At 46.7% G+C, this 72,089-nt stretch overlaps 1 protein-coding gene across 1 annotated transcript; it reads right to left on the reverse strand.

Moving 5' to 3' along the window:
* Positions 1-2,452: 2,452 nt before the first annotated feature.
* On the reverse strand, positions 2,453-55,311 carry LOC142573151 (uncharacterized). The gene is made up of 3 exons (XM_075682702.1): positions 55,148-55,311; positions 33,039-33,343; positions 2,453-2,927 (listed from the first exon to the last, which is right to left on the reverse strand). Exons 2-3 carry the CDS (start codon positions 33,341-33,343, stop codon positions 2,834-2,836), a joined length of 399 nt encoding a protein of 132 aa, XP_075538817.1. The 5' UTR covers positions 55,148-55,311; the 3' UTR covers positions 2,453-2,833.
* Positions 55,312-72,089: the final 16,778 nt, after the last annotated feature.

Genomic DNA, 72,089 nt, shown 5'->3' on the forward strand with positions numbered 1-72,089 from the left:
ATAGCAAGACTGTTATCAGCTTCGTCAGCTTGCAATTGATATGCCACATGCAGTAAGGCAGGTCAGGGCTGGACGTTGTGTCAAGAGCCATGCTCCTGAATGCTAAATAGGCTGAATGAATGTCAAATTTGACGGTGAATACCTCAGAACAGAAGCGTGCAAGGAGAATCAAACAAAGCGAAGTTGTCTTCAAATAAGATTGCCTTAAAGTTTCAGACATGAACATATCTAACATATGAACATATATAAACAATAGCAATAGCAAGAAAATTAATGTAGGTGTTCTTGTTAATAATGAGTTTGGTGACTGATTTGTGTCGAAAATTGTGTCCACCAAGGGAGGGAGTGGAAACAAGAGGTGAAAGGCAGAGAGGTTACGTAGATGAAGTGGTCCGGTTGGCTACTCTGCACAGGGGGATTGGGTAAGGGCAGAAAAGATACGAAAGCAAGAGAGGTTGAAAAAAAAGAAACGCATCAGTTCGCACATTCTATAGTTTTTCAATGAGTCCCGTTTCTTTTAAAAAGGCACACTAACGCTTTTAAAGCAGTTCGTGCTGACGTCGGCTGGAACCAGGATCCAAGAATTCAGGCTTTCGTGAGGGGACGGTTGTCAACCTTCTGGAGCGTGGTGCTGAGGACTTTTCTCTGAGAATTGAAACGACGATAATCACACAGAAGGTGCGCTATCGGCCCTTTGCACCTGCAAACTTCACATTCTGGACTTGTGGCCATTCCGATGAGGTATAGAGTACACATTAGTAAAAGCTACTCCAAGTGATAGACGACAATTATGAGAGTTACCTTCCGACGTGGTAAGCCATGTGGAAGGCGGAGCTTCAGATCAGGATCCAGGGAACAAAGACGCTGGTTTTTAGTCTGCCGAATTACATTGGGCCAACGTAACCTCGCGAGCAAGGTTATCTGCATTACGCCGACCACCTCTGGAGCGCGACCTTGGAATCGCAGAAGATGGACACTTTCTGGGGCGTTTCTGATTGATCAATCGAATTGCTGCATGCAGAGCTGCAAAGTCGATAGCTGTCGTTGATGTCAAGTGCGGCTGAATTTCATCACTGTAGATAGTGCTGGGACAAATACTGCAGCTGCTGAACCAGTGTGCATGACCCACCCATCGGTGTAAACACGTAGGCGGTCACTGTGGACTTCATGTAGTAGCAATAATGCTGTCTGCTTCAGTGCTGCTGGCGGCATTTGTGCCTCCTTCTTGATGTTTAGAATGGAAAGGCACATATATACGCGAGGTGAATGCGATGCTCCGTGAGTAGACAGGAAACGGCTAAAGTCTCGTATCTGGCTTAGTTGTTGGCGGCAAGCAAGATGGTGATTATCCTATCGACATGTCGAATGTGCACTCTTAGAGCGTCGACTGTAATGTACAGTCGCCCAAATCTTTAACTGGTGTGCGGGAGCGGCGACTTTTCCGGGCGTTTTCCGGGCGTCAGCGCCGTATGACGCGGCGAGGCTGGAAACAGCCTAGTAGACGATGGGCCCAGCTGAGCGCGCTTTGTCCGCATGCCCTTAGCCTCAGACTGTTTCCAGCCTCGTCCCGTCAAACGGCGCTGACGCACGGAAAAGTCGCCGCTCCCGCACGCCAGTTAAAGATTTGGGCGACTGTACGTTGCTATAGGGTGGTCACGCGCTATGGCAATTGTGGCTGCTGTGGATGCATACTTAGGGAGGCCGAGGCAAGTCTGTAGAACTTGGGCTTGTATACTCTGGAGTGTGCGAATTGGTTCGTTTTACGGGTGCTACCAAGCACAGGCAGGCTGTATCTTAGGAAGCCCATAAATAATGCATGGTATAGGGGTAGCATCGATTGCACAAATGCTCCCCAAGACTTTCCTCCGACAAATTTGAATACATGTGCTATTGCAGTGAACCTTTCCTTCATATCTGAAATATGTGGCGTCCAATACAAATCACGGTCGACGATAACTCCAAGGAAGCGGTGCTTTGTTTCGTAACGAAATGCTTGTCTAGTTATGCGTATAACATATTGAGTCATTGTTTTTCGTGTAAATACAACTAATCGCCACTTTTCTTAGGATGGTTCTAGTCTGCCAGAGCGCATGAACCACCTGTGCGAGCAGGCTCTTCGAATCTAGCGTAGCTTTTTTATTTTTATTAAAGTTGCGGTTAGTTTAACTTTGAAGACACGTGTGTTTATAACCATTAATCACGCTAAACATGCGAACACAAAGTATCGCTTCAGGTTTACATCAAGTGAAATATAACTATTTGACTATTCAGTCGACGTTCGTTATTCTTTAGACTGTATAGTATTTAATAGAATGGTTAACAGGCGCAATGTGTTAATGGTTTTACAGTGAAGCGTAATGATGTTCTGGTGAACTCTTTATTAAAAAAATTTATAAATGCTCGGGTCGGGTGGCTAAAATATATTTATTGAGCTTGCACAGCTGTGCGTGCATGTCGCGGTACAGGTGGAAACTAGGAACTAATGGCACAGCCAAATTGATCGCGTGTCTGAAATTCATTGATCTCAAATAGATCGTAAGGATTATGTCGAGTTGTTCAGCAGTGTATCGAAAGGCAACTGTCAACTTTCCTGAGGATGCGGTCGGATCCAGTCTGAGCCATCACAAGGCTACTCCTGCAGATAGCTGGTTGAAATTCTGCTGTTAAGAGAACTGCCTTAAAGATGATTCTTACATAATGTAACCTGCTCGTTCGGGTCGGAACGTGCTGTCACATGCAATATTCACACATAGGCCTACACTCCGGAGTCTCTGATGTTCTGGTCTGATGCTTAGCCAGCTGATGCTCTCCGCTGAGGTCATAGTTCATGGCTTCACCACCAACCGCCGTATCCCCCGTAGCCGCTGTGGTATCCGAAGCCGTGGTAGCCGAGGTCATGGTGATATCCCGTGTGCAGATGGTGAACGCTGCATGTTTCAACAACGTTCCATATTGACACCTCCACTTATAGTTTGTATAAGGGCATGGCTTTCGCCACCTGCGGTTGCTATTCATGCAATGAGAAAGACATGGCTAAAGCTGATTGCTTGCTTGTTTGTTTGTTTAGAAAAGTATAACTTCCTCCGCCAAGATTGTAAACACGAGGGCTTAACACTATGTCATAGAGGTCCCTTCTTTCCAGATTTTGTGATGGCTACAACAGACAGCCTCCTTTGAGATTGATGTTAACTGAGGATGTAGCTTCTGGAAGTGGAAGTATAGGCGGAGGTAGAGCACGACGCTTATCATCCACGGAAATATTCCAATAGTGCCAAAGTTAAATATATACAGGGTCCTCAAAGTTAAACTTAAGGTGATATTTATTTATTTATTTATTTATTGCTACTGCCTATCACCGACAGGAATTCAGCAGGATGGGCACGTAGATGAACAAAATGTGTTACAATACTAAAAGGAAAATACCAGTAATAACGCTATTAACGGAAAAAGAAATGGAAACATGTAATAAAGACTCAAATCAGAAAATACACTTAGTAAAATCAGGGCCTCGCTTTTCTAGCGACGCCTTCCGGTCGATTCTATGCCACTCTTATCGCCACCGTTAACGGCCGGCTGTTCTCGTTGATAACACGACGGGCAGAGCATCGCTCTGATGACTGACGAAGCATGAAAAGTGTGAAAAGGAATAGCATAAGAAAATACATCGTTGCAAAATCGCAACCCAGCTCTCACAATACAACACGCACAGGACAATGCATTATAAGTAGTTCGTAAATTGCAATCATTATTCTGGATGGTCGAGAGAATAATAAATAAGGCTATACTCGCCACGCAAAAGTTGCTTGCACAAGCGGTTGATGCGCTTTGGTGGAGGCAATTTTCGAGAACGAGTCCACAACTACATAATTAACTAAAACTTCTGATTTTTTTTTTAAATATCGTGATGTAGTACCTGTGTACTTAGGAACTTGAAGACAACCGTATATTGGAATACAACTCAATTTTATTTGTCACTCCTAAAGCGAATGTGTTCCAAGATATCCATTTTCAGATTTGACGCTCAATGTGTTAATTTCGCATTCAGGGGCGGAAGTCCCGACCCAAAGATTAACCGCTCTTGTGGCGCAGCTCAGAGTAGAGCTGATGATATAGCTACGTTTCTGCTCTCGGATGGCAAAAAACACTGGCTTCCTCTGTTCCCCCGCAATCGGCTGCTTCAGAGGGGTATTTGGATCGGACTGCTGGTACGATCTGTTGGGAACTCGGCGCTGACGCCCGTGGTTGTACCTGGGTCGCAAGCCCCAAGGGTAGCGTTGGCCTGGCGGCCTGGGGTACAACTGCAAGCATCCGAAGGTCCCGGCAAAGCATGAGTCGACAGGTAACAACGAAACAACTTGTTTATTTTAACATCGCAAAGAGTTGGCGGTCAGGTTTGACCGAAGTAGAGAGACGGGAGAGCACTTCACTCAACAGAAGAAATCGGAGCCCTCCTCTGGCGTCCGGGGGCAGCTGTTTTTATACTCTCGCAGTTGAGGGCAAGAAGGAACCCCTCAAAAGACGAGCACGTGAATGTACAATGGGCTAATGGTGACGCACACTGTCGTAGCGATGCCGTAGCACCATGTCGTGGCGCTGCGCACGATCTCGTAGCACCTGGTCGTGGCGCTGCGCAGCACACTGTCGTGGCGCTGCGCAGCATACTGTCGTGGCGCTGCGCAGCACACTGTCGTGGCGCTGCCGGTCGGACACAATGACTGTAACGAGAAGATGGTCCCTGCTTTGGCATCGCCTGTTTCGGGCACAATGACTGGAACGAGATCCCTGCTTTGGCATCGCCTGTTTCGGGCCCAATAACTGGAAGGAGATCCCTAGGCGGTCGCATCGCCGCAGACGCGCCTGGAAACACCTGGCGATGAGTGTTGCGGTGACGACGATCGGGCCAAAATGTCCGCCGCCCCGCCGCCGTCGCGCCGGCAAAACCACGTGTCGCAGGCGAAACGCAACAGACCGCCCCGCCGGGGAAAGGAGATCCCGATGGACAGGGGACTGCATCCGCTGTCCGGAGGGATGTCGCTCGATGATGCTCATAACCGAAGTCGGGCGTCCCTTGACGTTTCTTGAGCGCAGCGCACAGAGAAGGCCTCGTTCTCTCGTTCAGGTTCGCACGGGACACTGCAAAGTGACTTCGGGAGAGTTCACATTTTTGTTCTCGTTCCCGGCAAGCGTTAGAACTACGCTGAAAACTCTACCGCTCAGTCAGCAAGCACGGCACAACCCTCACTAAGCCCTGCCAGGCTCTTTCCCCTTTTTATACCACTGCCTAGTTCCTTACAGTAGTCTAGCATCACTCAGAACGCGTCCACAAATTGAAAAATTGCACTAGAAAGCATATCATCACTTTGAAACACTAAACAAAAGCAATATGTTAAAAAAAATCCTGCCTCAGGAAGAAAAACATCAGTAACAAACAATTTTGAGGCTGATTCCTACGTTAGGGGCTTCGACTTAAGCCATCGGCGTTACCGTTGAGACTCCCCTTTTTGTAACGCACCTCAAAGGAATATTGTTGTAAAGCGAGGCTCCAGCGCAGGAGGCGGCCATTTTTGGGAGAGATGGTCTGCAGCCATTGGAGAGGGCAGTGATCTGTCTCAATGATAAACCTCGAGCCGGCTAGATAGCATGACAATTTCTGAACGGCCCACACGAGACATGCACACTCTTTCTCGGTGGCGCTATACGCCTGCTCACGACTGGTCAGCTTACGACTAGCATACAGGACGGGGTGTTCTACTTCTCCATTTTCCCGTTGGCACAGTACAACGCCCATGCCTCGCTCACTAGCATCGCACTGAACAATGAACCCTTTTGTATAGTCTGGCGATCGTAGCACAGGCTGGCTTGTTAGGGCACTCTTTAGGGCGCTAAAAGCTCTTTCCTTTGTCTCGTCCCAGACGACTGTTTGAGGCTCTGTCTTTCTTAGAGCATCCGTCAGGGGAGCCGCGATATCAGAGTACCTAGGGATGTACCTCTGATAGTAGCCGGCGACACCTAAGAACGACCGAATATCGGTCTTTGTGCGCGGTTGCGGAAAGTCTCGCACAGCGGCCACTTTTATTTCAGAGGGGCGGCGACGACCCTGACCAATCACGTGACCGAGGTAGACAACCTCGGCCTGTGCTAACTGGCACTTAGGAGCCTTTACTGTCAAGCCTGCTTCGCGCAGGCGGGTTAGCACTGCCCGCAAGTGTGTCATATGCTCAGACCAGGATGCGGAGAATATCGCTACGTCGTCTAGATACGGTAAAGCGAATTCTTGCTGTCCCCGCAACACTTTATCCATGAGACTTGAAAAACAGTATGGCGCGTTCTTCAAACCAAAACTCAACACTTTAGGACGGAATGTTCCCATTGGTGAAATGAACGCCGCATACCTACTAGCCTCTTCTGTAAGTGGAACCTGCCAATAACCCCTGACAAGATCTAGGGTGGAAATAAACTGAGCGCTACTAACTTTCTCAAGGCGCTCCTCGATGTTAGGGATCGGATAAATTTGATCCTTAGTGATGGAATTAAGCCTGCGGTAGTCGACGCAAGGACGAGGTTCCTTGCCCGGTACCTCAACTAAAATCAAAGGGGAGGTATAATCACTCTCACCTGCCTCAATAACACCGAGCTGTAGCATTTTCTTTACCTCAGCCTCCATAATATCGCTCTGGCGGGGTGACACCCGATACGCCTTGGATCGTACTGGCTCTGTGGAGGTAAGTTCTATATCATGAGTAAGTACAGAAGTCCTACCAGGCCTCTCAGAGAACAGACCTTGAAACTCTTGTAATAGCTGGTGTAGTTCGGTTTTCTGCTCAGGCGACAGCGGTGCTTTACTGATAAGGTCACTAATGACTTGACCGGTGTCTTCCCTGTTCGTCACTGAGCCTAGTCCCGGAAGCTCGACCGGAAGCTCTTCAGGAACGTTTACCATCATGCACACCACTGCTTCCCTTTGTCTATAAGGTTTGAGCAGATTACAGTGGTAAACTTGCTGTGCTTTCCGCTTTCCTGGCAGACTTACCACGTAGTTAACGTCCGACAGTTTCTGAACAATTCGCGCTGGGCCCTCCCACTGCACGTCTAGTTTGTTGTTTAGCGATGTGCGCAATATCATGACCTCATCGCCAACCTCAAAACGACGGGCCCTGGCTGTCCGATCATAATAAACCTTGGCCCTCTGCTGGGCCTTTGTCATTGCTTCACCTGACAACTCCTGTGCCCTTCTTAAGCGTTCGAGGAGCTTAAGCACGTACTCCACCACGACTGGGTCGTCGCCCCTACCTTCCCATGATTCTCGAAGCATGCGAAGCGGAGATCGAAGCGAGCGACCGTACACCAGTTCAGCTGGCGAAAACCCCGTAGCCGCATGCGGCGCGGTCCTTAAAGCAAACATCACCCCAGGCAGACACAGCTCCCAGTCAGTTCGATGTTCAAAACACAACGCTCTCAACACGCGCTTCATGACGGAGTGGAGCTTCTCAACGGAATTCGACTGTGGGTGGTACACTGAGCTGTGTAGCAGCTTTACCCCACACCTTTCGAGAAAAGTTGTCGTCAAAGCGCTAGTAAACACTGTGCCCTGATCTGATTGAATTTCTGCAGGAAAACCAACTCGCGCAAATATGGACAGTAGTGCATTAACTATCTCAACTGAGCTGAGTTCTTTAAGCGGCACTGCTTCAGGGAACTTTGTCGCTGGGCAGATCACAGTCAAAATGTGTCTGTACCCCGTGGCTGTTACCGGCAGAGGTCCCACTGTATCAATAACGAGCCGTCTAAAAGGCTCCGTAATGATAGGTACCAATTTCAACGGCGCCCTCGATTTGTCCCCTGGTTTGCCCACCCGCTGACAAGTGTCACATGTCCTCACGAAATGGTCTGCGTCCCGAAAACACCCTGGCCAATAGTACTCTTGCAAGAGACGGTCCTTAGTTTTCTTAACTCCTAGGTGTCCGGACCACGAACCCCCATGTGACAAGCGCAACAGATCCTGACGATAGCATTGAGGCACGACCAGCTGATCGAACTCCACTCCTCGGCGGTCTAGATACTTCCAGTACAGGACTCCACCTCTTTCCACAAAACGCGCAGTTTTCCTGGCGATACCTTCTTTGACATTGCAGCGCACGTTTTCCAGGCTGCCATCCTTTTTTTGCTCGGCTATCAAAGCCGTCCGGCTGACTTTTAGCAACCTATCAAGTCCGTCTGACGTAGGCGCGATGAGCAAATCAGTAGATAGCTCTTCTAACTTTCCCGCGTCGGGATTTTCCTCTCCAGTATCTGGCGCCTTCAACGCTACAGACTCAATTCTATTCTGTTCGGGCGTGCTCTGAATATCAGCTTGCTGCGCCTCTGACCCTTTTTCGTTGTTTGATAACGTCGGCCCCGCAACTACCGCCTTTGCAGCGAGCTCCCGAACCTTCGATCTGGTTAAGGCCTGAACACTAGCTTCACCAAACAAAAGCCCCTTCTCGCGCAGGAGGTGATCGGACCTGTTTGAAAATAGGTACGGGTACTGGGGTGGCAGCACAGATGACACTGCCGCCTCCGTCTCAAGCGCTCCGAAAGGTCCTTCAATAAGCACTTTTGCTACCGGCAGACACACGCTATGAGCTTCCACGGCTTGCTTGATCCACGCGCACTCGCCCGTGAACATATGGGGTTCTACGTAAGACGGGTGAACTACATCCATCGTAGCTGCGGAATCGCGAAGCACTCGGCACTCTTTCCCGTTTACGAGGAGGTCTCGCATGTAAGGCTCAAGAAGCTTCATGTTCTCGTCAGTGCTGCCTATTGAAAAAAACACAACTTTTGGTGTTGTTTCCGGACACTGCGCCGAAAAGTGACCCGGCTTCTGGCACGTATAACAAACGCCCGCTCGCCTCATCTCGAACCGCTTTCTGCGTTCGGCTTCGGCTGCCGTCTCTTTACGTTTGGTCGGACTGCTTTCGCTCGCATCCGCACTACGCGTGTCCCCCTTTGCTCTTATGGGTGTGAACTTCGGCCTCTCAAACTTCGAGCCAAATTCACCCTTTTGACCGTCCTTAGCTCCGCGAGCTCGACGCGTCACAAACTCCTCGGCTAGCTCAGCGGCTCTAGCCACCGTACTCACGTCTGGCCTATCCAAGACCCAGTATCGCACGTTCTCCGGTAACCGACTATAAAACTGTTCTAGCCCGAAACACTGCAGAACTTTATCGTGGTCACCAAACGCTTTCTCTTCTTTGAGCCACTCCTGCATGTTCGACATAAGCCTATACGCAAACTCTGTATATGACTCACTTTTGCCTTTCTCATTTTCCCGAAACTTCCGACGGAACGCCTCCGCAGACAGCCGGTACTTTTTTAGAAGACTCGATTTCACTGTGTCGAAATCCTCTGCCTCCTCTCTATCCAAGCGAGCGACTACGTCGGCCGCCTCGCCGGGTAACAAAGTGAGCAAGCGCTGTGGCCACGTTTCCCGAGAGAACCCCTGCTTCTCGCACGTTCGCTCAAAGTTAACCAGGAACAAACCAATGTCCTCTCCAAGCTTAAACGGCCGCATCAGGTCAGTCATTTTGAACAATACGCGTTCTCCTGCACCGTGTGCCTGACTTCCATTACGAGCGCGTTCCATCTCTACCTCGAGACGCTTCATTTCCAAAGCGTGTTCGCGCTCTTCTTTTTCTTTCTGCTCTTTAAGTTCGCGCTCCTGTCTTTTTGACCTCTCCTCAATAGTCTCAAGGCATTCCGACAGCTCGTCATCCTCAGCCTCTAACTCAAGAATAGCCGTTATCAGTTCCGGTTTTCTTAGTTTGTCTGAGACATCCAGACCCAACTCTCTTGCAAGCTCCAACAATTTCGGTTTGCGCAACGACTTCAAATCCATGGCTGCTCTGAATGCTGCTTTCTCTACTGCTTACTATTGTCTTGCCGCAAACTAACCCGGCAGCAACGACAACCACAATTACCAGCTCTGTTTCTGACACTAACAAAAAGCCTGGCAAAGCTCAGAAGAAGAAAGTCCCGCACTCACCAAACCTCGCAGGCAGGAATTCCGCGCAGTCGTTCCGCTGCAGGCAACCAGTCGTCACACAGGGCTCGTTGCACTGCTCCCGGATCGTCGTTGAGCTGCTCAGCATACAGTCAACTGCATCTCTTCGCTGCTGGCCTCCGTTGTCGCGATCTCGCCGCTGGCAGACCGTTGTTTGAAGTCGTAGGCGATCTCACCGCTGGCAACCAGATATTTGGATCGGACTGCTGGTACGATCTGTTGGGAACTCGGCGCTGACGCCCGTGGTTGTACCTGGGTCGCAAGCCCCAAGGGTAGCGTTGGCCTGGCGGCCTGGGGTACAACTGCAAGCATCCGAAGGTCCCGGCAAAGCATGAGTCGACAGGTAACAACGAAACAACTTGTTTATTTTAACATCGCAAAGAGTTGGCGGTCAGGTTTGACCGAAGTAGAGAGACGGGAGAGCACTTCACTCAACAGAAGAAATCGGAGCCCTCCTCTGGCGTCCGGGGGCAGCTGTTTTTATACTCTCGCAGTTGAGGGCAAGAAGGAACCCCTCAAAAGACGAGCACGTGAATGTACAATGGGCTAATGGTGACGCACACTGTCGTAGCGATGCCGTAGCACCATGTCGTGGCGCTGCGCACGATCTCGTAGCACCTGGTCGTGGCGCTGCGCAGCACACTGTCGTGGCGCTGCGCAGCATACTGTCGTGGCGCTGCGCAGCACACTGTCGTGGCGCTGCCGGTCGGACACAATGACTGTAACGAGAAGATGGTCCCTGCTTTGGCATCGCCTGTTTCGGGCACAATGACTGGAACGAGATCCCTGCTTTGGCATCGCCTGTTTCGGGCCCAATAACTGGAAGGAGATCCCTAGGCGGTCGCATCGCCGCAGACGCGCCTGGAAACACCTGGCGATGAGTGTTGCGGTGACGACGATCGGGCCAAAATGTCCGCCGCCCCGCCGCCGTCGCGCCGGCAAAACCACGTGTCGCAGGCGAAACGCAACAGGGGGCAGGGAGGAGGGGGGTCATTTTTGTATCGACACTACTGCCTCTGAATGCGAGATTGGCGCACTTAGCGTTTAATTTTATTATTAGCATCCCGGAACACAAACCCGCTAAATGTGCGGAAAAACTAATTCCTCTTTATTCTTTATGCCTTATTTCCCTTTCGCTAGGGTGGAGGAGGTCGAGGTAAAAGCGGCGTGCAAGCAGCTTGTGGAGCCCTCGATCCCTACACAAACAGCAACTATAAGAGGCATACGCATATGGTTACATAATTCTGGAGCACTTTCACAGAGCAACACATAAATATAGAATATGGAATATGAATTACAATACAGAGAAAACAGAAATATATAGTACACAATTTACGATTATCTTATAGCTTCAAAATCAAACAATACAAAAGTAGTTCTGGATCATTTGCACAGAGCAACCGAGCAATATGGATTTCAATACACCGGAAACAAATGTTTATAATGCGAACTTCAAGATGGTATTGTAGCTTCAAAATCAAACAATTCAAAAACGCGTCAAATAATGTGGTCAGATTAATGCAGTGTTAAAATGTGTTAGCGAGTAGTGGAACACACTGACTGGGGGTGACGGTTCACGAGCAATTTAAGTTCTGATTGAGTTAGGTTGTGAATTTCTATGCCTCTATCGTGGAAACTGTTCAGAAGTTTTGGCAGGCGACGCTCAAGCATTTGACCGCCATGATTAGTTCAAGACCGAGGAACTTTCCACATTTCTGTGTGACGTATAAGTCGCGCAGGTTGACACTGTTCTAAATTAGCTATTTCAGCAGAACGTCTTGCAATGTCTGCAAGGATGAGATAAAATTTCTTTAATGGCATTTGGGTATATATTTGTTGGATTGAAGGAAGGTGATACTTTGCAAAGACAGCTTCCGTGTGCTCTGTATACGGAAAGTTTTCAATAATACGCAAGATTTTTTCGTAGTAGTAACAGTTTGTTAATGTTCGATTCAGTTGTAGAACCTCATACAAAATGACAATACTATATATGGGAGGCGAATAATTCATTATATATTAAGAGCTTTGCTGACGTAGGAAAAATATATCTATTTCGTCTTAATAGGCGTACAGTGCGGCTAACTTTGTGAGCGACGAAGTTTTTAACTTGGTTATGCCACAATATACGGCAAAAAATATACACCAAGAATCTTAATAGTACTACTAACTACTAGCCCCATATTCCTGGAGAAAATCCATGCCCAGTATAACCAGCCGAGAACACTTGCTGCCCAAGTGTTCTCGGCTGGTTATACTGGGCATGGATTTTCCCCAGGAACATGGGGCAGTCATTAACCTGCGTGACTTGCTCGTGACTTTTTCTAACTACGTTTCTTCGGACTCGAGTGGGGAGGATGAACATCACCGCGCGGTTTTATGCGTGGTCGATGACTGCGTGACGTTACCGCCTCGAAGTAGCATCTTTGTCCTCGTTGAATGCCCCCAAGACCAACAGGCATCGCCGAAGGTAACCTCACCATTTTACTGGGTTGAGAAGTCGGCGTCACACGAAGTCTCGTAGAGCTCCAAAATAGGTAAACCACGATCCTAGTTACCAACTTCAGGGGCGAATACAGGCAGTTTGCAAGGCATACCACCATGGCCTACTTTGAAACGGTGGCCAAGTCCAACACCCGTGCTTCAGTAACGACAATCTCGATTCCGGAACCCAGCGATGTGGACCTGACCAGTCACATCAACGTCAGCCCACAGCTAGAGCAAACCGAAAAGGAGAGGCTCCTCACTCTGCTATCGTAATTTAGCGACTGTTTCGCCACCACGTCGAAGGTCAAACAGGCTTCTTTAAGGGCGGACATGGGGATCAAACCTAACTTTTTTACTTACCAGCCTATTTTGATGAAATTTTGCACAGATGTTAAGAATATCACATAAACAAAACTGTGAAAATATGGCTGCAATATCTGAAGTACTTTTTTGTTTACAAAATATTTCTGCTTTCATTTTTGCAAAATGCCTGCACACCTGTATATTGATGCTACGAGTTCAAGCAAACATTTATAGCACTCCTATATGTATCCTCCACACAGTGACATTCCTTTAATTTTTTTAGCCTAACAGAATTTTTTTATATTCTCATTCTTTGGCAGCTACTTCAGTTGCATGAAAATCTCGACTGTGAAAACAAAAGATAACAAATTATTGAAGCTACTATTTTGAAAACAAAACAAATCACTGTGTGCAGCGGTGCACAATGAGTGTAAAAAAACAAACGGTGTAAAAATATTCATAACGGTGGCTGAGATATTGGCTTTGCAAGTTGACCTTGGTGGTACAAAAAAGTTTTGAGAAAAGGGTGTTCGAAGTTTTGGGCCATGTTTATTCGACTAGAAACCACCGGCCTTGTAGGTGCAGGTGTCAGGTTGATCTCTTGGCTTCTTGGATCTTTTATGCTTGCTTTCATGTGTTTTTGTGCCCTCTTCTTGCACAAGGCATCTTTCTCAGCCGCTCGACTCGCTTGAGTCCGTCGCCATCGAGCATGCTCCTCCAGCCGTAAACCTTATCTTCCGTTCGGTTGCTGGCACACAACCAAGTGACGCCTGGACAGTGGTGGCGGTCATATTCAACACCTCAGAAAAGATGAATTGTGACTCAATATGCGACTGCATGGTGCGACCGTTGCTGATGCACGGTTCGTCTTCACGGCGGGCAGACGCACGCGCTTGGACCGCACTTTCGTCGTTTTTCTCGGTGACGGCGGTGGCACAATCGGGGTACGTCGCGGAGCATTTACGGGACGTTGCAGGCCCGGAGGTGCAGCGGTGGCGTAGAGGTAGAACACCCGCCTCGCGTTCAAGAGGTCCGTGGTTCGAATCCCGGTGCCGGCAATTTTCCACCGGATTTTAAAAAAAAATCCGCGTGTTGATAAAATTGCATAAACAGCACTGGAGTGTGGCCTAATCCCGGTGACCAGAACCGGTAACGCACTCCCTCACCAGAGCAGGATTGGCCACCCTGGTGTAGTACTTGGCCACAACCTCCTATATGAACACAACAATCAAACCCCGGCCCTCAGTCCCCAGCAGCTGCGAAGCAACCGACCACGGCGGCGGTCAGACCTGCGACGCAGCAGAGGGTGCTAAGAATCCCTGGCTCCGAACAGGCCGCCATTGGAATATGAACCTGGCAACGTTCAACGCTAGAAAGTTATCTAGTGAGGCGAGTCTAGCAGTGCTACTGGAGAAATTTGAGGACAGTAAATGGGATATAATAGGGCTCAGTGAAGTTAGGAGGCCAAAAGAAGCATTCACAGTGCTAAAAAGCGGGCACGTCCTGTGCTAACGGGGCTTAGCGGAGAGACGAGAACTAGGAGACGGATTCCTGATTAATAAGAATATAGCTGGTAACATACAGGAATTCTATAGCATTAACGAGAGGGTGGCAGGTCTTCTTGTGAAACTTAATTAGAGGTACAAAATGAAGGTTGTACAGGTCTACGCACCTACATCCAGTCATGAAGACCAGGAAATTGAAAGCTTCCATGAAGAAGTGGAATTGGCGATGGGTAAAGTCAAAACAAAATACACTACACTGATGGGCGACTTCAATGCCAAGGTAGGCAAGAAGCAGGCTGGAGACAAGGCAGTGGGGGAATATGGCCTAGGCGCTAGGAATAGCAGTGGAGAGTTATTAGTAGAGTTTGCGGAACAGAATAATATGCGGATAATGAATACTTTCTTCCGCAAGCGGGATAGCCGAAAGTGGACGTGGACGAGCCCGAACGGCGAGACTAGAAATGAAATAGACTTCATACTCTGCGCAAACCCTAGCATCATACAAGATGTGGACGTGCTCGGCAAGGTGCGCTGCAGTGACCATAGGATGGTAAGAACTCGAATTAACCTAGACCTGAGGAGGGAACAGAAGAAACTGGCACATAAGAAGCCGATCAATGAGTTAGCGGTAAGAGGGAAAATAGAGGAGTTCCAGATCAAGCTACAGAACTGGTATTCTGCTTTTACTCAGGAAGAGGACCTTAGTGTTGAAGCAATGAACGACAATCTTATGGGCATCATTAAGGAGTCTGCAATAGAATTCAGTGGCAACTCTGTTAGACAGAGTTGCCACTGAATTCTATTGCAGACTGTTACTGCGCTTAGGGCTAAACTGACTAACTTCATACACGTTCTTCGTGTAATATCAGGACTGAGATGGGGCCCCTCTGAGCGAAGTTTGCTCCAAGTGTACCAGGCACTTTTTGTGGGCTACATACGCTACAGCATGCCTGTGTTATCGAACATGGGGTCATCTTGTATACGCACGCTGGAGAGCCTTCAGGCTCAAGCACTACGGATATGTCTTGGCTTGCCACGCTGCACGTCAACTATGGGCACAATAGCGGAAGCACGGGCTTGTCCTATCGACATATACAGGTCTTGTGAACCTGTGCGAACCTATCTTCGCCTGCTAACCAGACACACACCATCCACTGTCAACGCTTCCAAGCATCAACCTTGACTGTGCTTTTTCTAAAGCTATTGCATGTCACGCAAGCATTGTACCTGCAAGATTCCAGGCAACCGACATCCCCGCGACACCTCCATGGACATTGCCAAGACCACTAGTGAGGCTTCAGATACCCGGAATTAGGAAGAAATCTCACGTTTCCTCCATTGGCTTGAAGCAGCTCACCCTGTCCCATATATTTACTTTATATAGTGGGACTGTACAAGTATATACCGATGGTTCGGTCACGCCATCTGCCACAACGGCCGCATTTGTCATCCCACAACTTGGAATTACTCAACGATTTCGAGTAGACCACAAATCGATATCTACGGCTGCGGAACTTGCGGGAATACGGGAGGCTGTCCGTTTTATGAGATCGCAGACACCCCACAAATGGACAATATTGTGCGATGCCAAATCAGCGCTACAGGCGCTAAAATACTTTTTAAACAAAGGACCATACTATCTGCTCGTGCTGGAAATCGTCGAACTTTATCACAGTGCCGAGTTAAATGGCCACGTGATCACCTTTCAATGGGTGCCTAGCCATTGTGGTGTTTTTGGTAATGAACTCGCTGACAGTGAGGTAAGATCGGCCTCCTCTTCCTCTGATGAAGTACGGATTGCCTACTCGCGACCTGACACCAACTCCATGATCAAGGCACTCATGCAGGACCTTACAAAGGCCTACAGAGCCCACTCTGATAACATTCACAGACGTCTACATATGATTGACCCAGACGGTAAATTCTGTTTGCCCCCGAAGCTTACACGGAGCAAAACATCATTGCTACACAGGATTCGGCTCGGCGTTGCTTTCACCCGTCGCTACGCACACCTCATCGGCCAATCGAACAGCCCTGATTGTGTACACTGCCAGATGCCCGAAACACTGCAACACGTACTGTGCGACTGCCCAGCATATATGCTGGAGCGAAGGACGTTAGACAGTTTCTTAGCCAGCGTTGGCAGGCAACTACTGTCGGAGGAAGCTATCCTCGGCCCATGGCCTGACACTGCAATTTCAATGCGTGCAACAAAAGTATTGTTGGAGTTTCTGCAGGACACCAAGCTCGACGAGCGGCTCTAGCGAGGCCACTGTCTCATGTACATAAGCACTCACCACTTCTCTTATCATCATCATCCATTCCAATACTTTCACTCCCCTTCCCTCTTCCCCAGTGCAGAGTAGCAGACTAGAGCGCACTAGCTCAGGTCGACCTCTCTGTCTTTCCTATCAATAAATTCTATTCATTCATTCATTCTGTTAGACAGGATACCAGTAAGCTATCGCAGGAAACGAAAGATCTGATCAAGAAACGCCAATGTATGAAAGCCTCTAACCCTACAGCTAGAATAGAACTGGCAGAACTTTCGAAGTTAATGAACAAGCGTAAGACAGCTGACATAAGAAAGTATGTCATAAGAAAGTATGTTCGAAATCCCACAGGTAACGCCGGAAGAAGTAGAGAAAGCCTTGGGAGCTATGCAAAGGGGGAAGGCAGCTGGGGAGTGTCAGATAACAGCAGATTTGTTGAAGGATGGTGGGCAGATTGTTCTAGAGAAACTGGCCACCCTGTATACGCAATGCCTCATGACTTCGAGCGTACCGCAATCTTGAAATAACGCTAACATAATCCTAGTCCATAAGAAAGGGGACGCCAAAGACTTGAAAAATTATAGACCGATCAGCTTACTGTCCGTTGCCTACAAAGTATTTACTAAGGTAATTTCAAATAGAATCAGGAACACCTTAGACTTCCGTCAACCAAAGGACCAGGCAGGATTCCGTAAAGGCTACTCAACAATAGATCATATTCACACTATCAATCAGGTGATAGAAAAATGTGCGGAATATAACCAACTTTTATATATAGCTTTCATTGATTACGAGAAAGCGTTTGATTCGGTCGAAACCTCAGAAGTCATGGAGGCATTGCGGATCAGGGTGTAGACGAGCCGTATGTAAAAATACTGAAAGATATCTATAGCGGCTCCACAGCCACCCTAGTTCTTCATAAAGAAACAACAAAATCCAAATAAAGAAAGGCGTCAGGCAGGGAGACACGATCTGTCCAATGCTATTCACAGCGTGTTTACAGGAGGTATTCAGAGACCTGGATTGGGAAGAATTGGGGATAAGAGTTAATGGAGAATACCTTAGTAACTTGCGATTCGCTGATAATATTGCCTTGATTAGTAACTCAGGGGACCAACTGCAATGCATGCTCACTGACCTGGAGAGGCAATGCCGGAAGGCGGGTCTGAAAATTAATCTGCAGAAAACTAAAGTAATGTTTAACAGTCTCGGAAGAGAACAGCAGTTTACGATAGCTAGTGATGCACTGGAAGCGGTAAGGAAATACATCTACTTAGGACAGGTAGTGACTGCGGATCCGGATCATGAGACTGTAATAACCAGAAGAATAAGAATCGGCTGGGGTGCGTTTGGCAGGCATTCTCAGATCATGAACAGCAGGTTGCCATTATCCCTCAAGAGAAAAGTGTATAATAGCTGTGTTTTACCAGTACTCACGTACGGGCAGAAACCTGGAGGCTTACGAAAAGGGTTCTACTTAAATCGAGGACGACGCAACGAGCTATGGAAAGAAGAATAATAGGTGTAATGTTAAGGGATAAGCAGATTTGGTGAGGGAACAAACGCGAGTTAATGATATCTTGGTTGAAATCAAGAAAAAGAAATGGGCATGGGCAGGACACGTAATGAGGAGGGATGATAACCGTTGGTCATTAACAGTTACAGAATGGATTCGAAGGGAAGGGAAGCGTAGCAGAGGGCGGCAGAAAGTTAGGTGGGCGGATGAGATTAAGAAGTTTGCAGGGACAACATGGCCACAATTAGTACATGACCGGGGTAGTTGGAGAAGTATGGGAGAGTCCTTTGCCCTGCAGTGGGCGTGACCAGGATGATGATGATGATGATGATGATGATGACTAACTATGTCAATCTGTGCTGAATTGAATGTTACACTTGTCTGATAGAATAGGTGTACCTTTAGTGTTGAAAATAACGGCTTTTGTTTTGGTGACACTAACTTGAAGGAAGTTCTCCATGGACCATGTGCTCAGTTTTCGAAGAATTACATTTGCTTGGCGAACTAACTTGTTGGGACAGACGGAGGATATAAATATGCTAAGAGCGTCAGCGTACATTTATGAGCTTTGACTCTTCGTGGATGTATGCAACATCATTCACTTAGAGGTTGAAGAGCAACGGGCCTAGTAGGGTTGCTTGAGGGACGCCTGAAACTATTTTCTTTAAATGTGACTTTAGTTTATTTATTGACACAAACTGCTCTACGTTTGTGAGGTAGGGCATGAAAAATGCTGGTGCGAGGCCCTTATACGGTATCTTTCAAGTTTCTGAAATAATATCTGGTGATTAATAAAATGGAAAGCCTGGGTAACGTCTACAAATATGCCAAAGGTCAGAAGTTTGGGTTCAAAGTTACGGAGGATGAATTCTTTTTGGTCAAGAAGCGCAAGCTCCGTTGACAGGATATTTTTTTTAACCGTGCTGCATTCTTTGGGAGGAGTTGGTATTTCGAAACAAACGAAGACAACTGCTATGCAAGAACTTTTTCTAAACATTTGGAAAATATTGGGAGAATAGAAATCGGTCGGTAATTTCGAATGTCGAATGTATCACCCTTCTTATTCCGGGCTACAATACTTGCAGTCTTCATTCGAGAAGGAAATGTTGCTGTGGAAATATACAAATTGTAAATATAGACTGAAATAGGAGCTATATCATGAATTACGTGTTTGATTTGTCGTATTTGTAAGCCATCGGCGTCACAACTGGAGGTGTTACGAAGGTCTTGGAATATTGAATGAACGTCTGCAGTGTCTCATGGCTGTAAGAAAATTGCGTTTTGGTTGAAAGGCAAAGTACTTTTCAGTGGCTCTGATACCTGCATAAGGTCTCTGTGCACGAAATAATGATTGAACGCATTTACCATGTCCTGTGGAGTTGTTACATGTCCGTCTATGGATTTTTTTTCTATCTGCTCAACTCTTTCTTTCCGCCCAGCAATAGCATTTACCTTCTTACATAGTTTATCACTGTTTCCTACACAGCATAAAACTTGTCGCAAAAAATATGAATTCTTTGTTTTCTTTAATTTTTTAGCCCATTTATTACGGGAAACCTTAAAATTCTTTCAAGTATACAGGTTCTCGTGCCTTGATTAGCCAGCAGATCCTTTCTCACTTTTTCATTTTTCTTAATAATTCTTTAGTTAGTCACGGGTTTCTAATGCTCTTGTGGCACATCATTTCCTGAGAAAAGAAGGGATTTCAGTATATTGCAACAAATTTTTCTAAGAAGATTTTATAAGCTACCTCAGCATTAGCTTCAAGAAAATTTTCGTCTTAGCACACGTGCTTAAGTTCCGACTGAAACATTTCTATTTTTTTTTAATTTCCTCTTCGAATATACTCGTCGATATATACTTGTGCGATGATCTTCACGTAACTAATATAAACATCACATATTCGTGAAATTTCAAAAGTTCATTAACAGGGTTCTGTTAATTTTGTACTTGCGTACTCTACTTGGTCGCAAAAATTGTGTTCGCCGAAGCGCATAAACCACCCGGCAAGCAGCATTTGTGTAGCTAGGCTAGCCTAGCTTATTATTTTTATTTCGATGGCAGTAATATGGCCACTACAGGAGAATTTCCGCCGCTGTGGTCGGCGTCGGCGTCACAGTGATGTTCGGTATAAAGTCCACATTCAATGAAATCGAGGCCGCACGCCGTATGCTGTATATAGGTGGGAAGGAAAGGTTGCAAGAGCGAGCCGACAAGCATGGCGGTTTGATGCGGCCGCGTCTTCTCGCACTCGCAAGGGAGGAAGGCGAAGAGGGGACGCGCAGACTTCACGCGCGCGCAAGAGCTGGAACGGGGAGATGTGCGCGCGCTCTGAGGAGGGGAGGGGGGGGGGGGAGGCAGGTAGCGCTTCTCCGCGTCTACTCCGGCCGCAGCGGCGCATGTGTGAAGTGACTTTTAAAGAGAAATGGAAGAGATAAGTGCAGTGCCGTAACTGTCTCTCACAGGAGGACACCTCAACAGCACTGCACGGGGAAGGGATATGGGGAGAAAAAGATGAAGGAGGTAGAGACCGGAAGTAAAAAGGAGAGAGAGACCGGAATAGTAAAAAAAAAAGGACAATGTAGCTAAGCGCTTGCGGGGCCTACAGCCGCGCTCTGAAGTGTGTTGCTTCACAGAATTCCATCAATGCTGAAAATGCACGCTTGGTGATGGAACAGTGAGCATTGGGGAAGAGTAGGCACTGCAGGGTGGTGGATGACGGACGCTGCTGAGCGTGGCCGCGCGCCCGATCTTGGAGGTAATCTACGGTGGGTTCGAAGGTTAGCCGACCCGAGATAGCTGATGCCTTCGTTTGCGCTATGTTATCGCGCCTAGCTCGCGTTGAAGCGAGAGGCATCCCGAAGGGGAACTCGCTCGCCGCTGCTGCCGCTCGTCACCACGCCATCGTTTTGACAGCGTGTCCGCGTTCATCGAGTGCGATGTGTTCGTGCTTGACTGTGCGCGCGTGTCACCGTACTTGTTAATTTAGTTCGTACGCGAGCGTTTTACAGCAGCTTATATAGCTGATAATACTAACGTTACTGCGTATAGCTGTCTAGTAATTTGCTATCGCAATCAATGCTTGGCTTTTCGGGCGAAACTGTGATTATTTATTAAAATTACTGATAGTCTAACTTTGCGGACATTGCATATCTTTTTCCACTGCATGGCTGTGCTTGTCTATGGAACAGATCTTCCTACCAAAGTTTAAAGGCCCCGAGGCCCCTCTGCGCGCAATCGCTACTGTTGCAAAGTTTGTGTGCTCGAACTTGAGTGACAATTAATGCGACAATCCGACATAAACAAATGAAGAGAATGTGTAGCTGGGCGAGTTGGTTCAATTCTACGGGGTACATATTAGCGCGACGTAGAAACGAATAATTAGTTTAGGAGTGAGTAGGAAAGGGCATGGTTAGTTCTCGTTCTGTTTTTCCCTACTCGCTTCTACTAAGTCTTTATTTCCACGTCGCGGTAATATGTACCCCCTAGAAATGAAGAAAAGCCCTCCTCACAGTATGCCTTTAGAGCGCCGTAGGAAGAACTGCTGCACTCTCCAGAACCATTTACTGTCACTTGAGCAGTAGCCTTCAAACTTATGGTACGAACGGAATGCGTCTTATGATTATTTATTTATTTATTTATTTATTTATTTATTTATTTATTGAAAATAACCTCACATGCTTCAGCAGGAGTATTGTGTGAGGGGGGATTGTACAATATATATCTTCATAAGTGGAATCATTACAAGGATTAGAAAGAGATAACGTGTATATGACACATATATTAAGCTACATAAAACTAGGTGACGTTACATAATAGTTAGCGGAGCGCAATATACACTATCGGAATTAATGGCGACATACACAATGTAGGGGTACATCATTTAACACCGTCAAATTTTACAAAAGTAATGCAAGGGCACATTTCTTGACATTGCCAACTACAGAAGTTAGCGAGAAGCACGTACATAATTAAGAGAAAATTAATGAAAGCAACTGGTCGCGAAAGAATAGCTGGTCCTTCATGACGAAACTTAACAGGGTCATGAATGTCACAACATTATGAGGGAGACTAATTACATAGTTCAATTGCTAGGGGTAAGGCTGATGGATTGAAGGCGTTTGTGTTCCCAAAGATGCGTTTGAAGGTGTGGTTGTTGTGCAAACGGCCAGATGTTCGTAACGGCTGGGGGAGAGGGAAGGCGGTTTGGTGCTGGCGGTTTGTTATTTTATGAAATAAGCAGATTAGAGCAATCTTTCTGCGTGATTCTAAGGAGGCCAAGGACACCGATGGTTTAATATTAGTAACACTGGAACGACGGCTTGTCCTCTTTGGCGCTGAAACGCGCGGCGCGATCTTGAACAAGTTCATGAGCTTTGATTAGATAGGTTTGATGAGGTAACCAAATTGATGACGCGTATTCAAGTTTAGGACGGACGAATGTTAGATATGCTAGTGATCTGGTCGAAGTAGGGGCGTCGTAAAGGTTTCGTTTAAGCTAGCCGAGGGTGCGTGATGCATGTGCGGTGATTTTATCTGTGTGAGTTGTCCATGAAAGTTTGGGGGAAAGATGCACGCCACGGTACCTGTAAGACGTTGTGCCTGCTACGTGGCTGTTGAGAGTGTAGTTATATACTGAAGCTGAGTTCTTGTAGGTGAAGGTCATTAGTTTACATTTATCGGTATTAGAAGACATTTGCCAGCGTGAGCAGCAATTATTTACGAGATCCAGGTCCTGTCGGGGAGCAAGATGATCAGCTGAAGAATATATTTTACGGTAGATTACGCAATTGTCTGCGAAAAGTCGCATGTTAGAGGAGATACCCATTGGCAGATTATTAATGTAAATGAAAAGTAACAAGGGACCAAAAACACTAGCCTGGGGGACGCCGAAGGTGACATCACTAAGAGCAGATGGGAAGGAATTGATGATGGTGTATTGTTTACGGAAGGAATGAAAATTTCTCACCCAGGATAAAGTTAAGGAATCTGAATTAAGGGACGAAAGTTTAGATATTAGACGACAATGCGGAACGCGACTGAGAACTCTATAAAAGTCGATGAATATGCAGTCGATGTCTATGTTATTATCCACGCGCATGAGTAAATCATTCGTAAATTCTAAGAGCTTTGTGTCACATGAGAAACCTTTTCTGAAACCGTATTGTTACAGGTAAAAAAAAAACACTATTAGTTTCTAGGTGCTGAGCGATGTTGGAAGCAATGACATGTTCAAGTAATTTACATGGGACACTCGGTAAAGATATTGGACGATAATCACTTACATTAGATGTCTTGCCCGATTTGAATATTGGTATTATTTTCCTGATTTTCCATTCGTGCGGTATTTCACTCGTCGATAACGATTGTTGAAAGATGCGGGCAACTATGAGACTAGATACTGTGACTATGCGTTTAAGGATTTTAGTATTAATATCATCAATTCCTGCGCATGTTGATACTTTGAGGTTGTTAATGCTGCAATTCCAGCAGTAGTTATGGCTATGGGATTCATGTATCTATAATCGCCTTCTTCCGTAGATGGGATGCTGGAATGGGTCTTCCTTTGTAAAAACACTCCTAAAGTAATTATTGAATAAAGCAGCGGAATCCTCCGGTTTAATGTTTGTGCCGTCATCATCCACTAGTGAAATGATCTCAACGGCAGTGATGGTGGGAGAAATTGATTTCCAAACTTTCTAGGGTTATTTTTAATAAGCAATTCAAGGTCACATGACCAGTGGCGTAGCTAGGCCGTCTGGCACCCGGGGCCCGTAGGTCTTCAGTCACCCCCCTCCTTGGGTGTAGTCAATAAGGCAAGGATACCCGAGAAATTTTTCCGGGGAGGGGCGTTGATGTTTCAGCGCCAGCACAGCTGTCTTGGATACCACGCAAGTTTTTGTTAAGGCTCCATTTCAGGAACTTTTGCCCGGTCATAATAATAATAATAATAATAATAATAATAATAATAATAATAATAATAATAATAATAATAATAATAATAATAATAATAATAATAATGGTGATGATGATGATGATGATGATGATGATGATGATGATGATGATGATGATGATGATGATGATGATGATGATGATGATGATGATCCTATTTTACGTCCACTGCAGGTTGAAGGCCTCTGCCTGCGATCTCTAATTACCCTTGTCCTGCGCCAACCTATTCCAACTTGCGCCCGTGAATTTCTTAATTTCATCACCCCACCTAGTCTTCTTCCGTCCTCGACTGCGCTTCCTTTCTCTTGGCCCCATATTGTAACCCATTAGTTGTCTAACCTACGCATTACATGACCTGCCCAGCTCCATTTCTTTCTCCTACTGTCGATTAGAATATCGGCTATCCCTGTTTGATCTCTGATCCACACCACTCTCTTCCTGTCTCTTAACGTTATGCCTAACATTCTTCGTTCCATCGCTCTTTGCGCGGTCCTTAACTTGTTTTCGAGTTTCTTTGCCAATCTCCAAGTTTCGGCCTCATATGGCAGCACCGGTAGAATGCATTGATTGTACACCTTTATTTTTAATGATAATGGCAAGCTTCCAGTCAGGATATGACAATGTCGGCCGAATGCGCTCCAACCCATTTTTTATTCTTCTGTAAATTTCCTTCCCATGATCAGGGTTCCCTGTGAGTAATGGACCTATATAAGCATACTCCTTCACAGACTTAAGAGGCTGACTGGCAATCCTGAACTCTTGGTCTCTTGCCCGGCTATTGATCATTATCTTTGTCTTCTGCAAATTCACCTTCAATTCCACTCTTATACTCTCTCTGTTAAGGTCCTCAATCATTTGTTGTAACTCGTCCTCAGTGTTTCTGAACGGGACAATGTCATCTGTAAATCGAAGGTTGTCGAGATATTCGCCGTTGATCCTTACTCCTAAGCCTTCCCAGTTTAATAGCTTGAATACTTCTTCCAAGCACGCAGTGAACAGCATTAGAGAGATCGTGTCTGCTTGTCTGACCCCTTCCTTTATAGGTGTCTTCCTACTTTCCTTGCGGAGAATTAAGGTAGCTGTGGAATCTCTGTAGATCCTTTCCAAGATATTTATGTAATCGTCCTGTACTCCTAGATTGTGTAATGTCTATATGACTGCTGGCATCTCGACTCAACCAGATGCCTTTTCGTAATCTATGAAAGCCACATAAAGAGGCTGATTGTACTCTGCGCATTTCTCGATTAGTTGATTGATGACATGGGTGTGATCCATTGTAGAGTATCCCTTCCTGAAACCATCCTGTTCCCTTGGTTGGCTAAAGTCCAGTGTTGCCCTTATTATATTGGAGATTATCTTGGTGAATATTTTATATAATACTGGAAGTAAGCTAATGGGCCTATAATTTTTTTTCAATACTTTAACGTTTCCCTTCTTGTGGATTAGTATATTGTTTGCATTCTTCCAGTTTTCTGGGACCCTTGCAGACGATAGACACATCGTACAAAGAGCCGCCAGTTTTCCAAGTAGTATATCTCCTCCATCTTTGATTAAATCGACTGTTATTCCATCTTCTCCTGTCGCTCTTCCTCGTTTCATGTATTTCAAGGCCCTTCTGACCTCAACGCTAGTTATAGGGGGAGTTTCTGTATCCTGTTCATTACTGTTTCTAATGGAGGTATCCTGACTCCTCTGGGTATTGTACAGGTCAGTATACAATTCTTCCACTTCTTTTACTATATCTTCGAGATTGCTGAGGATATTATCCTGCCCATCTTCCAGTGCATACATCTTGGTTTGTCCGATGCCTAGTTTCCTTCTCACTGTTTTCATGCTGCGTCCATTTTTTAGTGCTTCCTCAGTCTTTCTCACGTTATAATTTCGAAAATCCCTATTTTCTCCTTGTTGATTACTTTAGACAGTTCCACGAATTCTATCTTATTTCTTGAGTTGGACACTTTCATTCTTTGTCGTTTCTTTATTAGGTCCTTTGTTAATTGGGAAAGCTTACCTACTGGCTTCCTTGGTGCCTTACCTCCCACTTCAATTGCTGCTTCTGAAGCCAGCCTAGTTATGGTTTCATTCATTACCTCTATGTCATCTTCATCTCTCTGTTCTAAGGCTGCATATTTGTTTGCAAGTGCCAACCTGAATAGGTCTGCTTTTACCCTTACTGCGCCTACGTTGGCCTGTTTCTTCTTGACCAATTTTACTCTTGCTCTCTTTAAATTGAGGTAAATCGTAGCCCTTACTTAACCCTGTTAACACTTCTACATCCTGCACTATGCTAGGATCGGCAGAAAGTACGAAATCAATTTCATCTCTTGTTTCACCATTAGGGCTTTTCCAGGTCCACTTTTTGTTCCAATGCTTCCTGAAGAAGGTGTTCATTATTCTCAGCTTATTCCTTTCCGCGAATTCTACCATCTCTCCTCGAGTGTTCCTAGAATCCGCGCCGTAGTTGCCAATTGATTGTTCACCAGTCTGCATTTTTCCCACTTTTGATTGAAATCGCCCATGACTACAATATACTGAGTTTGCCTTAATTTATTTGCTGCTATTGGCAAACGTAATTATCCGAGCTGCTGTACCGCCACAAGGTTGGGAACGAAATAGAGCATGCTCCGCGTCGATTCCTGGCGTCACCACGCGAAAAAAAAAAAAAAAAAGAGAAGGCCACCATCAAACCCGTGCCGACGAAAACTTCCGCTACTGTTGGTCTGCACTCAGAATGGACAGAATAGAGGGACTGGCGTCACTGGTGCACTATTTCATATTTGGCCCTCAGTGCCAAAGTACAGCAGGCTCTAGCACCCAAGACGATTTTGTTTAGAGAAGTTTTTGTTAATGTGACTTTGAGTCCTCAATTCCCGCGTTGCAATGTTTCCTCTATAATTCTAATTAACCAGTTTTTTGATATATCCTGTTTTAAGATAGCCCGGACTGAACGGAAGAGGGATCCAAGAGACACATCGCTAGACTGTATGTTTAGCGACGCATGAGCATAAGCGCATCCCACGAGTGCCCCTCGCACATGAAACGTTCCGCTAAGGCAAGTAGTTGAGCGACCACTTAGCGAATTAAATTTTTTAGCCCACATATACGTTCAATTATTACGTAAGATGTTGATAGAGCTGCAGCCGACAATTATGCGGCACTACACATCTGGTACACCGGGTACATGCGCTCGGGCTGCTGGTTATCGGAGTGTTCTTTGCCATTGACGCCCAGTCAAGCCGGCGGAAAGAGGGGGATTTTGAGACATAAATGACAACTCCCCCCCCCCTCCAACTGGCACCTGGAGCTCGGGGCCCACAGCCTCCCTCCCCCTCCCCCCCCTCCCCGTTAATACGCCACTGCACATGACACAAATTTGTGTTTGGCGGTGCGAAGAGCATGACAGTACTCTTTTTCCACAGCCTGGTGTTTCATCCAAGACTATAGGGCGTGTCCCTGAGCTTTGCCGCCTTGAAGAGCGGTTCCTTTTTATTTTTCATTGCGCGTTTTCATTTTAACGTTTTCAGTTGCATCAATTTTAGTGCGATAACGCTATCACAAAGCAATGGGGAAAAATAAAGTGAGCAATGGCGTGTCATGCCGATTATGACACGTGCGAAACGGAGTGCAGAAGTCTGCAATGTGATATTAATCTCACGACTGGCTCAATAGATATAGAGGGAAAAAAGAAAGAAATGTGTTGTTTACAGCTACATGGTGCGTCTCGTACATGGTGCAGAGAGAGAGAGCGAGCTAGGATAGGAGAGGCAGGGAGGTCAACCAGACGAGCACCCTTTTCGCTACTGGGGGTGGGGGAAAGGGCATGTTACAAGGATTCTAAAGCTCCTTACTCACTTTGATATCAAATCAGACATTTATTCAATGTTTGGCAGATAAAATCATTCACTTACCTTGGAGGAAGAGGACGGAAGAGAGAAAGGAAAAGTTGTGAGGTCAGCCAGACGTGCGTCCGGCTTGCTACCAAAGATCGGTGACGTCCCTAACCTTAACGAGGCGGCACACGAGGCTGCGCGCGCGCTTACAGACCGCGCGGCTTCACCCGACCACTCGGAGAATAAGGACGCCCCCACTACATACAATGAAATCACTAAACACTACTACCTACAACGTAGACAGTATAGCACGCCACACCGCACGCTCACTCGAGCTCAAGCGGTTACACTCAGAATGCTACAAACAGACACATACCCCACGCAAAACAGACTACACCTTTACATGCCTGAGCTCTACGACAAGTCTTATTGCACCAATTGCAATACATCCCTTAACGTATATCATTTACTCTAGCCGTGCTCGCAAGCTCACATAAACTGCGAACAGGACAAGCGCAAGTTTGAAGGAGGAATCCGGAGCGAAGAACTCGCTCCCCAACTCTGGGCCGTCCAGCAGGTCCACGACGCCGCCAGGAAACTCAACCTCCCGGTTCCGTCGTGGAAGACGCCTACTCCATGAGAGCCCAAAGCTCTCGTGGCCTGCAGGACCTGAATAAAGTTGATTTCCTTCCTTCCTTCCGGCTTGCTATCCTATACGCAGGGACAGGGGGTTAAGGGATGTGCCTCCCTTCCTTTACATGCCTAGCTTCACTGCCCAGTATATGTAAGTAAGAAGGATTAACAGTAAATATTACGCCAAACTGCGGTTTGCTGGTAACAATGTCCTGTTCAGTAACGCTAGAGATGCTTTAAAAATAAGAATAATTGAGGAACTGAAGCGATAAAGTCTAAGGGTAGGCATGAACGGATAGTTACGCAGGAAACAAATGTTCTATAGCCTGGCCAAGGCACAGGGTTCGTAATGGTAGCGAGCCACTTGATGTTGCGTAGGATGAAGTTTATCTAATTGAGGATGGCACAGGAACCAGGCTAGCAGGAGGAAATCTTCAGACGAATAAAAATGTATTCGAGCGCATATTGCAGGCAATGCAGAGGCAATAACAGGCAACACATAAATGACCGTTTACTGTTATCACTGAGAAAGGAAGGGGCAAGATAGACAGAGAGAGAGAGAGATATGTGCGCGACATAATGATAGAGGGAGAGAGAGAAAGAGGCAGGCATTTTAACCGCAACAGCGAGTAGTTGGCTAACCTACGCTGGAAGAAGGGTAACTTGAAGAAAATTGCGCTATATAAGCCCAAACAGCGCGTCTAAACAAAGGCAAAGAAAGAAACACGAACACAGATTCGACTGCCCTGTTTCAGCTTATCTGGAAGGTGGGACAACTAGCCCTCATCAAAATGATGTTGATAATCAGTGTATACTCCAGTACTATATGTCGGAACGAAACTTGGAGAAGAATTACGGATTGTGCAACGAGCGACGAAACGAAAAATAATAGGTGTAACGTTAACAGACAGTAGGACAGCGGTATGGATTAGAGAGCAAGTTCGGGTAGCTAGAGCTGGTACTGTAATTGAGAGTAAGAATTGAAGTTAGACATGTCATGTAACGCATAGAGCAGAAAAATGTTGGCGTATGAAAGTAACAAAATGGGCACTGAGGGAGACAGATAAATGTTTATGAAAAACATCTTTCGCAGATGTTTGCTTGCTCTTCGGTTCATCACAGGTGGTTGCTAAACCTACGCGAATAACTCAACACTCGTCAAATGTCCTAGAGCTCGTCTTGACGTCACACCCGATAAGATGCCTCCTCTTATGTATGTCTGTGGTGTTAGCGATCACACCGTCATCCATGCCACGTTTCCTTGCAATATACCTTAAAAGTAAAATATAAAAGAAAGTACTAACGCTATATGATAAAGCCAATGATTCAAGTATTAATCGTAAACTTTCTGTCTTTCACAAGGAACTTGCCCTTACGTATCAGAGCGGTCGACCGAGAGTAACTGGGCGCTTTTCAAAACAGAAATGCTGCGTTTAATAGGTCTTTACATTCCGACCATCACCATAAATGAAAGAGCGCGTTCCCCCAGGTACAACACTACTTTAAAGCCCTTAAATAATAAGAAAGAAACGATTATTTCGCGTTGCCAAATCTTCAGGTTCTCTTCCTGCCTGGGAAAAATATAACGAAGCCACTAAACAATACAACTCATTAAAAGCACACGCAAAACGTGATTTCTTTTCTACTACCGTCCCAAACATGCTGCACTCTAACCCGCGGCGTTTTTGGAAAACGATAACGCATGAAAATAATAGCTCTATTATTTCTATGTGATAATTCTGGTTCACCCATTTCTGAATCAGATGTTCCTGATGCCTTGAACCTTGAATTTTGTTCAATGTTTACAAAACAACCTACCAATGAACTTCCAGGTTTACCATTTTTCGGTTTTCCACCAATGGAAGGTATTGATTTTAGGCCAGAAGGCATCGTTAAGGTTATAGATGGCCTGAAGTGCTTATAATCCTGTGGGATAGACGGTATTAATGCCAAAGTGTTAAAAAATACAAAGTATGTGTGTAGTTCGATCCTCTGTATCATTCTTCAGCAATCGCTTGACACGGGCACTGTTCCGAGAGACTGGAAAATAGGGAAGGTCACTCCAATCTTCAAGAAAGGTGATCGGTCTTCCCCACGTAACTACCGTCCCATTTCACTCACCAGAGTATGCTCCGAAATCATTGAACACGCTATCTACTTTCATGTTACTAACTTCCTAACTTCAGTGAAGTTCTTTCACCCTAATCAGCATGGCTTCCTGAAAGATCACTCATGCGAAACGCAGTTAGCTTTATTTATCCATGATATTCATTTAAGCCTTGACTGTAACATTCCAACTGACGTCCTGTTTTTTTTTAGATTTCGAAACGGCTTTCAAAAAGGTTCCACGTTCTCGTCTTTTGCTAAAATTATCACGCCTAAACATCCACCCACTTGTTCGTAACTGGATCCATTGTTTTTTAACTAACCGAAAACAGTTCCTACATGCTAACAACCTTACATCTTCCGTTTCCTCCGTTCTGTCTGGTGTACCTCAGGGCACTGTTTTTGAGGCACTCCTATTTTTATTCTACATTAATGACCTGTCATTCACTGTAACGTCTGTAATACGTCTTTTCGCTGATGATTGCGTCCTTCACCGCCCTATCAATAACGTCGCTGACGTCTCTTCCCTTCAAGAGGATCTCTTTCATATTTAAGACTAGTGTGCTACATGACTCATGTCCTTGAACATTAGTAAGACTGTACACAGTTCATTCCATCGTCGACCTAACTACATCCCCCCCCTGCCTACAAGATTAATAACTGTACTATATCTACCACCGACTCCTTCAAGTTCTTAGGAATTCCCCTCTCCAAAGAATTGTCTTGGACAAATCATGTAAGCCACATAATTAATTCAGCTAACAAAATCCTTGGCTATCTTCGCCGTAATCTTTTCATGGCACAGCCACCGGTCAAATCAGTTGCCTATAAAACACTGGTGCGACCAAAACTTGAGAATGCATGTGCTATCTTTGACCCTTACCAAACTAATTTCCCTAAAACCCTTGAATCTGTTCAAAACCGTGCTGCTAGATTTATTCTTTCAGATTACACATATCACACTAGCGTTTCATCACTAAAATCTAAACGAGACCTACCGCCTCTTGCCTCTCGTCGTCGCACCTCACGCCTATGCCTCTATCACACGTTTTTTTTTTATTCTATACCTCGTGACGGCCAGCTGATCCAGCTGGCTCATCGTGTTCGTCGAACAGACCATCCGAACTCGGTCATCCCACCACAAGCTAGCACCACTACTTTCCTGCTGTCATTCTTTGTCCGAACTGCTCGATACTGGAATGGCGTTCCGAGACAAACTGCCCTCATCCGCGATACAGCGCGCTTTAGGTCTGCCATCGAGTGTTCCGACTCATCTTTCTAATGGCACCATCATCATCATTCCCGTCTTTTACGTGCCAACCCCTCATGTAATGTCATATTGGGACCCCGGAGGTATCAATAAATGAATAAATAAATAAATAAATAAATAAATAAATAAATAAAATTACCAATCGGAGAAACTCATACTTCAAGGACAGCGAAACTATATGCGGGAGTTCTATCGCCATTCGAATTTAAAAGTGCTTCTTGGGGGGCACCGGGGGCAAAGGCTTCGACGCCATCCTCGCACATCCCTGGGGCGCGACGGCGGGCCGGTGATGATGAGCTGAGATCCCCTAGACTAGCAGGAAGCAGGATCCCCGGCAGACACGCCTGGACGTCGAAGCCGACGCCAATGAGTCATTGACTGGACGCAGATCGCGCGCGAACACGAAGGCTGAAGTTCTTGGTAGCGCTGTCAGATGGGAAGACGACGTAGCACCCGAAAGTGTCGTGTCCCAAAGCTACATACTCATCAACCTGTCATCACCCAGTACCTTGCCCTCTGTAATCCCCACCCCTCCACTACCCTGTGTCAATGTGTGAGGGGATTTGTTTTAGAATAATGGTCTTTCCCGGACAAGGGGTCTGTCGTTCGGCACCGTAAACAAAGTCGTTGCACTCGACGCAGAAATGAACACGACGGGTGCCAAGGCGAACAACCATGAAAACCAAGATAGCCGTCACTACGGTGCCATGACCATAGTCGGATGCGCTGCTCTCAGTTCTGGCTCTTGGATTTATTATGGACGCGTGGATCGACTGTCACACACGGCTAAGTCGAGAACCTTGCTTGGACTCTTTATAACTGGATGGATACGTAGTACGTGTCCTCCGTACTCGCTATAAATGACAGCGGTCCAACCTCACACCTCGAGAAACTTCTCGCCTAAGCGATGTCACTCCCGGGAGAGATGGAGCAATACCTCCATCCGCACTTTTACGAGCACATCCGGAAGGTTTGGTTACACGGTACAGAAATTCATAGCTTACACAGCGCTGCTCAAGGTACAAAAATTAAACAAATTAGGTTGTTTTCACCACTCCATGGGGCCTTTCAACATGACAGCCGTGATAACGCCAGTGCGAGTGAGCTACACACGTGATACTAACTGCACTGGCACCGGCACCGGTACTGGCACGGCGTACGATACGTGGTGTTCGTAGTGATGACCGTGGTGGTAGCCGTGGTGGTGCCCATGGTGGTGGCTGTAGAGACCATGCAAGCCGTGCAGCAGGCCCAGGCCGCCCAGCAAGTGTCCGCCGGCGCCAATGCCGTACGCACCGGCCAGTACAGCCATCTTGTGCAGTTTCTTGCCCACACACGCAGGGACTGCAGCCAGCAGCGCGAGCAGCACCAGCAGCGGCGGCACGGCCACGAGGCGGCGGCGGGGGCTCGAGGAACGGCCAGCACTCATCTTCAAGAAAAGGTGCGCAAGAGCGGCGGGTTAAACGACAGCCGCAACAGACGTTCTCGCGCGCTTCCCCGCGTCTGCGCGCCTACGCGAAGCAAGGCCTTCTGGGCACTTCTTTCTGGGCCCGTGTTAAAAAAAAAAACTTTGCTCACCTAAGCCCGGCCCGTGATAAGTCATCGCCGCGAAGATCATCACGTAATCGCCCTGATCACTATCCTGAATAGCAGGTGCGCGAACACCGGCCGACGAGGAAATGCTACGCACGAGAAGTCTTACGCATACGAGCTATGCGGCCGAATTCACAAAGTTTTTCGCTCGTCGGTGCCCTTTGTCATCGGCCGACCTCCATCGCTAATGAGATTGCTACGTGCATATTGCATGTTTCTTTTGGACGATGCACGCAGGAGCCCTGACGAAGAAGACGAACTATTCCTGAGTCTCGAGCTGTCGGCTGAACCAGCACCACCTAGACTTGGCTGAACTGGCTAGCCCTGCAGTTGCTTTTGTAAATATGCTTTGCAAATAGTCTTTAGTGTTCGATCTATCGTTGTCGTAGCAATATGTCCAGCATCGCGATTGGCTGAAAGTTTCTCTTACGAATAATTCCAATGTAAGAGAGAGAGAGAATATATAAGGAAGGCAGGGATGTTAACCAGTCAAGAGTCTGGTTGGCTACCCTACGCTTGGGGAAGGGAGAAAGGGAAGAGAGAGAAGGGATAAAGAGAGGGTATAGAGACGTGCACGGACAGTACTTGAGTCAAAGCCCCTCGTGCAAACCAGACGTTCTGAGAAAGCACGAAAGTGCCTTCACTGCCTTCTGAGCCGATGATCGGTGGGGATGGTGCTCTAGTACTGTCTGTTCCCTCAGAGGACGATCATCTAATTTCCTCAATGTGTTGGATCTAGTGTAAAAGTTTCTTTTAAAGTACGGGCCTTGTTGAAGTAAGAAGCGATGCTCTGCAGTCGAATTCACAAAGCTTTTTCTTGGTGCCCAGGCGAGAACGGTTTCTCGTTCGCCGACCGACCGCGTAGCCCCCCTGCTAGAACAATAAACCGGCGCCTGTTATTATGAGACGATCTAGAGTACACAAATCACTTCGTGCATACCAACTCAGGGCCCGTATTCGCTATCATGAGTAGTAGTGGTCTAAACACAAGCCAATAAGGAAACAGTAAAGTTTCGTTCGTTCTCTGTCCTCGCTTCACCGCTGGAACTTGAAGCTTCTCGGACGATGATCGGCAGTTGTTGATCAAACGCAGGCAGGAAGCGATGAGATCAGATGTACAAGAAATATTTATAGGTAAAGTTTTCTATATACATGGCAGGTAAAACAAATACATTACAAACTTGAACAATTGAGAAACAAAGTCTCACTCTTCGACTGTCTCAATGACTGTTAGAGCCCAGACTCGTTTTAACGTACATAGTACGGAGGCTCACTGATCTATCAGCAATCCTGATTTCAACCAAGTCTGAGGGACAGCATGTCGTCCCGATTTTTATGGCCCAATTACACAAAGAAAAAAAAAGGCGGTAGGGCCGTTGGCCCGTCCCACAGGTTCAGTTGCCAATCAGAGTCAACCGTTTGTTAAGCCACAACCCACAGGGATGGGCTTACTCTTAAAAATAAACATATTGGAAAACAAAGCTCTTTTCCTTCTTCCCTAAAATTCCGATGCCCTCTCATTTCTTCGTAGTTAGTGACGGGCTCAGCAAAACACGCCAGGCCCGAACAAGTTATCGCTAGGCCGCCTCAAATCCCAAGGGCGTCTCTGGGCCGCAACTGTCTCGGAAGCAGGGGCATCGATACCACGTAGTGCGGCCGTACTCAAAGTTTGTCCGCGTAGGAGACTGATGGCCCTTCTTGTCCTTCAAACTTATTGCCTACAAGACAAAGTTCTCCGAGTGCGTGTTTCCAAGACGCCGTCGTCCGAATGCACTCTTTACGTGTGCACCGCATTCCTACAGCGTGCACTGTAAGCTGGCCTTCGACACCACACCGGCAGTCGCACCCAACAACAAGGCTGGCGATTGCGTTCCGGACGCGTAGAAGATCAGGTCCATGCTCACTGCATGCGGAACGGGGTCAGAGTTGCTAAGCCCTTCTTAACCTCGGCGGCGCCTCCAATTAGTCAGGCACTCGGGAGCCACACTCACAATACCTTGTACAGCGGTCCCTTTCAAGGCTGGTCTGTGTGGATTCGTGTGACCGTCGGCGGACTGCCAACACCGTGCGCACAATACCGACTTCCCGGAATCGGCACTCGCCCTCCTGGCGCCTGCCGCGACGCGTCACCCAACACCGCACGGTGCCTGTGACCCCACATAACACAGCAACTGTCGCCCGGCTGACATGGGGGGAAGTCAACCCCCTCTCTATACACAAAGCACGTGGCCGATTCGTGACACTTAAGAACACGAACAATCAGAGCGACCTTACAGAAACGTCCTCACGTCGGAGAAGCTTTGTCATTACGGCCACAGGGCCCGTATTTGCAAACAGTTTGTACGCTTGAGAAGTCTAAGAATAGGTGCCGGCTAATCGTTATAATGAACATAATGTTAGAGCGGGCGACCGGCCAATGACAAGGAGCGTTAGCTACTAAAAGCTTTGTGAATTCGATTCTCGAAATGGGCAGTTAGCCATTGTCCAGGGCCTTTTCTATCATATCGTTAGCAATAGAGATTGGTTGGCCCTACTAGCGAACAAGGGTGCTGTGCAGGATGCCCCGAGTTTCTCGCTCGCCTGAGTTTGCTCAACGGGCTGTCAGTGAGCAAAGCGCGGAACACATGAAAGCTGCGGACATTAAAATGTAAAGTCACGTATGTCATCACAGGAGCGCATCTTGCGCACCCCGCTTTCCGGTTTCAAACACAGAAGTCTGTGCAATGTTATGCGCCAGCGCCGCTTATTGTTATCAACGCAAATCGCAATTCCTGAATAGCGTGACTGTCCCACTATCTATCTACATATTCGGCGCAACCTGCTTGCCACGTCTTCCTGGAGCGCGTCGCGGGCGTGATCACCTGCTTCAGACGTTATCTGGCCATACACTGTTCCCTTGCGGTACAACGCGAAATGTAATAACCTGCAAATTATTTTAAAGCCTATTCAGTGCACATCTACCACATCTTGGGATGCTTATAGACTACCATAAAGTGTATAATAAAAATACATCAAAAACATTTATTCTGTGGCTTACTTGCACTTCCACTGGGTGTAACCATAAACAAATGAACGAAGGCAGCAACGCTTTGACCATCTGACTCCATTTTCGGCCACCCATGGATGAAGGAACGCCCAAGTGATGATAACTCAAGAATGAATTAAATTAATGAAACTGGCAGCGTACGTGCCCAGGGTTGAATTTTGTGTTTTGATACAATTGCTCATTCACCTGAGGGCATTGCCAGAGCTCGTGGAGATCCAGAACTTTGCCAAACACCGGTCTTCCTGCATAGCCCCCCAGGTCTTGCATGTGAAATACTTTATGAATGCCATTCATGGAACCAAAGCTTTCGTTCGTGAGCTTTTCGTCACTGGCCGGCTGCCTTCGCTAATACATGTTTCACTGTCGCGATTGTATTGCACGTATTCTTTTGATGCGCTTAAGCGTGCAAACTTCTTTGAGTGCATGGGCCCAGTGCTCGTATTTTTAAGGGTTGTTTCCCTCCAGTTCTGTTCATTTTCCATCATCCATCCTGCCGAGTGGCTGATCCCGGCGATAGTAGGAGCGTGGCTTTGTGCGAGCCGATGACGAATGACATAAAGAATCAAAAATGAAAAGAACCATTAAAGGATGCGGCCCCTGGATGCTCGTATTTTTCGATGTTCTTCAATGGAACGTGTTCCTCGTTTTGTCGAGCTCCCTACATTTCCTTCCCTTTACAAATTTCTGTGTTCGAGTGGCCTATTAGAGAGACTCTAGTTCTCATGGACGTTTCCAACCTCGTATATTTATTTTTCGTGCCTTTGCTTTTTCTCTCCGCTATTATTTGCGTCTTTCATTACCCCTTACCCTTTCCCCAGTGAAGGGAAGCAAACCAGAATCTCTTCCGGCTAACCTCTCTGCCTTTCCGACCCCATTTATCTCTCTCTCTCTAACTCTCTCAGTTCAAACGTTCTTTAAGTGTCGTTAAATCACGGTCATGAGCATATTGCATACTGACCGTTAGTGGTGCTCTCTCTCTGTCTCTCTCTCTCTCTCTCTCTCTCTCTCACTTTCTCTCTGTTTATTGGCTTTATTGTAGAATTTGCTTTCATACTTCCCTCATAGCTACCAGGTGCCCCACTGTGCGAATTTATCAAGCTCCATGTTTTGTTCTCCATCGCAACCCAAGGCTCATGCCGTCTTGAAGGAGCACGAGTGTGTATTGATTCCTATGTGCTTTATTCAAATCTGATTGTCGGATTCATAATACTGCAAGCATGGGCCTAAACTAGGAACTGCTTGAACGTGAAATCTCAGGACAAAGCGTCCTCGTGAAACTGTTTAGAATATGCTATTATCTATACTAGAACAGCAACCTCTTTCCTGCGCGCGACACACTGTGGCAGGTATTTCACATACAATTGTCCTGCAACAAGTTCGCGGTATGTTAAATAAGTATCGAGGTTTCCGCGTACACCTTCCACTTGCGAAAAACCCTATGATGTGTTGGTCCAAATCTCGTTAAGCAGGAACTTCGGATCTATAGTGCGTTTTATGGTGTCGCGCAATATTGCTTGCGCTGGGGGAATAACGAGCAGACTTTTATCCGGCACTAGGGCCTTCTTCAAATTCCACTTCCGCCTTCCATTAAGCTTGGTTCTCATTTTCAGGCTTGTAACACGGACCATGCCGTCCCGCTTCTACGAATGTAAACAAAAGAAAGAAACAAAAAAGCGGGACGAATTCACAGGGCACTAGAACTCGTTTCTTCCCTGAAACCTCCTCGATTCGGAGCAGGTTTATTTATTTATTTATTTTTTTTTGTGTGTGTCTGTCTGCTTGTTCACCGCTGCGGAACTGTGTTGTTGACACAGAGAAACGAGGAGAATAGACAATGATATCGCGCTCCCGGATTGCCTCGACAGCGATGTGAAAGCTATATATATATATATATATATATATATATATATATATATATATATATATATATATATATATATATATATATATATATATATATATATATATATATATATAATGCGGATCCCACGCATTTTGAGAATTCGTGTAAGCGAAGCTTTCTGTGCTGTTTGCGTTGATTGACGATAATTGGCGGTGAAGTTTACGGCGATTGCTTAAGTTGTTCAGCGCTTAGTGCAATATGCGAGCGGTGAGGTGATGCTTAACGTTACCATGCGTGCACCACTCGTGTTTGCTTTCGCAGTTAACAGACCGCACAGAGAGGCGTGTTTGCTTGAGACGTTGTTGTGCACCATTGTTCGCAGCCAGCGAGGTTAGCACTGTCATCGCCTTACACGACGCATCGCGTCGTGGCAGAAGTGTTGATTGACTGGGTGGCCGCTTGCGTAGTGTCGTCTTAACGCTGCGGTGATTTAATGTGGTTTTGCGACTGCACGCCCTGCGTTATATCCACACGGACGAACTTGTAAGGTTTTCTTTTTCTTTTCAGAAATAGCATAAATGCACCATAATTTACATTGAATTTATTATCTTTGATTTGTTCGCAGCTGTTGCCATGTCTAGTAGTAGCGTCGTAGCATTCTTTTTTTTTTTTTTATTGAAGAGATTCCAAACGATATAGTTATGCTTTCTGACGTCACCTTTCCCCTTTCTCATGCTTCTCCCACGTATGCGAGTTGCCACGAGCGAATAGTGGTAATGTTGTTATTCACTTGTTTAGTGACAGTGTCGGTGGCTGAATGGGTAGGGCTTCCGGCTCTAACCATGCTCTGCCTCCTCACTCTATATATACCTCCTCGCTGGACTGTTGCGCATGAGTACGAAGGTAAGCGCTGAAGCTTTTGCACCGCTTTTGCGGGAGGCTGGCGCGTAATTACAACTGTCCAGAGGACATTGTGGTGACGCCTATGAGGCACTCTCGTTGAAAAATTTAATAGACCCCAAAGGAGGCACGCTCACTCACGTCGTCCTTCCCCTCTTCCGCGCTCCTGCCATGCAGATTACACACGCTCTCAACCACCCCCCGACGGGGCGTGCAAGACACCAGCCGCAGCTGCACCAGTGAAAAATTCGAAGGAAGAAGTAAAGAAAGCTTCGCTTTAATTCGTGTACAAATTAATGGAACGCGCGCGGAGATGGCGCTGGGACCGAGTGACCACAAACCGCCGGGTTAGCAGAACGCTTCCTCCGACGGAGACCCGCTGCGACCTCGATGTCGACTCGATGAGTCGTTGCGGCGTCGGCGGCGTGCCCTACCCAGACGAGGGCACGCCTATCTCTATCTCTATCTTGTAGCGATATCCCGGCGCGCCTTCTGAGCGCCGAGCGTGAAAGTGGTACTAAGTGCGACATTCCCGGCAGGCATCTTTGTGCTCAGCGAACCGCGCGCCGAGGAGCCCGGGAGAGGCGCACGCAGGAACCGTTGCACCGATCTTTGCCGCACGACTCCACCCTGGTCGGCGTGCGGTGCACCCCACTGCGCGTTGCACGGCTGCGGCAACCGGAAGCTTGCGCGACGCACCAGCGATCGCGGATGGGCGCGTCAGTGGCTTCTGAGCACATGACTATCGCCGCCCGCGCAGAGGGTAACGCCGCGCTGTGGCACGTGCTGGTGTTTTGCGAGACGTCTGTGCGTGTGTGTGTGGGCGCACGCGCGGGAGAAGAAACTGCGCCGCCAGGGAACGGGTGCATAGCACGATTCTCATCGTGATTTGCGCCCAGCTAACGGATGCACGGCCGCCTGTTTTCCACGGCAGAAGAGATGTCTCCAGATGAGACTAAAACTCACGCGGTCATTTAAAGATCGGGAGTGCGAGCGCATAGGTAGCCAATGGACGGGGACGATGTGATATGGTGCAAATGTAGTTTTGGACGTTCATTCGTTCGAATAATAATAATAATAATAATAATAATAATAATAATAATAATAATAATAATAATAATAATAATAGAGCCAGAGATCTAGAAATTACAGCACTGCGCATTCGAGAGTGCCTAGCCTCGAGCGCGGCCTGCAGGGACGTTCTGTGGTCGACCTGAGTACACAGTGTTTCCGCTTGTTCGCTCTAGTTCCCTACACTAGGACACTTCTGATGGTCCATTCAAATAACATTTTCCTTGCAAACTTTTGATGCGTGGTTCTAAGCTTTGGAGCGACAGTGCAGGAGACTAATAAAAGCATAAACGTGAAAATAGGATCGACGATTTCACTAAAAGATCAGGGGCCGCATTCACAAAGCTTTTCGTTCGTAAGTGCTGTTCAGCATTGGCTGATCGCCTTTGCTAATATGTCCCACAGCACTATTTGCTGGCACAAACGCTTTTAGCGTAAGAAAGTTTTTGTGAATATGGGCCCAGAGGAATATCTGCTGCACTGCAAGAAGAATATAAGAAATCCTCTCAACGTATAAATTCTAAGACATTTACCTTGATTTTATTCCGTTAGAGCTTGCTTAATCACGACAAGTAGTACATGGTAAAACACCCACTTTTCGCATTTACAAACTGAAACGCCCGGAAGTAGCATGAGGACTGAACTAACACTGAAGTCGAGATTCTGCTGGCGCCGTTTGCTCCGTGAAATGCTTACCAAAAGTAGGTTGTTTGACGCCGGTTATGAGAGACAGTAACTGATTGAGACCGTCAGTTGTCGTTGGTATACAGAAAGCCAGTGACCAACAGTTATTTACATTTAATGCTAAAAATTCAACTCAGATCAGTTATTTACATATTTATGTTGCTTCAGGAACAGTTACGACGGGTTCGTTTTGCAAAGCTCGACATGGATACTCGGCCCAACTTTTGGGGCTACATGTGCCTCTGAGACCTTATGGTTGGATCAAAAAAGAAGTTGAAGCTCCATTAAGAATGCGGGACAGACTGAAATTCTACTAATTAACTGAGGTGTTCAAAATCAAGCACATTGACAGGATGCTTGGGGGGTCTTCTTGATGCGGAGATGCTTTATGGACTGACAAAGTGAATAGTTATGTTTCTACCAAGAGTGTTCAGAACATCGCACTGCACAAAGTACTTTATTTTCCTCTTTAGGAAGCTCAAGCTCGGTTCTATTGCCTAGAATATAACGTAGATACTCTAACTGGCGCTGTAAAGTACTCATTCGTGGTTTCGATTCAGAGTTGTAGTGAAAGGACTGGTCCGCGAGCAATAAGTTCCTAACCACGCTGATGGCCGTTTGTTGCTGTGGCGAGATGTGTGTGCCGAACCGTTGTATGAAGGCTGCTGCCTTATGTGAACTATTCCGTCACCTTGAATGGCTTGGCTCTCGGTCTTAAAATGAACCTTTATACTATATAAATGTATGGGAATCAAGACACCGTATTTTTTTGCAGCCAATGCACTAATTTTAATCAGGTACGTTCAATTCGGCGAAAACGTTAAAAGCTAGTTATTGGAGGCAGTGAATCTTCAATTTATGTCATCAATTTTACTTAGAAAAATTCTTCAAAATTGCAATATTTGAAAACTCAAGTATCAAGTTTACAACTCTAATGCGACAATAAAAACCAATATCATAGTTCTGTAAACTGAACCTCATACATATAGAATGGACAGATTTGATGTATTATACACCACTCTGAAATTATCTGCTAATATTTGTGAGTACGATTTTTGCAAAACCCTCGTAAACGCTATAAAAATCTCACGTAAGCCATCAATTGGTACACAAAATTTGTCTGCTTTACTCGAACAGATGCAATTTATAGATCTGCGATACCTGGTGGTGGTGGTGGTGGTGGTGGTGGTGGTGGTGGTGGTGGTGGTAGTGGTGGAGGACTGTAGCAACACGCGGGTTTGCCCTGGCGATCAAAGCCGGCAATTGCTCCACCCGAGCGTGTCTTACAACATAACTGCGGTGTTTCACCACATGTCCATCAAACCAGTCTCTCTTAAGAATGCAATAAGGAGACGTAAAGCTTCTTTGCGGGTTATAACTGATCATTATGAGAACACAAGGTGTTGCAGGCACGCATGCGGAAGCTCCTTTCTGTTATTTTTGCAGATTCTCCAGAAGAGTATCCCTTTCATCTTGGCACTTCAGGCACGACCACAGAAAACGTTCAATGTCTCCTGTCTCGTCACATGCCGTATAGTTCGGATAATTGATACGCCCCGTCTTAAATGACCGTGCTGGTGCTCGAGCAGATCCTATCCATATTCGATATAGAAGTGAGGCTACCTCTCGACGAAATCTCTTGATTTCGCAGGACATATATGTTATGGAACCCAAAGTGACCCAAAGTGATTTCGAAGGTCAACCTTTTTATCTTGTTTAGTCTTCGGGGCCTAGACGTTGGGAGGATGACAGAGCGCTACGTAAGTAAGAACATCAGCTTTTTGTTGCCAACAATGCCAATGTCGGAGGGAATCCGTTGAAACTGTACTGTGAAGCCTTTGTTGCCGAGTTCTTTCACGAAGGCTAGTGATTTGCGGGGGAACATGAAGGACGGTAGGCCAAGGTATAGTTGTTGCAACGCGGCCTTTGAGTCCGTAAGGAGGACCACACTTTGTGGAGGCAATGTCTTTAGCTTACGTGGAGCAGCAGCTATTTCCACGCCTTCAACGACTGTCGACGAAGCTATACAGTCCAGACGGCCAGACCACGTATATCTTAGAGAGAGGATATAGAATGCAGCTGCAGCGGTCTTCGTCTGCTTTGACAGAGCCATCTGTGTATACTTGTAGGTGATTCGGGTAAGTCGTGTTCGAATGTTTTAGGACTAGTGACTTCGCTTCTGCAGATGGAATGCAGCTCTTTGACAGCATCAACAACGAGTAAACGAGTAAAGAGAGAGTGCCAGCGACCATTTTCATTTCTTCGTCAACACTGCAGGATTTCGAACCACCGACCGAAGATCCCGTCCTGTGACGTATTGGAATAGGTACAGGGGTGGTCTAAGCGAACCTTCTAGAGACCTATTCGCGGATATGCTACGTAGCAAAAGATTAGCTACCGCTGAGCTGAAGCTACCCGACCACTTCCCCGCTCCGGACTTAAACTCAAAAATATATGCGCTGCCCGTAGAAGAGTGGAACGAAAGCTGGTGAGGATGAAGGGGTGACCCACTAATGAAGACTATGTATAACAGAATTGACGCAGTGATTCGCCATTACACAAGGAAACTAAAAGATCAATGAGCAGCATTTTGTGCAAGCCTATCGGTGTTCACGCCATGCGTATGGTGATTCGCTGATAACCTTGCTAGAAACTTACGACTAAACAAGCCATTTGAAGCCCTAGCATTAAAGTTAGGCAAGTCGATCGCTTGTCTTGCGAATGCTTTTGCTCAAGCACACTCTTTTGGAAGGTCAGCCGGCACAACCAACTCGCCTCCGCCGCTATCGTCGTCTCTGATGGATGCTCCTTTCACATTGAGAGAGTTGGAACTAGCTATGATCAGCCTCCAAAGTCGCTGCGCGGTGGGACCTGACCTTATCAGTAATCAGATGCTGGCTAACCTACCGGTTGAGAGACGGCGTGATTTTCTGAAATTTTTTAAACAAGTGTGGGCGAGAGGGTAAATCCCACATTTATGGAAGGTAGCATGGGTGGTACCGGGGCTGAAGCCTGGAAAGAATCCTGCAGCTCTGGACTCATGCAGACGGATATTGTTGACATCCTGTGCAGCGAAGCTAATGGAGAAGATGGCGTGAACAAGACTCACTTGGTTCGTCGAAAAGGGTCGGAAACTACCGTCGTGTATGACTGGGTTTCAGCAGCCTCTACAAGTGCTCAAGACAATGTGCAGGGCCTGCTACGTCATATAGAACATTACAGTGCGGATGGCCTGTGGACACTTGCTGTTTTTATATATGTTTTCAAGGCTTACGACTACGTGTCCCAAACAGCCATCATCAGCCAGTTAAAAGTTATAGGCGTCACGGGTCGCCCCTTGCACTTCATACGTACGTTTCTCAATAATCGCCGCATCAGAGTTCGTTTTCGAGACGCTTTCAGCGATGAAATACGTATATTTCACGGCGTACCACATGGGAGTGCTTTAGCTCCCTCATCATTTAACATCCACATGGCTAGTCTCCCAAGAATACTAAACCATCGAACACCAGTGAAGAAGTCTATACGTATATGCCGATGATATCTGCATATGGGTCTCCGGCTATCCGCATCGTCACCTCGGACGAAAAGCCCAGGGAGCAGTAAATGCCATTCAGTGCGACTTGGCAACGCTTGGCTTATCGCTATCAGCAGAGAAATCACCATTCATAGTATTTCCTGGGATTAAAAAAATCTCCACACTTGAAGCTGAATTTGGACGGATACCATATTCGATAAGTCACCAACGTCCGATTTCGTGTAATTAACTTAGACCACAGGCTACTCTGGCGCCGCGCTGTTGACCGCGTTGTGGCCTCATCGTCACAGAGGCTTCATGTGCTCAAGCGAGTCGCTGGCATACACTGCCGCAAACACCCGACGTCGCTGCTACGGCTACATGCAGCGTTGGTTACGAGTCAGATCCTATACCAGTTGTCTCTGATGTCACCCTCAGATAGTCAATACGAGCCATACACAGAATAGGTCTTCGACTCTGCCTTGGAGTCCCACAGCCGGCTACAAGCAAAAAAAGTGTTCTACACAGCTGAGTCACGCCCTCTGCATATTCGGACTTATCAGACTCTCACGACCCAGGTACTAGGTTTCAGTGAGTCTTCGCCCGCCAAAGCCCCATTACGACGTGTAGGTAACATTCCAGGCTCACATTTTTATGCAGCACTGAACACGCTTCCAGTTTAGAATTACGCTTCTCGAGACAGAGGGAAATGGAAAACGCGTCCTGGACATTCGGAGATACTACGTGCAACTTGAGTGTACTGTGATATCTGTTTTTGGTGCTGAGTCATGGATTTGTAAACTTCGTGCTTCTATTTTTTTAGCTTACAATATTTCGCAACTTCTATAGAAATTTCCCGAGGTCCTAAATGGCAATTCTACTACCTAGAGTGTAACTTTCTCCCTCAAATGCAACGAAGTTCGTTCGAATAGGTCCAGCGGTTCTCTCATGAAAGCATTTTTCCATTTTACGTGTATTTGAACAGGGAAATTGGACTCGGCCCCGTCCTAAAGCCTCTGATTAAACACAAATGTTTATTGGAGGCGATTACTGTTTATGTATTGGTGAACAATATACTATATGTGACACGCAGCCTAACAGCCATGAACAACGTTTTTTCTAAGCGGCTGTTGTTTAGAACGGAGAGTAGCAAGTTCATAAAAAATTGGCGCCTCAGTCTTCCTTTTACGCATTAAAATAGTGCGCACATTTCACTAGAACAACTCACCAGACCATTAGAAGCTCGATGCAAGGCAATGCAGGCAACGTCCTTCTTATTATGCTCATTTACAATACACCAAATGGCAAGGTTGTTGTTCTGTGTAAAATGCAGTGTCTACCGTAACTATAAGTGACAAAGGAAATCTTTACGTTTTGAGCAACATAGCGTGAAAATTTTTACACGCTGAATGTGTGGACATTCTTCTTCAGCATAATTTATCAACATACACGCATCACCTCTACATTACAAGAACAGTATGCGTTTTCCACTCTACATAGCTTCCAATACTTAAGCATGAAATTTGCATTGTTTTTTAATCTTTCTTTCCGTTGAACCACTTGGCTGACGTTAGCTAAGGTACATGGTAGATGATGCTGCCACCTAGACTGCACGCTATAAATAGCAATTAATTTAATTAATCTGGGCCGGTATTCCCCAAAATGCTCGCAAGAGCATTTCTAGCATATGAGAGCCAATCGGATGCTGCACGTGCAAACGCTGGCCGGCCAATGGCAAAAGGCACTTACGAACAAAAAGCTCTGTGAATGCGGCTCCTTTTCAGCTGTGTTCTAACTTACTGCTTATATTCCAATTCGAAGCTACTGTACGCATACGCTGTGACGTTTCCTCGCCTCAAGGATAATTCTGACTATATTAATTGCTTTAAACAACAAGGCCAGGATTGGGCGCGTAGCTGTTGGAAGACAAGGTCGACAGCGTTGGCGCCTTATTTAAAAGTACGGAACATTGTTTGCTCTACCTGCCGTGGTTGCTTATGGCTATGGTGTTGGACGGCTAAGCACGAAGTCGTGGGATTGAATCCTGGCCACGGCGGCCGCATTTCTATGGGGACGAAATGTGAAAACACCCGTGCACTTTGATTTAGGTGCTCGTTAAAGAACCGCAGGTAGTACAAATTTCCGGAGTCCCCCACTACGGCGTGCGTCATAATCAGGTCGTGGTACTGGCACGTAATACCCTATATGTTTTTTATTTGTAGTACTTCAGTGCCATGTCATGCAGAGGCGCTAGCATAGCGTCGGAAAACGCTAAGCCGCATGTGGAGCCAAGTCGCTCCCAATAGAGCCTTCGGAGTGTCTTTGCGCCTCGAGCATCGCGTAAAAGCCATTGCAGAAAATAAAGCATAGCTTACCGTTTTTGTTCCTAATTACCTTAAATAATATTTACATATCAATCGGGAATAGCTGGAAACTTGTTCTGGTTTCTCACTTTCGATCCAACAGACAGGTGAGGGGCTAGAATGGCAAAAGCAAGACGATCTGCCGCGTATATACTAAACTATACCCTCAATCCTTGACCATAGCGCGGTTTCTTTATGAATGGGATAGCGCCAGCGGCAGACCACTCGATGCTATAACAGCAAAAGTTGCGCGAACGCCAGCTGATGGTTGTCTGAAGCCCCGTTAAACCTTCCCTTAGCGTGACGGCGTAGCCAAGCGCCAGCAGGCGCGAGATAGCATCTGTAAACAACAAACTGATGTACCTTGAGATGTGCGACCGCCGAGCCGAGAGAGATCCTATCAAGCCTGCAGGAAGACCCAGGATATCTAACTCACGCTCGAGCCTGTACTATATACTGCATTAACAGCTCGAGGGTCCATGGCCGCGACGTAAAGAGGAAGCGCGCACGCATCCGTCCATGTTATCTATAGACGCCGTTCTTTGTATAGATGATGAACCAAACGCCGTGAGGGCAATAAAATAAGATAAACGATAAACGTGTTGCCCTCGCTTACGTCCAGCACAGCAGACTGACTGCCGGGACAGTGCTGGCTCGAGCCGCATCGGGATGCAGTGGACAGGAGACGGCGTGAAGTCTGCCGTGTACCGCTCTCTTTGGTGTATAGCGTATCAGCTGCTGTGCATTCGAGTCGCTAGCTTCTTTTGACAAGAGGGCCAACTGCCGTATTCCTAAAGGTTCAACGCTATCTTCTTCCTCGACTCCGGAACCTTTCGAAAATTTTGAAGGCGAGAAATAAAGAAGCACGAACTTTTTTGGGGGGGAACAATGAAAACATTGGAAAGATATACTAAACTATTTTAGCATTGCGAAGACAAAGGGAAAATATGTTGCGACCGGTTAGGGCGATGGCTGACATTGTATAACAATCACTTCACATCTTATTCGCTCAGACATTTTTGGTAAACTTTGGGCTCTTTTACAAAGGGAGGCCTGCACACTTGCATTAGTTGAGCTTTACGGCGTGGTTTTTCGGAGTATAGTGTTTGACGGTGCACACTCGTGTGGCAGGCTCGCCATGGATAAGGCCAGGTGAAACGTTTGGGTGTGTTTAGATGTACTGAATTGTAGCAAAAGACGCGTTGTAAGTGTGGATTTCGTTCTGACACCAGTTTATGGCCGCACAATTTAAGGTGCCCAGATTGTCCGTCTGACGTTAAATTTTACGAATCAAATTATCTTTATGTAGCATAATCTTCAAAGTCTCTATCTATGAGTCCGTCAACTCAAGCAATGCAGCCAGACAGCCCGCCAGCGGAAAACTATATAATGCCGGAGGACTTGTTGCTGGGCTGTTGGTGCACTTATGGATACAACGCAGCACACCGACGCAACTGGGATCCAGAACATACGCCTATCACGTGTTTCTGTGGGTCTTTCATCGTGATTGTGGCCTTAAACTGCGTGAATGCGTGCAGGAAACTTCGGAGTCAAGCGAAGCAAGGAGCTTATATTTCGCTTTTTCTGGACAGAATCAGATGGAAAGATGAGCTAAGCTGCCCCCTTTACAGGGAACAGTTACTGGCAAGGCTTTTTCTAACTATTCAGGTCAATTTTCGTGCAACCACGGTGAAAACTAATTAGGGTAGCGCTCTTGCTTTGACTCCTAGAAACGTAATTATAGCGCATGCTATTGAAAAATGTCGCAAAGCTTTGTCCCTCGCTCAGCTCCTGTGCACTTAAACACGGTGTAAAGACAAGGGCTAAGTCTGTTCTGCGTCCCGAACGTCCATGTATACACTAGGCAAGGCGTCTAACTTGGCCGTCGATGCCGGATTTTGCAAAATATCGGTAAATAAAAACAGTATGTGGACTTACTTCCCCGTCGGTTTTCGTGCGTAAAACATCGATTTATGAATGCGTCCAGCGACAAACGATCGATGCTTGTCGCGGTTGCTGCTCATGGTAACAAAATTAATAGCGTAGATGCAGCACACGACCGGATACCGAAAAAATGTATACTCACAAAAGGGACACCAACCTCAATTTTACACCATTTGCCTCCAATGTGCTTCATGTTATCGAATAAATTTCGACCCCTATGTTTTATTTTTCGCTTTCTATATACAGAGAAAAAAAACGAAAAAAAGCAGACAATAAACACTTTCGCTAAAGTTCTAGTGCCGAACTCGCAAATATAATCGTTCGTAAGTGCTCCTTGCCAATTGGCCGGTTGCCTTAACTAATATGTCCAACATAAGAATAGGCTCGCATTTAATTCTTACGAACAATTCTGGCGTAAGTATTTGTGAATACAGGCCTTCTTTTTTCAGAGTCCCCGCATCTCTAACCTTCAGCGTCTGCTCGAATTCAATGGACTAAGTACGTGTTTTGAAGACCACTGTATAGCACCTCTTGTCCGAGTCCAAATATCGCCTATACAAAGCTAGGAAACTCTTCACCATTAAAAAAAAAGTCGCAGTTTCGCCCGGAAGGCGAAGCATCGATTGCAATAGAAAATCAGTGGAGAGTTATACGAAGTGTTTTATCGGCAGTATAAACATGTAGACATAGGCATACTAACTATGCTAACAAGCATGGTGTCACACGCGCACAAGCAAACATGAACACATCTCCCTCTATGACAGCGGAAACTCACTGTCAAAACGCTACAGTGAGGAAACGTGGCAGTAGCAGCGAGCGGATTGACCTTAGTGCTGCCGCTAGCATCAACGCGAAGTATGCTGAGAAAATAGCGCAGCGCGGACTCTGTACCCGTCGCAAATGGCTTTCAAGATACAGCGGCGGAGCTCACTAGCTCACTAGCCCGGGCCGTCCTGAGTAAAACGCCCCGCCGCCCCCTCCTTCCCATACCCCCGAAGCCTTGCGCGCGACGGAAGGCGGCGGGCTTCATACCCGTTTTTGTCCGTTGCGTGCGCGATTGAGCTGCGCTCGCCAGCTCACCCTCGCACGCTTTCCCTTGCACACACAGCATACGGCGAGAGGCGACCATGTTATCGCCCTGGAACTTTATACGGAACGTCACGGCGACGCCGACGGCAAAAATGCTCCTGGAGTGTCCACATAATTGCTATCGCAATAAAAAAGTATCTGATTCGATGAAGATTTCCATCGCTATCTTCAGGCCGCCAGCATGGAATAACATTGAACAAAAATAAATAAGGACTTTAGGGTGCGTCCGCTCATGCTACATTTCTGCACACGGCCGGATACTCACTATCCGATCCGCCCTTCGATGCATGCTTACGAAGAGAGTCAGTGTATTCCAATCTCACTTTCAAAGATTGACGCCACTATAGGCAACTCTGTCGGCTCACCCATTCAATATTATTAGAGAAGTGGAATCGCTCAAGTTTCCCACGACTTTGCACTCTAAACCCGTCGCTACTGCTTCGCCCAATCGGCCGAGCCCACGTAAAGGATCGAGGGATGTTAATGATATATGCGAGGCATTTTATACGCAGCAGTCTTCTCGCCAAGGAAGCAGGCGACGCGTATCTTTCCCGGATGTATGGGCGCTTAGTACTCCTTTATTTTTAGAGAGCGCAACTATAGTTAGACGGGTTACATGGATGCTGCTCGCTCAAGTAGGAACAAATGGTTAAGTCTTCCTCAACAGTCGAACAAGCCGCTTAGCAATGCCGCAGCTTTGTTCGCTTTATTTATTTTCTTTTCCTTTTCTTTTTCGTCTTTAACTCGTCTGCCTATAAATCTAGCGCATTCTAAGCTCTCTCTCGCTCTTTCAACCGCTTGGCTTTCCTTTTGCCGAGGGAAGGAAGTATTTGAGTGTGCGGCGTGTGGACGTGTTTCCTCGCGTTGAAGGAAGTTTTCCCACGACAGGGGCCATTCATTTGGCGGCGCACGATGGCATGTTCGCAGCGCTGGCGGTGAACCTGAAGGACGGGTGTCGTATTTAGCGTTTCAACTTTGAAAACCGACGAATGCGCATTGCATGTGCCGTGTCAAGCTGCTATAGGGAGCGTCAAATGAAAAACAATGCGAGTTTATTGCAGCGCTGATTTTCTAACTGCGAGGAACGTTCCTTTAGGGGTTACAGTTTTTGAAGATGGTGGTTCTGGTTACCGCGCGTAAACCCAGAACTTTTAGGGCACGGCCTGCCCTAAAAAATTCTTTGTTTTTGGCTCAGGCCACTGCAAAAGCACTGTCGTCTACAGTAGCAAAATTTGAGTAAGCGACGGCACACTTCTTAACAAGGCAACGGAAAGCCATGGCCAGAGACCGAAGACATTCGAGCAGTTGAATGCACATGAATGCACACACATGCACATGAATGCACACACATGCACACAATTCTTTGTTTTTGGCTCAGGCCACTGCAAAAGCACTGTCGTCTACAGTAGCAAAATTTGAGTAAGCGACGGCACACTTCTTAACAAGGCAACGGAAAGCCATGGCCAGAGACCGAAGACATTCGAGCAGTTGAATGCACACATCGCGACAGATGTGATCGACACAGCTCCTTCCTTACTTATAGAGCCCGTTTACCAAACACATAGTAAAACACTATTAAACTGCGGAAAACAAAAAATAATCAAGGGCGCTATAACGTAAAACTATTCCAAACTTTTCTATTCCATTTCTTCGATCAGCCCTCGGTGATTGGTCAAAACTTTTTTGGACCACCCCCACTTCACCTGTCTGTCACGCGACTTCACGAAAACCGCGACACCTCCCCATCTGATATGATGTGTACACACTGATTATGCATGATTTGACCGAAAAAAGAAAAAAGCTATTATTTCTGATTCGACGCCTTTTAGCCATTAGCCCCCGGCTATTGGTCAGAAGTTTTCGGGCTGCACCGACTTCACCTGCCTGTCAGGCGACGTCACATAACCGCGAAAACTCACTGCGTCAAAGTGACGTGTATGCATTAAAGATGCATTAATATGCCGAACAAAACTGAATTTTCTTCTGAACAGCCGCAGGCTGCCCCGTTCCGAAAGGAATAAAAGATGGCCGCCGCCGATAGCTCAGGCGATGGCTACTTGCACCTGCTGGAGAGCATGGGTTTATTTGCGCATAATAAAACTTCTTGCGTGGCCGCGTAACGTTTTTGAGCACTTTCGGCACGTTTACGATCTCATTCGGCCAACTCTTCTCTGCTGAGGATCCGTTTTAGGGTCATTCTTAAGCTTCCGTTGCATGCCGCCGCGATTTTCGACCAGCCACCGCAACCTAAGTAAGGAAAGCGGACCAATCGCAGGCGCCGGCACCACCCTCTTCATCTGGTATATAGCTTTTCAGTGCACTAGCTCTGCCCCATCGAATCCCTCTCCACTTGGGCATTATTCTCGCCTCTTGTCAGCCAATTATATACGACAAGCCGCTCAGTGTAGGCAATGCTATTCGTTTTTCAAGCAAACAAAGGTTACCTCCTATGAACGAGGAGAGCGTTTGATTGGTCTGTTCAGACAACCCTGCGGGTGACCGCCCGGTGCTTGCGTCAGTGGCTACGCAAGTTCGACGTCAGGAGATTGGAATAAAAACATATTGGAATAGTTTTACGTTACAGGGCCCCAAGTGTGCTTTTTTGATGGACCATTCGGAGAATAATCCGAAGGCTCGAATGCTGGATGTTCTGCAGGTACCTGTGTTTACCCAATCGCATTGCAACAGTTCTTACGACACATTGCTATTATCGTCAGCACTGGTCCAGAAGTAAGTCAGCTTGACAGTGTGGCGATGCCCGCAAGCGGCAGCTTCCTGTGCTGCATACTACGTGCCATGAGCGACCGGCCTGTTCAAAGAACAAATACGCGTATGTAGTCAGTGCTGCACGCTAAAGCACCCTTCTCGAAAAAGGCCGGCGTCTTTTTTCGAACCCATACTTGCGAGCCACTTTTGTATCGGCGTACATAATTTTGGGATCAGTCCGCTGACCTGTGCGTATACCTGTACGCCAATGTATCTTGCTTTGTGAGCTGCACCGACAGCATCTCGGGCCTATGAGGCAGTCCGCTTCGCTTTTGACGTTAGCAAACTTTCGGCAGTTCCCTCAAAGTGCTATCTATATAGCTCTTGGATGAAAACCTCGGAGCTCTGTGAGTACCCCACAGAACATGGACTGCAATAGCTGAGTGCGGCTTATATGTCTTCTCGTCAGATTGAACCCGGTCAGTCCTCGGAACCACCTGCAAATATTGGGTGCGTATGGTTTACCATATGCCATGCAATAGGTGTCCACCTAAATGCGGGTAGCTTCCGCGTCCGCTGCATGAGCTGCAGCTCCACTTGACAGGCATGTACACGCATAAGCAAACACATTGTATGACGCTGAGTGTCCAACGGGCCTCCTGCATGCCTCCTGACGATGCTTAACAGTTGGCCTACGCACGCATTGTACATTGTGTACATTGTCTAAAGAATACGAATAGGGGACAACCCTTAAAAAATGACTCCAGGGCGAGCAAATGCTCGTGACACTTAAGGCGTACGTAAAGTTACACTCTATTTCAATAAGGACGTTTTCATGTGGACAGTACACTGTATTACAGGGTAGGCCAACTATCATGCACCAAGATCCTTAAAAATATGCAAATGTCACGTAGCTGGGCAGAATCAAGGTAATGTTGTTTGTCGTTGCTTGTAGATATTCAGGCGATTTTTTCGCATTCGGCCTAATTACATAATTAGTCTTAATTAATCAACTTCTCAAATATTATAATTAGATGAAAAGTGTCAACGAGAAAATGGTAGACCAGCATGAAAAACTCCCAATACAGCTTACTGCTGTTCAATACGTGCTACATAAAAGTGTTCTTCCGAGCGGGAAAGAAACCCGCAAATACAGGCAAAGTCGCCGCGCCACTGGCCGCTGTTAGGGTTGGCGTCTGACACCACGTGGCGACAGGTCATTCACCCGACCTTCCCTGAACCGAAGCCCACGTGCACCGGAGGGGTCATTCACCCGACCTTCTCTGGACCGGAGCCCACGTGCACCGGAGGGGTCATTCACCCGACCGGATTCGTGGCTGAGAGGATCGACCTCTCCTGCCCGTGTTTGGTATTGCAGGAGGAGGGGCCCTCTCTCCGTGCCTGTCACGTGTCATCGATGGAAGCAAGATCCCGCCCACACTTGTAGAGAGCTATTTAAGGGGCTCCGAAATGTACTTTGATATACTTCTTACTTGAGACTTCATACTTCATGCTTTCCTTATTTTCTTTCAACTACCTTTGAATAAACCGTGCAAGTTTCGCACTAGCAAATCGTCTCGCCCCTGCTTGGTCGCCATGATCTACCGTATGCCTGCAGACCGCCGACAACGCCACGCTACCCAATAAGTAATGTCGGTCGAGCTTCGTTAGGCAGGCGCCGCTACTTCTCGGCAGCAGTACGGTACGCTACCCTGGAGTACGCAACACCGCTCGAGGCACTTTGCGTGTACTCGCGGGCTTCCTTCACACTCGGAAAAACACTTTTATGTAACAGATATTGAGCAACAGAAAGCTGTATCGAAAGTTTTTCATGTTGTTCTACGATTTCCTTGTTCACACTTTTTATTTAATCATAATATTTGAGATGTTTATGAAATAATTAATACTAATTATGTAATTAGGCAGAGTGCAAAATATAATCAGAGTATCTTCAAGCGATGGCAAACAGCATTACTTTGGTTCTGTCCAGCTACGTGGCATTTGCACATTTTTAAATCTTGGTGCATGATAGCTGGGATGCCCTGCATACCTATGTACCAGTTCCAGATTATGTTTAATGCGAAACTGTCTTGCGGAGCCGCTGCAGTTCACTAATGCACCTGCACTAATAAAGCATGTACACCGTCGTGTACAACTGACGATTCCTGACACGGTAAGTCCAGTTAAGAGACCATAACAGCTGTCGCAGTAAAATCGACATTTAAGACACTATCTATAGATGTACTGCTGTGTGCCACTCGTGGTTGTTTTGTCAGCGAAACCTATCCGCTTTCTGGCATTCAGCTCTACTTTAGTTACCCTATATAGGCCGAGTAGTTCGGACAGCCTCTCCAGGTGGCATCTCTTTTCAACTCATCGGCGCGTGCCTTCACTTGAGAGGCGATCGCATGTCGGTGCGGTCGCCTCACAAGCACGATTCAAGACACAAATTTCCGCGGTGATTCAGGCCCACGTACCTCTTACCGAGGAATGCCTCGCACCAGTCCGAAAACACTTGCAGGTCCCTGCCGAGTCGAACTAAGCAGCCTTGTTGCACCGTCACACAGTGAACTCTCGCGCGAATCTACAACTCGAGCGCGATGCCGCCCACTTTATGTGCGGTCACGGTCATGTTGCGCGGTCAGCAGAGCGTTTTGCCACGCGACCGTGATGTATGGGCCGGTTTGAGTCCGGATGCTGTGACCACACGGTAAATAATCATTCCTTGCTCGGCTTGTGTTCCCTCGTTGCAAGTTTACACGCTCGACGATGCACGCGCTCAGCCAGGGAATGGAGGAAGCGGGAAGGAGGTGAAGGCATAACAGACAAGTCAGCGAAAGTTTCTCGATTCGTTATTTTTGCTCTTCCTGGTGCCGCTCCCTCGGCTCGGGCACGGGATCAAAGAGCGCTGGCGTCTTGCGACTGCGCGGACCCGGTCCACCCGATGCCGCACGCGCCAGACGGAACTGAAAAAAAAAAAAGTTCTCGGCACGTGAAGAGGAGTTGTTCTCGCGGTCACCGCGCCACCCGCTCAGGTGCCCCCGGAACGCTTTAAAACCGGCTCCGGCTAGCCCCGAAGCAAGAGTTCGCCCTGCCATGCTCGCGCGCGGCGCCAGCGGGTTGCCCGACGTTGTACGCCACGCGTTCACCGATGCTGGCGCCACGGGGAAAGGGTTACATCGTTCGTTATGGTACGTCCATGTGGCCGGGTCCGGAATTCGATCTGCTTGAGCTGCACCTGCGCTATAGATAGTCGAGGGCTAACCCATTTGAGGCCCGCTCCAGTGATCGCACACTGAGCGCGGCGCAGGAGGAAGCAAGTAATCGCCGCCGCGCGATCCTTTCAACGATTGCGCAGCTAATGTGTCGCTTTGCAGCAGCTGCGGACGCCGCCACCGCTTCCTGAGCGCGCGGCACGCATTCCTGTGCGTGCGCGCCGCAGTCTCTGTTTCTGCATGTGCGTGTGCACGACGGCGCATGCGCGCAGAAACGGTACGTGTTTACCGCAAACACAAACGTGACCGCCGGGCCGACCGTATGTGCCCTTCCTTCCGGAGGGCGCCCCAATCTGGGAAGATTTTCGTTCAGATGGCCCTTCCCCTGACCGGAAGAGCGGCGGGTCGAGCGACGGTGTTCAGTTAGACTGCTCGTCCGCTATACATGTGCCCTTTGACCATTCCGTGAACGGTGGACTACGGGCGCACTCCCGCTCACCCTTTCTCGCCCAAGCCAAGCCGCACTGTCATCATCCATCACGCAGGCCGCGCCGTTACCTCGCGTCAAGCGGCGGTGGGGCCATGCAAAAGCAGGCTTGCGTCGAGTTTTTAGACGCTAGCGACTTCATTCTGTTCCGTCCGACAGAAACGCGTACGCATGAAAGAAAAACAAGCCGGAACTGTCTGCAAACTTGTTCGCAGCTTCTACTACGAAATTGAAGTTACATATAGCAATCATTTTTCATGTGTACGAAAACTGACAGCACAAAGGCTTTGCATTATGTGTGCGTTGTGTGATTTATTCGTCAGGAAATTAAGACAATGATCAATGAGTGATCCAATGAGCTGGTCATCTAATACATATATACCTCTGCTATGCGCACAAGTGACCTAGGCTAAAGGTGACTCATGATGAAAGCAGGTGCCCTTATACTTCGTTGCGCACTGCAGGAAAAAAACAACGACCTAGGCACCACGGAGAAAAGAAAAATCGGAATATGTGTTACAGAGAATGAACTTAATACTTCAGTTGTAATTCACAAAAGAAAAAGTTTTCCACAAGACCTTCCGACTTCACTCCCTGCGTTTTATCACTAGCTGAAGATGACGGAAGTTAGCTGGCTGCTTCGTACACAGCACACTAAATCCAAACCTAACGATCAACGAACGTAACATGAGCGCGTCAACCATATATCGACAGCGCCATATTGTTATACGCCTAGCTAAGTCCGCCGGACAAAGACCACATGAAACAGAGATTAGCACCAAGTATTAAACTGGAAAAAGTAACGCTAAGAAAACGGCAAATGTGCGTGCAGTGCAAGGGTGCGGAGCCAAACTGAGGCGTCAAGCTGGCGTGGCTAACTGCTGAAGCGTGGAGTGAGTTGAAAATTGCCTGGGCAACTTTTGTTCATTATTACAGCCTCACATATGTCCTCGGGGTGGCCGAATTGGGGTTGATTGCACTGAATGCAACGTATCCTTGCAAGAAATTGGGGAAATAATATGTATTTACCATACTTTTTGTACTTTCCGAAATGTCCCCCAGGTTTTTCACGTTCAAGGAGGGTAAATGGAGGGGGAATTCAACGTTCGGTTGCTCAACATCATATCACTTAATCACGTAAGACAGCGTAGTTCTTTAGAATTTTTTTCTAATTAAGAAATGGAAAGTACGACTCTTTAGGGCAGACTATACCGAAGTTCCAAGCACAGTCGGGAAATAAAAAAAAGACAAAAGATAAATCATAACACTGCATACGCTATAGGCAGACGTCACAAGCACACAAGTAAAATATCAAGGTGGGCATCAGCATCGCATGCACGGTCTATTTATTTAGTACAGTCACCACACCACATTGGGAGAATACCACACCACGTTGAACATCCCAGCAATGGGAAAGATCAAATCCACCATGCACTACTACCTAGAGGCAAATTTCCTGACGCTTCAGCAAACACTCCAGTTCGAGGAGAGCTACACATTCGTCTTCAGCGACGGGTCTGTACGAAAAAAAGGAGTTGGACTACGCCCTTTCATATCCCAGCATATAAAGTAGACAGGGGTTATCGGCTACCTCGCAAGACGTCTTCCACAGTGGCAGGGCTGTTCAGAATATTACACGCCTCAATATTCACTGCCCGATATGATCGCCGTTGACACTGGATGGTATACGGGATGATCATTTTTAGGTTTTATAGAATTTTTTAAAAATCGCCCGTGGCAGATAGCATAATTCTTGTCCTTGAGCTGGATGATTCTAAGAGGCAGACATTATTGGCACAAGAAATAGTAACACATACTCAACTAATTAACAAAAAATAACTAATTAATTTCCCAATTAATTACTCTATGGCATATATTGCGATTTATGAATTGTAAGCAGCGAATTTGCAAGACTTCCACTTTAAATTAATTTCGAGGATGACACCAGTTTCGAGGTATTAGTTCCCAAAGTGTGGGACGAAATTCATGGGCGTTCCAGTTAATTTTGTGCTTCAGTGCATAAAAGAGCGTTTTTGTTGAAAAGTAATGGAACAACAGGGCACTTTTAAGGCAAGTTGATGGCGCAAATCTCCAAACTGGCGTCATTCTGGAAATTCATTCCAAGTGGATACACCTTGCAATCTCACCGGCTACAATTCTTAAGTTGCAATATGTGCCGTAAAATAATTAATTCAGCATATAATTAGACATTTTTGTTAATTATTTGAATATTTATATTATTTTCTCGTGCATGTCCGTCTCTCTGAATAAACCAGCTCAAGAACTAGAATCATGTTATCTCCAACGGGCTCATTTTAAAAATTCTGTAGAACTTAATATTATCACCCTGTATTCCGAGTTCAAAGGGGCCCTTTAATCTATAAAATACTTTTTATCTCATACTGATCACTCCATCATGTACTAAATTATGAAAAAAATTGCCCATTGCTTCTCTAACTGGTCACGAGGTCAGTTTTCAGCGGCTACAGAGCCACATCTACTGAGTGTTTCAGCGAACACTTTCAAATTTTTTCAAAGGTTGCCTGTTGCCGACAGCACAATTCTAGTTCATGAGCTGGTCTGCTCGAAGAGACGGACATTACTCGCACAAAAAAATCGAGATACATAATCAACTAATTAACAAAAATCACTAATTAAGCATTTAACTCCTTAGCTTATGGTCCACATTGCAACACAGAACTTCTAGCCGGGGAGTTCGCAAGGCGGATCCACTTGGAACGAATTCTCAGGATGACACTAGTTTCGAGATATTATTTCCCAAAGTTTGCAGAGAAATGGAACGGCATCCCAGTTACTCTCTTACTAAAACATCGTTTTATGCATTCTAGTACAAAAGTTCGGTAGAGACACTTAAGACTGCTTACGTGTGGGAATGCTAAAGAATTGTAGTCACTTTGGGGACATGTTTTCGCTTAGGTATTTATCCGTATGTCGTCACGCACGTTGCACGGCATTCCTTTTTGTGTTCCCTTGCTTCGTCTTCTGCGGCGTGCTTCCGTGGGCGACCCCGTGTCACAGATGCCGCTGAAGTAGACGCTTCGCAGTGCATTCCAGTAGACACAGCACCGATAAAATTCGAAGAGCAAGTGACCAGTGGGAGGCAGTGACGGGGGCAGTGACGTGACTTGTGCAATGACGCACGCACTAGGCACAACTTTAGTCGGCCATGACCATGGCGTCGGTGAAGCACGCTCGTCTCGCACACCGGATGCCCGGGCTCGATTCCCACCCAGACCAAAATTTACCTAATTTTCTTTTCAATTGCGTAAATTGACTTACAAATAAATTGACGTAAATTGACGTAAATTGATTTACAGAAACCTGCCTGACAAATCTGACGTCAATCCGAGCATTTTTTACCTGTTCTTACTCGTCGCGCCGTCGGCCACTTTCGGTACCATCTTTCGCTCACGCCGCCGGCGACAACTTTGGGTTTTCGCGTAATGGGGCAATATATAAGGTAACTGGAACGCCAATGCATTTCTCCGCAAAGTTCGGGAATTAATATCACGAAACGGGTGTCATCCCGAGAATTCGTTCCAAGTGGATCGCCTTGCGAACTACAAGGATAGAATTTGTCAATTGCAATATGTACCATGAACTAATTAGTGAATCTTTGATAATTGGTCGATTATGGATTTCAATTTCTTGCCCAAGTAGTGTCCGCCGCTTCGGGTGGACCACCTCGTAAACTAGAATTGTGCTGTCTGCCACAGGCAACCTTTAAAAATTTTGAAAGTGTTCGCTGTACCACCCTGTATATCGTAGGAAATGATGCAGCAGAAATATTAGCTACTGCAGGTCACGCACTAAGTATATACTGACTCCTGTTACATCTTCCGTATCAGACACCAACTTGTTCTTCGCACTCTGCGGCACGAACGTTGGAAGGGTGTATAGTTCCATGAACAGGCAAAATCTTCGCTCTTGTACGGCGTTGATCCATTCCTGCGGTTCTCACCAAAATATAAGATAGACCACACGTTCGTCACAGTTATTCGTCGATGTTTAGACATTACCTTCACACTTCACTTTTTGTGTCATATAAAAAAAAATACAGTTTTCAGATTGTAGTTTCTCTGGCAACCCCGACGCTTCAGTGGAGCATATTTACATATAATGTCCTCAATATGACCAGCAGCAGGTTCGCCTGCGTAACCGTTTGAACATCATTGACACTGACAGACGTCCTCTCATAGTGAGCAATGTACATGGGACACGGTCAGGCCCTGATAAGCAGAGGTGTGCCGTCAGCGCCGCTTGCGATATTTAGTGGACAGTAATCTCATGTACTGCTTATTAGTGACATTACGTGATTTATGCGCTCTGTACTGTTATTCTACTCTTTTAAAAACACTTTTGTATTGCAATGGTGTTGTCCTTTCCACGGTCAGATTTATCAGCAAAGATGGATGCTACATGTATGCATGGATGAAAGGACTTGTGTGGACTTCACCCGCCCCCTTCCCCCCTCCCCTTCCCCCCACACAATCTAGTGCGATGTGTGACAGTGCCAGGTACAGATGAAACCGTGATTCTGGTCCTGGTGCCTCTATAGTGACACTGAGTGTGGGCTTGTGAGTTGTGTTTGTGTGTGTGTGCTCGTTATTATGTTATTATATTCTTCTTGCTTTCTTTTACAGCGAAAGCTGTATATGACTAACCTTCCGTAGTTTTTTCGTCGTCCGGCAACAGAAACGGACTTATCGATTTCTAACAAACCCATACGGGTGCAGTGCGGTGGCGCAGATGTCAAAATGCGGAACAGATTAAAACGCTCGCCGTGAACAATAGCGTGACATCAGGGTTATCGCAGTATATAAGCGGGAGAGGTATCGGCGCTAAAAACAGCTGCGTTATCGATGGGGCGGACACATATAGTTGGTACACCCGAAGAACATGTGTACGAGGAGCGCCGAGGAGGTGCCCGGGCTCGGGATTGTCGTTTTCGTTCAGCATCGCGGGAACGTTCTTCATTGGTGGTCGTTTCGCGCCGGCGCCGTTTACATTTTCGTTGTTGTTCCCTCCGACGCCCCTTTAAAAGGTTCCGCACTCACCCATTCAGCGTGTATCAAGTCACAAGTTTCTGAGCGTGACAATGGAGAGACTAATGACGCGGACACGCCAAGTTCAAATATTTGAAGAAAAAATGACAACCAGTCTACTCTGTGAAGATGGAATGGCAGCGAAAGCACTTTGCTTTTCGTTTGAGAGCTTTGACTGTCGTCAGCTTTCGCTGCCATTCCATCTTCACAGAGTGGAATGGTTGTATTTTTTTTCGTCCTTATTCTTGCCTGAGTAGGGTTCTTAAGCTCTTGAGATAGTCATTCCTAAAGAGCTTCCCCCTTTTTCTTTATTTAAAGCTTTGAAAAAGAAAACTGCACGACTCTGACCAAATTTAAGTGATATTCAAGCTTGCTCATGAACTTCAGTAGAGAAGATACCACAAAACCAATACTCTAAGATCCAAACTTGCACAGAAACATGATAATCGATATGAATAACACTCAATTGCCCCTCAGACGCAGTCGACGAGATTGATGTCCACTAATAAGTCGCGAAGGGCCCCAACAGCATGCCTCAGCCTATAAGGGCACGAGTACGGTCGAAGTACTTACAGCTCAATTAAAGATGCCCTTTAAGACGTAACCACACCAATAACAAAAGTTGCTGTTCTTGTTGTTGTCGCGACGAACACGTTTAATTTAACATCTTTCACCCAACAAAGAAGTTACCACTGCCGCTTTTAACGCATGCTAGTCTGCCTAATTATCTAGCCATGTAGTTCAATGTCTCGTTTAAGGGGACCAACCTTGTCTTCAAGCACCAGATTGCTAGCCGAGAACGAGGCGCCCATGACTGGGCGAGGTGACCGATCCGCGCTAGTAGCACCAAGTGCAGGTAAACTTTCCCAGGTCGCGCCGAGTTCAAGGGCTACGAACGCCGCTATCGGGCGCGACTCTAACGGGCCGCACAGCAGAAGAGGAAAAGCACAGAAAAAAAGAATGTGCGCGGTTACAGCCGCGTTACCCCAATCCGGTTTAGAGACAACAGGAAGCTTTTATCACAGCGGACCTTTCCTGGACAGTTACGTCCGCCCGTATACCCGTGCATACGCACGCAATCGCCGTCTAGACAGGAACCAGATCAAGCGTTTTCCGTGACGCGGAGGCTGGCCGGGTTCGCACTTTTCCTGGACGAGATTTTCCTCTTAGCAGGATTTCGCCACCCCCTTCCTTGCCGCAGCGAGGGGAGGCGGGGTGCCGGCACAGCGGCCGACGGGGACCACGCTTCTCCGGAACCGCGGCACGCGGAGCGCAGGCATCCGCTGGAAATTACGAGGGATTACGGCACGCGACAAATCGATGTTTACACGCGTCTTCCACGCGCAGCGAATGCCCACGAAGCGATCAGCGCTGCTATACCGGGAGCAAAGTATACGCCGTGTCCGGCCGGTCGGCACAATTCGTGGCGTAACAGCTGAGCGGCGGGGTATACGCTCGCGCACCGGAAGCGCCGACACAGACGGAAGCCACCAGCGTGAGTGCGACAATACACTGGCGAAACCGTCGCATAGCGTCGCGATAGCCAGGATGTTGCAGGTAATGCTGCATGCGCTAGAAGCAAATTGGCACTGCAGCGAGTAACAAGGAGAAGACACCAACGTAGAATCGGGTTGCCTCTAAATTGCAGCCTGTAGAAAGTGCGCCTCGCGAGCTCGAGCTTTGTACGCACGCTCGACGTGCGTTGGTCTATGAGGCAATAACCAGCATTTACTAATTAACAACATTCATGTTATCGTCACCGTTACCTCAGGCGTGCAACCTTAGCCTCTTAAGGTCTCCGCCAAGTTACCTTCTCCACTCTGAGAGCTCGGGTGCTCCTATCCAGATACATGTAAAAGGAGAATTCGTTTTTCTCCGCAATCATTGCACCAAATTTGACAAGGTTCGTTGCATTAAAGAAAAAACTTAAAATCTAGTGACTGTTGGTTTCGAACTTTTGATTTAGGTCATCAATTTTTTATTATAATTTGCGAAAATCGAAAAGTTTCAGACAACGAAACTATCAAGTTAACAACTCTGTAATTCAGCAAGGACAAGCGATATCATAATTTTGTGAATTGCATATAATAGTACATCTAAAGCGGACAAAATTGACGTGTTACACATGAATCTCAAAAATTTTAGTAATATGGAAATATAGCTTTTGCAGAACCCTCGTACTCAACGTAACAAATTCACATAAGTTATCAATTAACATATTGAAGTTGTCTGCTTTCAATGATCTAATGTATGCCGTTTACAGAACCGCGACTTCGTGCGTCTATTCTTTTCGAACTTGCAAATCCTTTAAAATTCTTTTAACAAAATTGAGGCCCTAAATGGAAATTCCGCTTCCAACAGTCATTATAATTTAACTTTCTCTCTGAAATGCAACAAATTTCATTAAAATCGGTCCAGGGGTTATCTCAGGAAAGCGTTTTTTGCGTTTTACATGTATTTGATCAGGCCGCGTCGGAGTTGGGCCCGAGCTAAAGCTTCCTCTTAATAAGCGGTCATTCTACATATACACATGCATGCATGACTTCAAATCCAAATGACGATGTCTGCCAGATTCTTAGTATAAAATGCGACTTCTATAATACAAAGCCCGCATCTTCAATTGACAAAACTAATTTTAGTTTTATGTGTATGTGAAGAGACTTGAGCGTACTACTTCGCTCCTCTGTAATGAGCGACCCATCCTGTATATTTACTTGACTGTGCTTTCGGTGCTACTGCCCCTATATGAGACAATCTTTGTGCGCTTGTGTCCGTGGGTATATCATGCTTTGTGAAATTTTCGTCTTTCTTGTCCTATTTTATTAATGCTAAAAGCATCATATGTCCCATCAGACAGAAAATTCGGCATGATCAGGCGATGGTCGGAAAAATATGTTCGACGGCGCAAAGAGTAATAGCAGGTCAAAAAATGCTCCGATTGACGTCAAATTTCTCAGGGAGGTTCCTATGAACAAATTAAATCAAAGACTTTGAAAATAAAATTTGGTGCACTTGGGTCTAGATGAGAATCAAAACCGGGCCTCCGAGGTGCGAGACGCTTCCCCGACGCCGCGGCGGCTCCACGGTCCTGGCTGACTAAGGGTGTGCCTAGTGCGTGCGTCATTGCACACTTCACGTCACGTGTGGCTGCGACGTTAGAGTTAAGGTGACTCAAGGTGGAGTAAAGGGAATTAAGGTGAAGTGAATGAAGGGTAAGTAAAGTGGATGGATGTTGATTAAAGTGGATAAAGGTGGATTAAAGTGGATAAATGTGGATTAAAGTGGGTTAAGGTGCATTAAGGTTGGTACAAATTAGTGCAATGTGGATTATGGTGGATTAAGCTAGGTGGGTTAAGGTTGGTACAAATTAGGAACAAGGGGGATTAAAGTGGATCAAGGTGGATTAAGGTGGACTATGGTTGGTAACAATTAGAGCAAGGTGGATTAAGGTATAGTTGTGAAGGACACGTGACAATGTATGACGTCACGTATCACGGACGTAACCAATCAATTAGATCAGTCAAAATGCTTTCGCAATGAACTCACGTATAAGGATACTTAAGTGATTGTCATTTTTTTTCCTTGGGTAACTAATTTGCGAATCTTACCTAGCCTACCTTGCCATGTTTTTACACCTAAAAAAGAAAAAAAATAGCTTCATATAATTTTTTGCTGTCGGAGTTGTCAGCATGTGTATAAAATAAACACTGACTGAAAATTATTTACGCTGTTAACTTTCTCGAACTACGCTGCATACTTGATGGCTTAATTCACTTTATCGATGCTTGTATACAACGAGCATGCTTGTATTTGCTTTGCGTAACAGAGTGATGAGTTCGCCGCGTAATGTTCAAAAAAGAAAGAAATAAAACCTAAGAACGCGGTTGCACTGAGAAAAACGAATTTGCACTTCGTGGAGAATGTTGCATCAATCCTTTGCAAAACTTAAAGGTTCCCGCCATCTCCCCGTACCACTACAGAGTCATGCAACTAGAGCCAGGCAACATTCCAGCCTCTCTTCGAAAAAAAAAATTGATAAAGAATAGAAGATTGAAGGCTACCAGTGTGCCGAATGTACCTAATGTAACCAGCCATTTGCCGTGGCATATAGATGTAGCGATTGGTATTTAAATTGTCTTTCCATCACAAATTCATGGCTGAAACGCCAGTGCGTAAGTTAGGAGGGCATGAGTGCATTTGACTGGTTGATTGGTGTGGTTGGTTTGCTCCTGAGTGACCCCTTGCCACCCTATAGGCGTCATGACGCTTGGAAGCCTTATAGAGCGAGGTCTGTCATACTCAGTTTTTTTAACTCCATGAGACCTGCGATGGCTACACGGAAAGAAAGTGATACACAACTCACGAAGGAAATTCTGTGCCACATAATCCAGAACCAATTGCCGTCGCGCTTGCTGAGTGGTCTGAAAGCATCTGAATCGAACATTACGTCTCAAGCTTCTCAGTTCGGCAATTTACGAGTTGTAGGGTATAGCCGTACTGAAAGACTATTACTGACGAAAAGCAGGTATGCATGTGGGGAAAATAGCCACTACATGACATCACGTAAACAAAAATAAATGCTACCTGGTATCAAGTCAATGGGCATGCGGCTTGAAGATGAGCCAACTGACCACTACGCCAAGAACGCATTGTGCAAGCGAGCATGTAATACATGGGCGCTGATCAAGTGTTGCGCCGGCCTCATCTCGTGCACCACACCACAGCAACCGGCCCTGCACAGCGTGTTGTAGGCACTCTCTGGTGCACAGCGTTGATGGAGAAGTGGTGGTTGCGTCGTTTGTTCACGTCCACTGCGGCGTGCTCTTCTCTTGGCTCCACCAGTGTTCGCATCGCGCTACACGTGCGTTCTAAAGCCACGATTAAAGGCACACTCAATAAAGGTCACCTCACGGAGCGCTCGGAACTTTGCACAGGAAAATTCAAAGTACAAGCATATACATTGAAATCCGTAACGCCACACTGGCGCTGTGCTTTGGGAGCGGCATATATAAAAAAAAAAGGTAAAGGTTGGTCTTCATTTTCTCCGCTAGTAATGAAGCTTTCAAAGAACACGTTACCCGTCTAAGCTGCTTTATTGTCACCATTTATTGCACCTTGAAGCCCCATTTATCTCTCTTAGAAGGGACTCGCACTGTACTGTGCGAGTCCCTTATACACTTTTAGGCGTATATCAAGAGAAAATAGAAAAATCAAGAGAAAATAGAGTGAAAATATGACATGGGCTAACTTTCGGTGTGGTGGGTAACTTTCAGGTGGGTAACTTTCAATTTTTTGAAGTCGGGAGCTTAGTCATGGGTGGGTTAACTTTCGGGGGCGGGGCATCTCACAGGATTTTACGGTAGTGACAAGTGAATAAATGGTCACGTTAATAATAATCATAAAGAACTTCCAAATGCATAATGAATATAGTCTCTGGGAATTCCAGAAACTCGCGTGCACTTGATTGCCCCGCTTGGCGTCTCTTTTTCCATTTTTTTTTCTTCGTTTCTTTACGTTATAGATGCCTTTGGGTGACTGTATTCCTGAATTATTTTTTTTTTACCGTTTGGCCACCGTGACATTGTTCTCTAAAAGCGGTAATAGATATGTTTCCAGAGCAGATCTTCCATTGGCTTATTTCCTTCTTCGTAACCACAATTTCGGAAACCCCGCGGGCGTCGACTGCGCGGAAAGAAAAGAGAGCATGACGAGTGCAGCGCAACGAGTGCACGGCCTATTGTTTCCTCTCGAAGGGCGTGCTCAAGTGCTTTTCCTTCTTGTCTTAGTTTACATCAACGGTTGAAATAGCGCGGCGCGATTTTCGATCGCCTTGAGAAATCTATTTACGATAGGATGCATTGAATCGAGGCCGGCTCCTGCAGTTTCAGGCGTGGCCCTCGCGAGGTCCCGAAGCACGAAGGTAACGAAACTGCCAGCCCGATTAGGAACCGATTCGGGTGGCACGGCGATTGCTTCGACGCATCTACACGAAGAGGCCAGTAGAACACTTTAGCGTTTTAGCCAGGCGCTACTGTACGTGCTGTTGCCGCCTTACAAGGTACCTTCTGCGCGCTCAAGGCGTGGTATAGCTAGAGCAGTTGACCGGGGTGATGTGTAACGGCATCGCGGTTACTATACGCCTGCGGATGTTGCAGGCAGGTAGACATCCCATGGATGACTGCGACAATTATATCGAGCTTACCGCCGCTCCCTTAGAGCGTTTTAGCGTATGTCACTATAGAAATGTACGCGCTTTAACATAGCCTTATCGCAGATGCTGGGCGCAACAGGCACCCGGTAGGGTGGCAATGGAAACTACAGCGTTAACGCTATGCTAAGAGCTTCTAGATTTAGTATATCCTTTTCTTTTCTCTCTTTTTTTTTTACCGCGTTGCGTTACCTGTACTTTAGTTGTCAGGAGCCACCTGCATATGCACGGTGCGCAGCTGGCATCTGGCAGGGACAGGAAAAACCGTTCTAAAAACGCGGTGCTTAAACGTTCTACAAGTGGCACCTCGACGAGGAGACAGCATATATGCAACGGAAGAGTGGTAACGCGAGGTTATAACTACCTCGACATCCAACGCGCAGACAATTTCCCTTGATGCCAGTAAACTTAGCCGCAGTGCATGTTATAAGAAAAAAAATCACCATTTCAATGTTAGAGTAGAAAAATCGCCTTTCACATTGCATGAGTGCATTAGATTGGCGCAAGCCGGAACAGCAGCCAAAGAATACTTCTTGTAAGGTCGCTCTGATTGTTCGGGTTCTTAAGTGTCACGAATCGGCCACGTGCTTTGTGCATAGAGAGGGGGTACACTTGCCCCCGTGTCAGCTGGGCGACAGTTGCTGTGTTATGTGGGGTCACAGGCGCCGCGCGGTGTTGGGTGACGCGTCGCGGCAGGTGCCAGGTGGGTGAGTGCCGATTCCGGGAAGTCGGCATTGTGCGCACGGTGTTGGCAGTCCGCCGACGGTCACACGAGTCCACAAAGACCAGCCTTGAAAGGGACCGCTGTACAAGGTATTGTGAGTGTGGCTCCCGAGTGCCTGACTAATTGGAGGCGCCGCCGAGGTTAAGAAGGGCTTAGCAACTCTGACCCCGTTCCGCATGCAGTGAGCATGGACCTAATCTTCTACGCGTCCGGAACGCAATCGCCAGCCTTGTTGTTGGGTGCGACTGCCGGTGTGGTGTCGAAGGCCAGCTTACAGTGCACGCTGTAGGAATGCGGTGCACACGTAAAGAGTGCATTCGGACGACGGCGTCTTGGAAACACGCACTCGGAGAACTTTGTCTTGTAGACAATAAGTTTGAAGGACAAGGAGGGCCATCAGTCTCCCACGCGGACAAACTTTGAGTACGGCCGCACTACGTGGTATCGATGCCCCTGCTTCCGAGACATTTGCGGCCTAGACGCCGTTGGGATTTGAAACGGTCTAGCGATAACTTGTTCGGGCCTGGCGTGTTTTGCTGAGCCCGTCACTAACTACGGAGAAATGAGAGGGCAACGGAGTTTTGGCGAAGAAGGAAAAGAGCTTTGTTTTCCAATATGTTTATTTTTAAGAGTAAGCCCATCCCTGTGGGTTGTGGCTTAACAAACGGTTGACCCTGATTGGCAACTGAACCTGTGGGACGGGCCAACGGCCCTACCGCCTTTTTTTTCTTTGTATATTTGGGCTATAAAAATCGGGACTACATGCTGTCCCTCAGACTTGGCTGAAATCAGGATTGCTGATAGATCAGTGAGCCTCCGTACTATAAAACGAGTCTGGGCTCTAACAGTCATTGAGACAGTCGAAGAGTGAGACTTTGTTTCTCAGTTGTTCAAGTTTGTAATGTATTTGTTTTACCTGCCATGTATATAGAAAAGTTTACCTATAAATATTTCTTGTACATCTGATGTCATCGTTTCCTGCCTGCGTTTGATCAACAACTGCCGATCATCGTCCGAGAAGCTTCAAGTTCCAGCGGTGAAGCGAGGACAGAGAACGAACGAAACTTTACTCTTCTACTGCATATGAAATTAAATTATGGGGGTTTACGTGCCAAAACCACTTTCTGATTATGAGGCACGCCGTATAGTGGAGGACTCCGGAAATTTCGACAACCTGGGGATCGTTAACGTGCGCCTAAATCTAAGTACAAGGGTGTTTTCGCATTTCGCCTCCATCGAAATGCGGCCGGCATGGCCGGGATTCGATCGCGCGACCTCGTGCTCAGCAGCCCAACACCATAGCCACTGAGCAACCACGGCGGGTTTCTCTGTATATGACCAAGAGTGACGGTGAAGGCAAATAAAACAGGGGACCGGCGACTGATAATAATGAACTGATTTAATTAAAGGTACATGATTTACTTTACGACAGAACAAACAGGTTCTTCCTGCCCAGTGTAATGTTGGCGACTGAACGTATTCCGTCAGATTCATCTGGATGTGCATTCCTGCTCTGCCTCTCATCTCCGGTGCCAGGCCAGGCGTCCGTGCTGGCGCGGCTCGCAGCGCGTTACCTGAACCAACCCCGAAAGGGAGCACATTTTCGGGGTAGGTCAAGTAAACAGCCGAATGGGTAACGACAGCGGGAGAGGTGCGTATGGCGTCCTTCCGAGAAGCTTCACGTCGTTTACTGAGTCTTCTTGGGAGCTGTCCTCGACAGTAACAGCCCTGGCAATGCCGGAGCATCCAGACTTGTATCGTCGCCCTGCCACCATCATGCGTCGTACGTGGCTATAGCGGCGCAGTTGTCTGGTGGTTGCACACGCTGTGGCTCACCACTAAGTGCAGCTGCGCGTGCTGCTTGCTAATGTGTGTGTGTGTGTGTGTGTGTGTGTGTGTGTGTGTGTGTGTGTGTGTGTGTGTGTGTGTGTGTGTGTGTGTGTGTGTGTGTGTGTGTGTGTGTGTGTGTGTGTGTGTGTGTGTTTGTGGGGATATTATGTAGTTTTTAATACGTTAAAATAATAATTGGGAGCTTTTATGCGCTAAAACCACGATATGATTATGACGCATGGCATAGTGGGGGACTCCGGATTAATTATGACCTACCTGGGGTCCTTAGCATCCACCTAAATCTAATTACACGAGCGTTTTTACATTCCGCCCTCATTGAAATGCTGCCGCGGTGGATGGATGGATAAGGCGGTACCCTTTAAATCGGCCCGTGGCTCACGCCACCCAGCCGTGACTAGTAAGAAATTTAGTACTTAGTAGAGGGTGAAATTTCACCCTTCCCTTGATTTTAGCCACCAATCACATGACCTCGCTTTGGTTATTTCTACGCGCTTAAAGTCTATTTTGCCTCCACTGTCCCTATACCCTATTGCTTTGAAAAAATCAGGCCCGTTGCTTTGAACTGTAGGGCGAAGCCCTTAGGTGTTCAGCCCTTTCCTCCTCCCATACACACGCACCGCATAACGTGTCTATCCCTTCGTACTTGACTTGGTACGTCTTCGTCCGCAGTACAACCGTCCTGGCTTCAACCAATGAAGAACTTCCCCTAGAATTATCGTATATATTTTTTGGGTAATTACCTGCTTGAAAGTTCTGTATGTTACCAGTGCTGATTTCGTCTGCATCCACATTTTCCACAGACCCCTCCTTGTTTCTTTAATCCCTTGCTTAACCGAAGATTCTTGGTATGCCTCCCCCCCCCCCCCGCTTCTGTCTAAATATTTTCTTGGCGATTCTATGGTTCACTTCTTCCATATTGTGTCAACATTCCGCACGTACAATTAACTAAAAGCTTTCCTATCCCACCGCTTCCCACCCATTTCTCTCAATCTCTCCTCAAATTCTATCTTGCTACTAGTTTCTCTGCCTTCGAATGATGTCCATCCCATGTCATCCTGTTAGCACTGATTTGGTGCATTTCCGTGTGTTCCTAAAGCAAGCCTACGTACCTTACGTTGCTTAATTTCCAACCTTGCTCAAGCCTCTGCTCTCATGTACAGGACCGCATTGCCGAAAGTCAGACTAGGAACCATCATCCTTTTCCAAATCCCTCTCACCACTTCGTAACTATCGTAGTTCCACAGTGCCCCATTTTTCATCAAAGCTGCATTCCTGCTACCTTTAGTCGTTACTTATTTTCATGTTCCATTAGGCACTCAGCGCCATTGTTTGTCCACACGCCAAGATACTTGTACTTTCCACTACATCCAGCGTAACCTACTCTATCCTACGCTCGCCGCCCTGATTATCATTAAAAATCATGACTGCCGATTTTTCGTTACCAAACTTCAAACTTAATCTGTCTCTTTATTTACGGCAGATGTCCATCAATCCTTGCAACGCTTCCTTGTTGTCAGCCATTAGTACTATATAATCTGGGTACTTCAGTCCTGGTAATGACTGTTCAATCCATTCTCCTTCCTTGAAAAAAGAAAGGTTGAAGCAAAGTCCGCTCCTCTCTAATTTGGCCTCTAATCCTTGTAGGTACAGCATGAACAACAAAGCGACCGAGGACACCCTTGCTTAAGCCCCCGCTGTGTCTGGCTCAGGTACCTTAATTACCTGCCATTTTCTTTGCCATCTTATAGGCATTCAGTTACTTCTATAGATATTGTTACGTGTAGAAAGACACAGACGGAAGAGGCTATTTACAAGCTATTTACACTGGACTGGAGCCAGAGGGCCAGGCCGGCATTTTTTTCGCGCCA

Source organism: Dermacentor variabilis, chromosome 1, assembly GCF_050947875.1.
Source record: "Dermacentor variabilis isolate Ectoservices chromosome 1, ASM5094787v1, whole genome shotgun sequence".
Lineage (NCBI taxonomy): Eukaryota > Metazoa > Arthropoda > Arachnida > Ixodida > Ixodidae > Dermacentor > Dermacentor variabilis.

What these genes read in the sequence shown, in the direction of transcription:
- LOC142573151 (XM_075682702.1), bottom strand. Translation starts at nt 33,343, where the DNA reads ATGAGTGCTGGCCGTTCCTCGAGCCCCCGCCGCCGCCTCGTGGCCGTG. An exon ending in CCGGTGCCGGTGCCAGTGCA is followed by an intron (nt 2,928 to 33,038) that starts GTTAGTATCACG and finishes TGAAACATGCAG; the next exon opens with CGTTCACCATCTGCACACGG.